We start from the raw sequence: 72,089 nt of genomic DNA on the forward strand, positions 1-72,089 counted from the left end.
GACTCTAAGGAGAGGCCCACCCGAAATAGACATTTGCCAACAACGGGCCTGGCACCCTCTCGGGACCGTGGCCTCGTTCAAGATGGACTTGGGCGAAATGCACATATCTTGGGGTTAATTGAGCCCTCCCAAACACTACATTTCCCTAAAAGCAATGCTTTTGGGATTCAGTGCTGGGCTAATCCCTGTTCACTCGCAGCTACTAAGGGAATCCCTGTTGGTTTCTTTTCCACCGCTTACTAATATGCTTAAATTCAGCGGGGAATCCCACCTAATCTGAGGTCGAAATATTTTTTTAATTTTTTTTTTTTTCCTTTCTTGCAAAAAATTACTTTGTTCTATAATTGCCTTTAATATAGTTAACATTAATAACAAATCTAATTACCTGGGATTTATAGTATAATTGAAAAAATTTTCATTTATTTATAAAATTTAGCAGCAAATTTACAAGTAAAACTTTATTAGTGGATCAAGTTTTTCTTTTTCTTTTTTTTTACAAATAGGGTGTTGGATCCTCGTAAGGAGGTGCGGCCCCCCTTGTGGGAAATTCAGAGTGATGCAGTGGGGGGTTGGCTGCATTGGAGGTCTGGAAGGGGGAAGGGACTGCGTACGTGACCGGTCTCAGGCAGTTGTCCTTGACTTCACAAGGAAATTAGAAGCGTCCTTTTTGTGTGAAATATAAGTTTTATATATATAGCGTCATAGTGCCAAGTTCGGTTTGTTTTTTTTTCTTTTACAAATTGTAAATGTGTTTCTGGTTTAACCAGCGTAGCCAGCCTGGTGTAAAAATATTAATACAAGTGTCAGTGGAGAATAACTCCCTCTCATCCATTATTGTCATTTATGTTGTCTTGGCATATAATTGCCCCCTCACTTGTATAGGTCTTAATTCAGTAAGTGAACAATATTATACGTACTTATTTGTACTCCCATGTGGAGAGATTTCCCTTGTCGCCAGGCAAGAATATTGTAAAGTTGTTAGCATTAACATTCCCTCCGTCAGGAAGGATAAACAATATTATACGTACTTATTTGTACTCCCATGTGGAGAGATTTCCCTTGTCGCCAGGCAAGAATATTGTAAAGTTGTTAACATTAACATTCCCTCCGTCAGGAAGGATAAACAATATTATATGTACTTATTTGTGTTGTCCAGCCAATTGGTGGTGTATTATCAATAAATATTTGTTATTTTTTGTAAGGCATTGGCAAAGGTATTTTGGGTGGCTGTGGCGTCCACCACATTTCATTCCCCCTCTTTTCCATACAACATAATTAGATTGAACTGCTCTCCCACATTTCGTCCTCGCCTTGGACATTTCATATAACCCCTTTTTGAGACTTTTACATGGTGCCGAAACCCGGGAATCCACCCAGAATACCTCAGCATCGCCTTTATTTGTCTGGCCTGTCGCCAGTTATACCAAGGAGCGAAAAGTCGCCTTAGCACTTGCCTGTGCGTTTTGTTGTCGTATGTACACTATTTTTAATTTCCCTGTTGTCATTTTATAGACTGAAACAGCCTTTGTGTTGCTAGTAACCACTATTATTTGAAAGTATATATATATATCTGATTTAGCCAGGCTCAGACGTGAATGTGTTTAGTTGATACATTCAATTCATTTTGTTTTTAAATTACTGTTAATTTTAAATAGAGATAGTTTGCTTTGTTTTGTAGTGGTTGTAATTATAATATTAGTTCAAGTGTGCTCACATACACACATATATTTGTATAATTGACCCAGTCAGCCTTAGATGTAAATGTGTTTAGTTGACACATTTAATTCAACTTATTTTTAATTATTTCTATCTTTGAATAGAAATAGTTTTTGCGTTGGTTGTAATCATACATTATTTTATGGTATTCGTGTTGCCTGTAGTCAGGCCATTGGTTAATTTTATTTGTTTACATCTAGCTTATTGCAACCTGTTGCCCGTTTTTGTCGTGCACCTCCCCATTGTGTAAAATGGAAGAACAAATTCAAGCTACTCCTCCACTGTCGCCAGTCTCTCCCAGTCCCCCCGAATTGGAAGAAACGCCTCGAGTTCAGTCACAGTCAGATCGCAGTTCTGACATACATGCAGTCAGATGCAGACATGTGATAGCTAGATTAGATAGTTGGTCGCGAAAGGTTCGTGACCTGTCCCCTAGTTCCCCCCATGCCTTGGAGCTCAGTCGTCAGTACTCTTCCATGTTCTCCTTGCTGTCCCAGACTGTGGACAGGGAAGCATGGGAGTGGCTGCGCGCCCTGCCCCCAGAAGTCAGTGTTCCCCTCGCTTTATCCCTGTCTGAAAGCCATGAGCTAGCTGAATCGGCGCAGCTAGCCATTATAATGCCCTTATTGGCCACAGCTCCCCCTGGCCACTCTGACTCGAGGTGTCAAGGTTCTCCTGTCACAGTGACGGACGAGTCTATTATTGAATTAGCCCGACGGCAACTTCGAGAATTGGTCATTCCCAATATAACCCCTTTTTATGGAGATGTCCTGCAATACAAAAGTTTCAAATCGACCTTTGCGTCTGAGGTCCACAAGTTATCCCTGTCTGCCGCCAAGCGGCTTGACGCCCTCAGATCCTCCTTGAGGGGCCCCCCTTTATCCATCATACAAAACGCTCAGTCCTCCGAGGAAGGCTATGCCTACGCGTGGGAAATACTCGATTCCCGATATGAGGGTAGGCTGCGCATCGCCAGTGCCATCATGGAGACCTTCCTGCAGTTCCCTGGTGAGGACCCTAGCATTGACAACTGTATAGCATGGCTGTCACGCCGACAGATCATGTTAGATCAATGCGAGATTCCGCATCCCCTGGACTTCCTACTTTGTCATGTCACTCTCTCCGTCCTCTCCCCTGCCCTTCAAGAGGAATTTAGGAAGAAATATTTAGGATCCTTTGATTCACTCCCTACCAGCTCTCAGGTCCTGGATTTTCTAAAGGACCAGGAAGACAGGTTCTCGCCAAAATTGACCTTTGGTCAATCCTCGTCCAGCCCTGTTGTACAGCCCATTCCTAGACACAGTTCTTCTTCCCCTTCCCCATTACTTCAACCTCGTCCTGCTTCTCCCGTTCAGGGGATCCAAGTAGAGGCGCTCTCTTCTCCCAAGCAGTTAAAAGGGTACACACCCAAATCGGTACGTTTTGTTCCCCGCCCACCAAGGAGGCCTTTATCATCCTCATCACCACCTCCAGTTTATCCGCCGACTCCTTCCGCCTCTCGTGCCCCAGTTTCCTCAACCTCTACCTCTCTCCAATGCTACGTGTGCGGGAATTCGCACCGTATGTCTAAGTGCGCTGACTACTTGAACATGTCAGTTGCTGACAGGTGGAGCTTAGTGGTGAATAAAAATTTGTGCGTCAATTGTCTTTCCGCCAACCACTCCGTGGCTCGATGTCCTTGCCAGGTCGGATGCGCAAAATGCCACGGGGAACACCACACTTCTCTACACCCCCCTCCACCTTCCACGAGTTTGAGTCAGAGAAGAGCACGTGCGGTTGACATTCCGCCACTAATGTCCCTGCAGACCCATCGGCCCCCAAAATCTAAAGTTCTAATGAAAAGGGCGCCTTCCCCGGGCCTCCCTGATTCTCCTCCCCCGTTTCCTCGGCGTTCCCTTCTTCCCCCCAGCTCTTTCGAATCTCACTTGTCCTTAGGCCAAGCCAGGGACTCTGAGTCTCGCCCTACGTCATCATCCTCTTCAGATAGTCTGCCCCCCGTACTCCCTATTACTTATTTTGGCCGCCATCCAGCACCATCCCCTCAGCCAGAACAATAGGTTCTTGGCAGGCGCGATACCCCTTCATTGTCCAATTTCGCCTTCTGCCGTCGCAGATACTGTCGTCTATGTCATGCGACGAAATCCCTACGGAAATCAATTGTTAAGTCCTTCCCTTCTGACATGTCAGTCTCCCCCACTGCCCTGGTGTATCTCCTTGGAGGAGATGGCCAGTGGTATCGCGCTCGTGCCCTGCTGGATTCAGGCAGTGAGATCAACTTAATGACTAAGGCTTTCGCCAAGGAAAGCAAATTGACTTACAACCCCATGTCAGGCGGCATTCGTGGCATAGGGGGCAATATTGCCACCCAAGTCGTGGGTCAGGTATCCACCAATTTAAGACAAGCCCCTCCTTTCGCCCAACTCAAAATCCCTTTCCGCGTGGTTACCAAGACTGTCCCAGATGCACCATCCTCCTATTTTCCTGTCAAGGATTGGTCGCATCTAATAGACAAACCTTTAGCCGACCCAACCTTTAATGAACCAAGGCCAGTGGATGTGGTCTTCTCAGCCTCAGTCTTTGATGCCATCGATCTCAGTAAGATAATTCGTTCCCAAAATGGTTCCCCTAACGCAAGATTGACCACTCTTGGTTGGATCATGTCTGGTCCCTTGAGAAGCTTCCCCACGAGAAGGGTTCGGTTTGACTCCTCCGTCAAGGACAGCAGGTCGGATTCGAAATTATATCGGACCTATTATAAAATTTTATTCAAGCACAAGTATGGCCAATTGACACCCTCTAAGGTATCTTCCAACCAGTCTATCCCAGAAGAGGAGCCTTCGATCGGCGACCCTCCTAGTAACTCTGAGTCGGAGCCAATTGTTCCTTGTGACAACTCTGAAGAGTCAGACCAGCCCAGCTTTCCCAGTTTGTCAGCACCCCCCCGCAAATCCTATCCTCTTCCTCACAGGAAGCAAATCTTCAAGAACCTCCTCGTCCGATTGTAGCTAGTCAGTTCCCCTCACCAAAACCACAACGTTTAATTAGAACGCGACGTCCACTGCAAATCATAATAACTACCCCTGACCCTGTAACTCCTCCTACTACCATACCTACTGCGGAAGACATTCCCTCTGAAGGTTCCGCTCTACCTGTCAATCTCTCTTTAGTCAATCCTGTGTCGGCAATTTCTCTTAAACCAACAGTACTTCGCCTCAGCTCTGGAAAAGCTTCACCACTTATTCCGCACCCCCCTGACTTAGTCTTGTCCCGTCTTATGGAGAAAATGTTCGCCCTAGAGGAAGTGTCTGAGGTCTCCCCCCTTACTCCCGACGAATTAAAGGCCGAGGAGTGCTTCTCAAAGTCATGTCTCCGACTCCCCAATGGCCGGTTTTCTGTGGCCTTGCCACTTAAAACTAGTCCTTGCTGTCTAGGAGAAACCAGAAAAATTGCACTGAAGCGCCTTCTCCAAACCGAAACACGCCATGCTAAGTCCCAACATTTGCGTACTCCCTATATCGAGTTTATGAAGGACTACTTAGAGTCTAAACATATGGAGCTGGCCCCCCCTCTTAAGTCAGGTCAAATTGCATATTACATTCCCCACCATGCCGTGCACCGGCCGGATGATCCCCCGGAAAAGATTAGAGTCGTCTTCAACGCATCCCAAAGGTCCTCCTCAGGCATCTCACTCAATGAACTCTTGCTCCCTGGCCCTAGATTACAGCTTGACATCTGGAAGGTTGTTACCAGATTCAGAGTTGACAGGTGGGTATTTACAGCGGATATTCGTCAAATGTTTCGTCAAATACTGCACCCCCCTGAAGACAGAGACCTATTACGTATCCTTTGGCGCTTTGATACCAGTCAACCGGTTCAGGAGTACAGACTGTGTACTGTCACGTATGGAACCACGTCTGCGCCCTACCTAGCATGTCGCGTACTGCAGGAGTTAGCCCTCACTTCGCAGAATTCCCTTCCCCAAGCAGCAGAGATCCTTAAGGATCGTACCTATGTCGATGACATTTCCGGAGGAGGCCCTACTCTAGAAGCGGCCCTAAAATCGAGAGATCAACTCATAAGGTTACTAAGTCAAGCTCAAATCGAGCTCAGAAAGTGGGCATCTAATCATCCTCGATTGTTAGAGAAAATTCCTCTCGACCACCTTCTCCCAGCCATGTCTTCTGTATGTCTGGAGAATGACGAGGAGTCACAACTAAAAATTCTTGGCCTCTGTTGGAACCCCTCACAAGACTATTTTCATTTTTTGATTCGCTCAGTCCCCAATATTCAAACAAAAAGACAGCTTGCTAGTCAAATTGCCAAAGTCTTCGATCCATTGGGATGGTTAATCCCAATAACAGTTTTTGCTCGTGCAATATTCCGAGTTGTGTGTCAAGCCTCCTTTAGCTGGGATGACCCTCTGCCTTCATCCATTATCCAGGAATGGTCTCAATTTGCTGTCACCCTTCCGGAACTCTCAAACATTCGTATCCCTAGATTCTTGTCCCCATCTACTCCCAAATTATATTTAACCGGTTTTGCTGATGCATCAGAACGGGCATATGCGGCCGTAGTGTACCTTGTGTCACTATCAGAGGAAACAGTCACCAGCCTGATAATGTCTAAAGCCAGAATGGCTCCGATGAAACCTGTCACTCTCCCACGTCTGGAGCTTTGTGCCGCTCATCTCCTGGCTCTCACACTCCATAAAGTCAGTCTTCTCTTCCCTCAAATACCCTCTCCGAACATCTACGCCTTTTCCGACTCTACCATAGCTCTTTCCTGGATAACCGCTACCCCGCCTCCACATTGGAAGGTGTTTGTAGGCAATAGAGTGGCTGCCATTTTAGAAAAGGTACCCGCTTCCCAATGGTTCCACATCTCGTCTTCACAAAACCCCGCTGACTGTGCCTCACGTGGACTACGACCCCAAGAATTAGTGAGCCACCCGTTATGGTGGGAAGGTCCCTCTTGGCTGAAATCAAACCACGAGTCATGGCCCCTTGGGCAAGTAAGGGCCGATTTGTCTGACCCTGTCGTAGGAGCTGAAATTCGCTCCCAGGCCCTTCATGTGTCAAGTGTAATGTCCTGCCCTGAGGAATTGGAGGCTCAATTTTCCAGTCTGTATACGCTACAGAATGTAGTGGCCTGGTGCCTGCGATTTGCACACAATACTAGAAATCCAGTACATCGGACGTCAGGTCCATTGAATGTAAAGGAACGCAATGAAGCCTTGCGAGTTCTAATTGTCCGAGCCCAGCAGCACTCGCTTACGGAGGAAATTGAAGACGCTCAGTCCCCCCGGCCTAGACTACGCCTAGTCAAAACCTTAGGCCTATTTTTGCACCCTGATGGCGTGTTGCGAGTTGGAGGGAGATTAAGACTGGCCGACATCCCTGAATCGCAGAAGCACCCTGCCTTGTTGCCCTCGCAACACCCCCTTACTGCCTTGATCATACAGGAAGCCCACATCTCCAATCTTCATGTCGGCCCTACTGCCACCCATGCCTTTCTTCGAAACCGATACTGGATTACTAATGGAAAAAATGTGGTTCGACGGCAGTTGTCATCTTGTAATAAATGTTTTAGTATTAAACCATCACCCTTCAACCCCATCATGGGGCAACTGCCAGAAGGAAGAGCCAGTGCTTCACCACCCTTCACGACTACAGGCATTGACTACGCAGGTCCCTTCCATGTGAAAATTGCGTCGCTACGTTCAGCCAAGGTCCTCCAATGCTACCTCGCCATCTTCATCTGCTTTTCAACCAAGGCCATTCATTTAGAATTGGTTACCGACCTCACCACGCAGGCTTTTCTAGCTGCCTTGAATCGCTTCATCGCTAGGCGCGGCGTGCCCAGCCACATATGGTCAGACAATGGCACAAATTTCGTAGGTGCGACCAGAAAACTCAAGGAGATATCTGCCCTACTGAATGACAGTCAAACACAGGAGGCCATATTAAGGGAGTCCGGCAGGAGAGGTGTGGAATGGCATTTCATACCACCTAGAGCGCCACACTTTGGAGGATTATGGGAGGCCGCTGTCAAGTCTACAAAGCGCTTGCTAAAGGTGACCCTGGGCCTACAAGAACCAACCATGGAGTGCTTACTCACAATTATCTGCCAAGTGGAGGCCATCCTAAATTCCCGGCCACTCACAACCGTTTCATCTTCGCCAGATGATCTACAAGTGCTGACGCCAGGTCACTTTCTTATTATGCGGCCAATGACTGCCCTTCCTGTCGACGGTTCATTAACTCCCCGCGCAGCACTTCGTTCCAAGTGGACCATGGCACAATTCACAGTCAATCAGTTCTGGAAGAGGTGGCACAAGGAGTATCTCCTTGAGCAGCAGGCCATGCTCAAGTGGCATTCACCGTCCTTCCCAGCGGCAGAAGGACAAGTGGTGGTCATTATGGACGACAACCTTCCTCCGTTGCAGTGGTCCTTAGGCCGGATCACCAAACTGCATTATGGCCGAGATAACGTGGCCAGGGTGGCCGAGGTGAAGACGGCGTCCGGAGATATCAGCCGCCCTGTCAGGAAGCTGTGCCCTCTCCCAAATCAGTAAGTGGAACTCTGGCGAGTCCACTGCGGGGGAGGATGTTGGATCCTCGTAAGGAGGTGCGGCCCCCCTTGTGGGAAATTCAGAGTGATGCAGTGGGGGGTTGGCTGCATTGGAGGTCTGGAAGGGGGAAGGGACTGCGTACGTGACCGGTCTCAGGCAGTTGTCCTTGACTTCACAAGGAAATTAGAAGCGTCCTTTTTGTGTGAAATATAAGTTTTATATATATAGCGTCATAGTGCCAAGTTCGGTTTGTTTTTTTTTCTTTTACAAATTGTAAATGTGTTTCTGGTTTAACCAGCGTAGCCAGCCTGGTGTAAAAATATTAATACAAGTGTCAGTGGAGAATAACTCCCTCTCATCCATTATTGTCATTTATGTTGTCTTGGCATATAATTGCCCCCTCACTTGTATAGGTCTTAATTCAGTAAGTGAACAATATTATACGTACTTATTTGTACTCCCATGTGGAGAGATTTCCCTTGTCGCCAGGCAAGAATATTGTAAAGTTGTTAGCATTAACATTCCCTCCGTCAGGAAGGATAAACAATATTATACGTACTTATTTGTACTCCCATGTGGAGAGATTTCCCTTGTCGCCAGGCAAGAATATTGTAAAGTTGTTAACATTAACATTCCCTCCGTCAGGAAGGATAAACAATATTATATGTACTTATTTGTGTTGTCCAGCCAATTGGTGGTGTATTATCAATAAATATTTGTTATTTTTTGTAAGGCATTGGCAAAGGTATTTTGGGTGGCTGTGGCGTCCACCACATTTCATTCCCCCTCTTTTCCATACAACATAATTAGATTGAACTGCTCTCCCACATTTCGTCCTCGCCTTGGACATTTCATATAACCCCTTTTTGAGACTTTTACATAGGGAATAGAAAAAAATTCGCCTAGACTATATCTAACTAGCGAAAATTTATTAAATTCTTTTCCCTTTGTAATTGTAAAAAAATTGAAACAAAGAAAAATTATCTTTTTTCACCACTTAATACTTGCAATAAAATTATATTGCCACTAACCAGGTTATAGATTTTTAACATTATTGATTGTTTAAAAAACTATATTTACATTATAGAAAGCAATTTTTAAGTAATGACAAGAAAAAGGGGGAAAAAAATAAATTATAAAGTATTTAAAAATGCTGAATTACTATAAAAAAGATGTGTACTTTTTATAGAAAAAAACAGGACATTTCATTTTTTTTCATATCCTTTTTCCTTTAAAAAAAAGTTATATAGCAGAAACCCCAATATACAAATATACTTTGTGTGTGAGAGGCTTGCTGCTACTACTAGTTTTAAAGAAAGAAAATAATGGGATGAAAAAAAAAACTTGCGCGCATTATTTTTATATAAAAAAATATGCTAGCAATTATTTAACGACCCTCAGACAGGCGTGGCCCTTGGATAGAATCCCAGGGCCGCAATGTGCGTTCAAAATGTCGATGTTCATGTGTCCTGCAGTTTACATGACGACGCGCAGTTTGCTGCGTCTTTCATCGACCCACGAGCCGAGTGATCCGCCGCTCAGGGTAATAATTTTGTTTTAAAAAATAATTGCAACTTTTCTTTTTTTATAAATTTTAATATTTAACCTTATAAGGTTAATATTAAAAAATAAATTATTAACTTTCACGCAAATATGGTTGGAAAATTAAATCTACCATAAATGCAAGAACTAAATAATTTTTGAATTTTTTTTCTTTATTAATGATCCTTCCGCAGGTTCACCTACGGAAACCTTGTTACGACTTTTACTTTCTCTAAATGATCAAGTTTGGTCATCTTTCCAGCGTACATCAATACCAACAAAGTTAATAAAGAATAACCGCCAGTCCGAAGACCTCACTAAATCATTCAATCGGTAGTAGCGACGGGCGGTGTGTACAAAGGGCAGGGACGTAATCAACGCGAGCTTATGACTCGCGCTTACTGGGAATTCCTCGTTCATGGGGAACAATTGCAAGCCCCAATTCCTAGCACGAAGAAGGTTCAGCGGGTTACCCGGGCCTTTCGGCCAGGGAAGTACACGCTGATTCCTTCAGTGTAGCTCGCGTGCGGCCCAGGACATCTAAGGGCATCACAGACCTGTTATTGCTCAATCTCGTGCGGCTGTAAGCCGCCTGTCCCTTTAAGAAGAATAAGTGTCGCCGGTAGCATTGATACCGGTATCGTCTAGTTAATAGGCTAGAGTCTCGTTCGTTATCGGAATTAACCAGACAAATCGATCCACCAACTAAGAACGGCCATGCACCACTACCCACTGAATCAAGAAAGAGCTATCAATCTGTCAATCCTTCCAATGTCCTGGCCTGGTGAGGTTTCCCGTGTTGAGTCAAATTAAGCCGCAGGCTCCACTCCTGGTGGTGCCCTTCCGTCAATTCCTTTAAGTTTCAGCTTTGCAACCATACTTCCCCCGGAACCCAAAAGCTTTGGTTTCCCGGGTAGAAGCTCCCCGCCGAGTCATTAAAGGAACATCGGCGGATCGCTGGCTGGCATCGTTTATGGTTAGAACTAGGGCGGTATCTAATCGCCTTCGAACCTCTAACTTTCGTTCTTGATCAATTAAGACATACTTGGCAAATGCTTTCGCTCTAGTGCGTCTTGCGACGATCCAAGAATTTCACCTCTAACGTCGCAATACGAATGCCCCCGCCAGTCCACATTGATCATTACCTCATATTCCCTAAAACCAACAAAATAGAACCGAGGTCCTGTTTTATCATTCCATGCACCACTATTCAGGCAGATATTTCAGCCTGCTTTAAGCACTCTAATTTGTTCAAAGTGAACGTGTCGGCCTACCTCGACACTCGTTTAAGAGCACCGAAGTAGGAGAGATCGGCCAACAAAAGTACACACGACGCTAACATCGGCCTTTAAAAGCCTAATGCAGCATCGTGGACCCTGTTCACCACCGACAGGACATGCCGCGAACATGCCAGTTACACCGACAGGCGGCGAACCGACAGCGCGGCACGCAGAACCAACTACGAGCTTTTTAACCGCAACAACTTTAATATACGCTATTGGAGCTGGAATTACCGCGGCTGCTGGCACCAGACTTGCCCTCCAATGGATCCTTGTTAAAGGATTTAAAGTGTACTCATTCCGATTACGGGGCCTCAATAGAGTCCCGTATCGTTATTTTTTGTCACTACCTTCCCGTGCCGGGAGTGGGTAATTTGCGTGCCTGCTGCCTTCCTTGGATGTGGTAGCCGTTTCTCAGGCTCCCTCTCCGGAATCGAACCCTGATTCCCCGTTACCCGTGAGGGCCATGGTAGACACAGAGTCTACCATCGACAGCTGATAAGTCAGGCGTTTGAAAGAGATGTCGTCAGTACGGTGACTGTACGATCACAAGTGTTATCTAGATTCACCAAAACAACGCCCAGACAAGCCGGGCGAATGGTTTTGATCTAATAAAAGCGTCCTTTCCATTTCTGGTCCGGACTTAGTTGCATGTATTAGCTCTAGAATTACCACAGTTATCCACGTACGAAACGTGAAAACTCTAGTAAATTAAAACTGGTTTACTGAGCCCTTTGCGGTTTCACTTTAATTTAGTATGTACTGACACTTGCATGGCTTAAGCTTTGAGACAAGCATATGACTACTGGCAGGATCAACCAGAGAGTTTTTAAATCCTCCTTTAGAGAACATATAAAAACAATCTTGAAGATTTTTCTTTTATTATAGTTTTAAATTTTGCTAATAAAAAATAAAACATTTATAATAAAAGTTTGTTTTCGATTACAAATAATGATAAATTTTTTTATGAGGAAAAAAATATTCCCCACAAAATACAAAACTATTCAACTTTTTGTTTCCTTTTTCCAAATTTAGCATTATTGCGAAAAATAAAATTTTCTCACTGTTGTATACTAATGCGGCCGAGGGATGAAGTCCAGTATACAAGCTCTTCTTCTCACCGCTCGCAGGTACAAGTGACTGGATGGCCCTGAAAAGGACCGTTCACAAAAAATATGTCGGCGCTTGACTCGCCTATGGCGCTCCCGTATGGGGAAGCCGTACAGTTGGGTGGCCCTGAAAAGGACCGTTCACACTGTTGGTTGAAGTTACTGCGCCGCTCCGAGAATGGCTTGATCCCAGCGCAAGGCCACAGCCAAAGGGATGTGAGAGGCCCTGAAAAGGGCCGTTCGCTAATACCAGTCAACCGGCTTTGGGAGCCCCGGCAGTGTGGCCAGCACCCCGATAAACCCCGGTACCAATTGGCCTGGTCCTCGCTCGTATCTCACACTGTGGCAGCGCTGGTGATTCGTCTTGCCTTCGTAGCTGGTGACTAAGGCGACTCGTGTGCTGCACTTCCTTCTTTCTTCAAAATACAGGGGTTAAGTGATCGATTTTTTTGTTCTGGTCCGGACAGTGAGGTCCTTTGGCCGGTACAGAGATCCAGGTTTTGAGAGTAAGGCCAGTCAGCAATCTTCCAGCTAAGGTAGCTATTGTGGATGTCTTCCAGTTGAAAAATTTTCTTAGACTGATGCAGACACGGCCGATTCTGCCCTTTTTATAGCGAAGTCGACCGTGCCGCGCCCTGGCGTCGCGACTGCGTCGCTATCTCTGTACCGTCCAAAGAACCACACTGCCATTCCAGAGTCTTGAGAAAGACTTTTTAAAATGGGCTATTTGCCTCTTTTCCTTTTTTATTTTTCTTTAATAAACAATTCTATATACATATAAAAATTATTTTTTTTCTATTTACAAAAATTATGTAGCTGTTCAATTATGCAGCAAAGTGAAGTTGGGGTTCCAACACTCACTTTAAAAATAAAAATTAGTTTTATTAACAAAATCTTTCTAACTTTAAAATATTATATGTAATATATATAAAGAAGAAATATTGTCGCCAAACTATTTTTTATATTATAGGTAACCAGTTTTGCCGCTATATATTTTCTATGTGAATGTTGCAAAGAACAAACACACAACGGCTGTAGCTGTAACACAAATTATACTAGCAATAATAAAAATTAAAAGTAGTAGGTAATAGAATTTCTACCTGCTTGCTGTAAGCAACAACACATAAGCAGGTAGAATGCACCATTCTTAAACATATAACTATCTAAACTAGTTTACCATGTATATATATTTTTTGAAAATATATATCGTACATATAATCTTTTACACACGTTTGTATATACAAATACTTGAAAAGAACATTTTAAAATATATATGTTGTGACACTACCAATGGTAGGGTCGTCTAGTAGACGCGGTTCCGCTGATGTGGTCAGATTAGGGCAAGGAACTTCCGAGAACACCGAATAATCACAATAACAATAATTACAATGAGGGGAATAAATAACAAGTCTAGGATGTGTACAACCTTATTTTTACTTTACAAAACAAAGATTAGAATAATATTAAACAAAAATAAAAGGATCCTTCACCTAATTTACCTAAAATATATATACATTGATCTGTTTTGTTAATAACTGAAATAAAATATTTATTCTTAATATGTAATATACGAAACACAAAATAATCTAGTGTACGGGGGGGGGGGGTTAGGTTAATAATTGTTCGGGTTTGGCGATTAATTTGCCCTGCCAGTCCTGGTGGCTTGACGAGGAGGGAGGAACCACACCACACTCAGTACCTGTTGGGGGCGGCACGGTCACCTGGTTCTGCCGATGGTTCCTGGTAATTCGTGGCTCGAGCCAGCGGTTTCTGTCTCTCGGTGTAGAGTGGAACGTTTAGAAGAAGCGGGTCGGCCGATTAGCTCAATTAGTTCTGCTCTTTTCCGCAGCTAAGACGCTCTCTGTCTCACTCTCCCTCCAGCACTGACGTACTCCAGACTGCTCCACACCCCTCTCCGACTGCATTACCCCTCTCGCCACTACCACATTCCCACCACTGCACTTGTTTGAAGCTCTTCTTGCTCTTCTTTGTTATTATTATTATTATTAACACTCTTATTATCATTATTGTCGCGTATTACTACGCGAATTTATAAAAAAAGGGACACCAGTGGGGGGACTCTCAATTTTTCTACCTACGATTGACTGGCCACACTGTTCAGTAGGCAGTGCTGAGTTCAACACCCCTGGCGGCTAGTATTAGTAGTCATCTATCGTCATTCGTCATTGCTCTCTCAACTTTTTAACTGTGTGCATGTACAGTACAGCCTTTTTCAACTGGACCGGAACGCCATCTTGCCTTCTATCAGCACATGTCTGCCTTTTGATCATTTATCATTTATCTGCCCTAGACGGCCTTTTTTGTGGCAGTGGTGGTTCCTTTTATACTGTGCCATTCAACTTAGTAAGCAGCTTTATTCCAATTCGCTTCAAATAGTGGATTAACAGGTGAATCAATTCGTCAATCGGTAAGTCAGCCTATTTTATCCTTTGCATCCTCCTTACCCCTGGGGTATTATTCTTATTACTATTATCATTATTATTATTCCTTCTACCTGGGAGTGGTCTGACTTGCTGGCGGATGTTTATTCACTCTTTTACATCATTCATCAACTTACGCTACACCTCTGCTGCTTCACCTAATTATTCGGCACTACCTACAACTTGTGAGCACTGTTTTACACGCATCCAGTGTGCGTCCAGTTAATCTCAGCCTCCTTCTTAGCGCTGATTCAGGGTAGCCTCGTCTTCAAGGTATTTCCCACTTTATATTTGTTATTTACTATCAAAGGTGATTTAAGGGCCTTTTAACATTTATCCTCTATTTTATACTTTTTGCTCTGATCTTTTCCATAGGCCAGAGCTGGTCCTCCACTTCATAGGAAACCGGATTGTGGGGGCTTGCCTCTACGTCTGCCGTTTTCATTCATTCACACCAGCACCTTGGATCTGCATGGGCTTCGACAGCTTAATCCAGTCCATTACCAGTGCGCCTGACATCGGCGTTGCCGGCTGAAGACTGGGTTTTGGGGTATCATCACCAAAAGGGATGTAGTGAAGAGAAATAAACGCATAGTCGTTGGAAACACTAAAAGACTAGTTCTTATTTTTCGACCACCTGATTCCTGATCTTCAGCAAGTGGGTATTTCCCGTTTAAATACTCCACATTTACTACCAGAGGATAATCTTAAATTGCATTCTGGGCCGTTTCCGACTGGTATTACTACAGAGGACATACTTCATTTCCGTTCTGGGCTCTCTTCCTTCTGGCTACATCCGGTAAGGAATTTTACAATTTCCCTTTAAATCATCTTTATTTTACACGTGTCTGGTGACCCCAATCACAGGGATTTACGACCCCTTTGCTTGAGTGTCGCTTGCACTGAATACAGTGTTACCATCACTGTTTAGTCTAGCCCTGTCTAGTATTGTTATCGGCTTATTGCCTGTGTGTATTAAGGAGTGTGGATAAGCACCAACTTAGCGTGCACCCCCCTTAGCACCTACTTCCGGTCTTGGGTAACCACTTGACTCTTTGAGTTTACTTTTATACATTGCCTTGTATTTCATTTTGTATTTTGTATACTTACATGCTTCTATGCTTCTAGATACCTTTTATTATACTTAAATTGTGTATACCTTACTTTATATTTTTTGTCTTGATTGTATACTCACATGCTTCTATGCTTCTAGATACATTTTATTATACTTAAATTGAAGTTGTGATCCACATTTTATTATACTTAATTGAAGTTGTGATCCACATTTGCACATCTTGGTATGCTTGTTACTTCGTAGGGTAAGTGTGCCTTTTACTTTACTATTTGAATTGTTTGTTAACTTTTGTCCTCTAGGGACTTCCTTTGATTCAACATGTCACCCCATTTGTCTGCCAAGGCATTTAATCGCATATGCCGATTAGCTATTCGCGGTTATAATCAAATTCAAGCAGGAATTGATAGGTTTTCGCAGTCCATTTCTACCCCCGTGACTGAGTATCAAGCCCTTTTAGATGCTCTTCAAAATGATCACAATAATGTCAAAGGGGAGCTCACTCCTTATCGGGAGTTAGCTGAGGCCTTGCCTGACCTTACCCTTGAGATTCTCGACCAACAGTTGGAGGCTGTTGGCGATTGTTACACAGGGCTTGTGCGACGACTATCCTCATTAATTCGAGTTTCCTCATTACCGACGAGCTCTACTAGGCTTAGCATTGATCCTCAAGACATTAACACTACTATGTCTACTGCACCTTCTTCTATTAACACCTCTAATGCTTTTTATCCGGTGCAGTCAATACCTAAATTCTCTGGGAGACCTTCGGATTGGCGCGGGTTTATTTCCCGTTTTGAATCCATTATCAATACGAGTAACCAACTAAATTCAATTCAAAAGTTTCAATTTCATTATGATGGTCTGGATTCCAATTCACAAACCTTAATCTCGCATTTGGATTTCACACCTGAAATGTACCCAGTAGCTTTGAATATCTTAAAGAAGCGTTATGATGATCCTCAGGACATCATTGATTATCATGCTAACGGACTTGTTGGCCTTTCTAAACCGGGCTCCTCCTTTAAGGACTTTGCCACATTTGTGGACACTTTAAATGTACACTATCGTGCACTGGCGGCTCTGCCCCAGGTTGATGAACATCAAGCCATTATAGTTTCACTACTGGTCTCGAAATTTGATCCAGCCACCTTACATGAATATAAAAAATATCGGCGGAGAGTTGCTCAAAATAACTCCACGGTTACAGTCAACCAACTCCTCGAATTTCTCGATCAAAGCTTGAAGGAGAGACAGTTGGACGTCTCTCACCCAACTGCAACTTCAACTCCGACTCCCAGATCAAACTATAAGCCTAAGCCTAGATTCAACCAGTCTAAATTTAAGGCGCCTGTCTATGCGGCCGAACCATTAGACTTAACATATACTTGCAACTTTTGCAATCAAGCTTCACACATTATATTTCATTGTGAAGACTTTAAAGCCAAGTCACCCCGCGAGCGTTACAATTTCATTAAATCCAAGAACCTTTGCATTAATTGTTTGCGGAACCATTCTATTTCCCAATGCACTAATCGCGCGAAATGCAAAAGGTGTGGGAAGCCTCACCATACTCTCTTACATTTTGGAACTTCTCCCACGAAGAGAGTTGAATCTCCTCAACCCAAGACTCCTCCTTCGAGGCCTGGTAATACTACACCACCAGGAACTTCCAGAGCTCCTCAGCCTGAATCATCACCACCTACAGTGTCGGTGACTGTACCAGCCCATGTTGCTGCTACGACTGTGTCCACTAAGCGGCAGTCACTCTTACTCGCGACCACACTCGTCCGCATTCAAACATCCCCGCACTCCTACTTGGTGCTTAGGGGAATTTTAGACACCGCAGCTGGAGCCTCTTTCTTAACTGATCGTTGCGTACAGAGATTAGGATGTCGGCGTTGGCATTCTCCAATTTCTGTTTCCGGGATAGGCAATACTACTGCAACAAATAAGGGCGTCTGCTCCCTTGATATTGCTACTATAGGTGGTTCCATCCTTGCACCTCAACACCCATTTATCATTTTAGATAAAATAGCAGTCACAACTCCTACTGTTGAAATAAATGCTTCAGTACGTGAAGCAGCCAAACATTTGGTTTTAGCCGATCCCTCTTTTGATAAACCTTCTAGGATCGATTGCATTTTAGGCTCCGATTTAGCCTCTTTGTTATTTGGTCAAGGCTCTCCTATCACGTTAGGAACGGATATGCCAGTAGCGGTACCTTCTCCGTTTGGCTATATTCTCTTGGGATCAGCCCCAGTGGCAACTTCTCCTTCTTCGGGGTCTACTTCAAACCCCATTACTTCAACTTCTTCTGCCGTAGCCGCATGCTGCGCAGCACCCGACAATGAGTTACATGCCCTTGTAGAGAACTTTTGGCGGGCTGAAGATTCACCCCCAGTTTCTCCTGCACCTTCTCCACAGGAACAGCTGTGCGAGCAATTTTACCGCGACACCACTACACGTGATGCCTCCGGTCGGTATCAGGTTAGATTACCTTTCATTAATAAGGATCCTTCCTTAGTGGCCAGCTCATATGCTGCCGCGTACTCACGCTTTTGCGCCTTGGAACGAAAGTTTAAAACAGATCCTAACTTTCAGAAACTATATATTGAATTTATGCAAGACTATCTTGACCAAAACCATATGCAATTAGCTGATGGACCTGTCTCTTACTATATTCCCCATCATGGGATTTTTAAGAATCATGGGGACAACCCCAAGATTCGCGTCGTCTTCGACGCCTCCGCTAAAACCCCCAGTGGTACTTCATTAAACGATCTTTTGTTTGCTGGTCCTAAATTGCACCCTCTTTTATCCGATATAATTTCATTGTTCAGACAATATCCATTTGTCTTTTCCTGTGATATTAGGCAAATGTTTCGCCAAATATCTATGCATTACGAGGACAGACAGTTCCAATGCATTTTATGGCGGTCATCTCCAGACCAGCCTATACGCACTTATTACTTAAACACTGTTACATACGGCACAAGATCAGCTCCTTATCTGGCACTCCGTACACTGGCTCAGCTTGCCGATGATGAGGAAACAAATTTTCCTGAGGGAGCTGCTGCTTTAAAAAGAAACATATTTGTCGATGACGTTGCCGTGGGTGCGTACTCCCTGACAGCAGCTATACGTCTGCGTAATCAACTTATTACGTTATTACACTCTGGAGGCTTTGACCTCCGTAAATGGGTTGCTAACCACCCTTCCCTACTTATGGGAATCCCGTTGGAGCACCACGTTGCTTCCACTTCTTTCAGCACCACTTCAGCGTGCTCTATTTCTTTATTGGGCGCATTATGGAACCCTACTACGGATTCCTTTAGCATTCGACTTGATATCAAGTCCAGCCCCAGTGGCACTGTTACCAAACGTTTGGTACTCTCTTTTATAGCCCAAATTTTTTACGTATGCGGTTGGCTTGCACCCTTTACATTCAACTTAAAGGCCTTCTTACAAGCCTTATGGAGACAGTCTCTCCAATGGGACACTCCTTTGCCAGAGCAACTTGCCTCTCAATGGCAATCTCTTATTCATGATTTTTCTACTTTGGAGCAGGCAACATTACCTCGCCCATTCACGCCCACTGCGGCTACTACTTCCTACATCCTTCATGGATTCTCTGATGCCTCAGCACGAGGTTATTCAGCTGTTTTATACTTGGTTGGGGTGGAATCGAGCTCACCTCCAGCTCTTTTATGCGCTAAAACGCGCGTTGCTCCTTTACACACTTTAACTATTCCACGATTGGAACTGTGTGGAGCTCATTTGTTGGCATCACTTGCCGCTCATTACTTGAACTTATTTTCTTCTATTCTTACTATCACAAGTGTCCACCTCTGGACCGATTCGCAGATCGTTCTGCATTTGGTACAATTATCTCCTTATAAGTTCAAGGTTTATGTTTCAAATCGGGTATCCCAGATTCAAGATTGGGTTCCCACTGCCACTTGGCATTATGTACCCACTAATGACAACCCAGCTGACATTGCTTCAAGAGGTTGCAATGCCTCTACACTTCTTAACCATACACTATGGTGGCACGGCCCATCATGGCTGTCTACGCCCTCTTCAAGGCCTAACATTGGCCCTTTGGCTCTGCCGCATTCAGTCTCATCGGAATTTTCACTCCAAGCTGAATGCGCTACTGTAGTTCCGATTCCTACTGTGCAACTATTTGATCACATTCCATCATGGAGTTCATTACTCCTTGTGATTAAACTTATACTCACTTGGAAGGCCAAAGTCAAGGGGTATCCCCCCCCGGCATTGAGTCATGTGATTACTGCTATTTGTTTCTACATTCAAAGGACTGCCTTTGAGAAAGATATCTCTGCCTTACGATCAGGACGATCTTCCTCTGCCGGACTACAGCGTTTAACGCCTTTTATTGATTCTAATGGGTTAATTCGAGTCGGCGGTCGACTCCAAAATACTACTTCTCTTAAAACTTGTCATCCCATTATTTTACCTAAGAGCCATTATTTAGTCAAATTACTGATTGACCATTATCACACTTTATTTCTTCATTCAGGGCTAAATCTTACACTCTATCATCTCTCACGTTCCTTTTGGATTCTGTCAGCCAGACAAGCTATTCGTTCACGCATCCATAAATGTATGGTGTGTTTCCGGGCCAAACCATCCCATAACGTTCCCTTAATGGGTCAACTTCCATCAGCGAGGGTCAATCCCTCCTTTCCTTTTACACATACGGGCATGGATTTTGCAGGGCCATTTACAATTCGGATCTCGGACTGTCGTAAGGCTCTTACTGTCAAAGTTTATCTTTGCATATTTATATGCTTCTCTACTAAAGCTGTTCATTTAGAGCTGGCATCGGATCTTTCCACCAGTGAATTCTTAGACGTTCTACAGCGTTTCATTAGCCGACGCGGCTGTCCTGCCCATCTTTATTCAGACTGCGGAACTAATTTCGTTGGCGCTTCTACCGCCCTTACACGAGCACTTCAATCATTACAAGCGGAGTTACAATTTTCTAAACTTATTAATGATTTTTGTTTTTCAAAATCTATATCATTTCATTTCAACCCACCTTCTGCACCTCATCAAGGAGGGCTGTGGGAACGTGCTGTCCAATCAGCTAAATACCATTTGAATAGGCTCATTGCCAATTACATCCCCACTTACAAGGTCTTTCCTGGTACAGATGGTATAGTACGACGTGCTCGTCTCAAAACTGCAACTTCAGAGCTTACTCGTCCATCAGTTAAGCTCTTTCGCCTTCCAATTTATGATTAAATTGCAAGCTACCTTCATTAACTATTCTTAATCTTATGTTTCTTGTTCCGCTAGTTATTTCAATCAGTTTTACACTTCATTTGTTTTTGTATTCTCTCAAGAGGTTGCTTTATATAATTTATCTCAAGGCCCAGCGCCGTTTCCTCCTGTTGGCCCCTATCTAATCTTCTCAAGACCTCTCGACGACGTTGACCCCTTGGGTTCAGTCTCTTAATCTTGCTCCGTAGCATGACTTCCCTTGGGCGAGTCTGAGTGGAGGCCGGGTACATATCTGCTTATTCTCTCGTTACTCTCTCCCTGTAGCCACAGCGCTACACCTGAGCTTTGCTCATTTGTATATACACTTTATCGCTTACGCCTCTATGGCTTATATTTAGTTGACTACGATTTTCACATGGAGTCATTCTCCTTTTGGCCCCCAGTGTCGCGTATTACTACGCGAATTTATAAACAAGGGACACCAGCGGGGGGACTCCCAATTTTTCTATACATACGATTGACTGGCCACACTGTTCAGTAGGCAGTGCTGAGTTCAACACCCCTGGCGGCTAGTAGTAGTAGTCATCTATCGTCAATTCGTCATTGCTCTCTCAACTTTTTAACTGTGTGCTTGTACAGTACAGCCTTTTTCAACTGGACCGGAACGCCATCTTGCCTTCTATCAGCACATGTCTGCCTTTTGATCATTTATCATTTATCTGCCCTAGACGGCCTTTTTTGTGGCAGTGGTGGTTCCTTTTATACTGTGCCATTCAACTGAGTAAGCAGCTTTATTCCAATTCGCTTCAAATAGTGGATTAACAGGTGAATCAATTCGTCAATCGGTAAGTCAGCCTATTTTATCCTTTACATCCTCCTTACCCCTGGGGTATTATTCTTATTACTATTATCATTATTATTATTCCTTCTTCCTGGGAGTGGTCTGACTTGCTGGCGGATGTTTATTCACTCTTTTACATCATTCATCAACTTACGCTACACTTCTGCTGCTTCACCTAATTATTCGGCACTACCTACAATTTGTGAGCACTGTTTTACACGCATCCAGTGTGCGTCCAGTTAATCTCAGCCTCCTTCTTAGCGCTGATTCAGGGTAGCCTCGTCTTCAAGGTATTTCCCACTTTATATTTGTTATTTACTATCAAAGGTGATTTAAGGGCCTTTTAACATTTATCTTCTCTTTTATACTTTTTGCTCTGATCTTTTCCATAGGCCAGAGCTGGTCCTCCGCTTCATAGGAAACCGGATTGTGGGGGCTTGCCTCTACGTCTGCCGTTTTCATTCATTCACACCAGCACCTTGGATCTGCATGGGCTTCGACAGCTTAATCCAGTCCATTACCAGTGCGCCTGACATCGGCGTTGCCGGCTGAAGACTGGGTTTTGGTGTATCATCACCAAAAGGGATGTAGTGAAGAGAAATAAACGCATAGTCGTTGGAAACACTAAAAGACTAGTTCTTATTTTTCGACCACCTGATTCCTGATCTTCAGCAAGTGGGTATTTCCCGTTTAAATACTCCACACCATAACATTTCTCTCAATATCCATTTTCTTACCACCAATTTGTTACCATTCCCACATAACTTATAACATTTTTTTATTTTCATTCTACACCTTCCGGCTAGTTGTTCACTAATCCCCCACAACTTTTCCCAGTCTGCATTTTCTTTATAACAACTTGGCAACATTCCTCCCTAACTTTTCTTTAGTCTTTATCTTCTACACACTAATTTGATACTAATTTGATTTGAGATTCCTTCCACTAACTTAGTATAATAATAATATAAAGTATTAAAGTACAGTGCATAAAACTATTGCTTATCCCAAATGTTGACAAAACCTGTAAACCAGAATAGAAACTTTACAGAATAGACTTTTAATGGTTTAGAATATTTTGGAAAATGATAAGAAGATAGTCATGGAGGGGAGTTTGCCTCACCTAAGTTAAGCCACTCTAAAATTATCATTATTAACTCGGTAAACCTTGGCCTGAATTTGATAAAATTTGCGAGTGCCATCTTGCTCTTACTCTACTAAGGGAAAGTATTGCAATCGTTTCAAATTATCGATGGGTGATCTGATTTTCATGAATGAACAATTAAACACAAAAGAATGTTTAAAATTAAAAAATAAACATACAACGACTTTATTATTACAGGTTTGTTCAAAAATCTTTATTAATTATTATAAATATTACACCAGTGTTTGAAAAAGCACGCAGACACACCGTATTAAAACTGTCCGGTATAAGAGTTGATCATCAAAAAATGCACGAAAAAGCGTAACGTTGAAAAACACCCAACTTTGACAATTTTTTTCTCTTTTTCTTTATTTATTTTGCATTGTAACCTTCTGTGTATCTAAACATTGTTACCTGCTATCTACATCAACTAGCGCGCCCCACTGTGAAAACTTCTAAAATTTTAAAAAGAAAGACGATATGTCTATACTGATAATATATTTACAACTAATTCCTAACTTAATAAAATATATTTTACTATACTTTATTATTTTGTCTGAGGTTGTGAACAAAAAAAATAGTGTTTTACTTAATAAAGGTTATAATAGTGTGATTCCCCTCTCCTTTATGGTTTGTTCACACTGTAAAATAGAAGTAAAGATAAAACCTAACCTAAATCAAACGTCTTTTAACAATTGTTGAAATAAGTGCTGCAATTTTTGCGATTTTATTATTTATTAAGCAACTTTGTTGAAGACTACATATTCATACATTCTTCTTAATTTTGTAAGTAGATATTTTGCTATTTCTTAGTTTCATATAATTTACTTCAAAAAGTAGCTGAATATTCAGAGTTCGTTAGAGCTTGTTTTAGTAAGATTGAGTGCACCTTAATTGCTGATGTCTCTTCAAAAACTAAGCCTAGTTCTGATTAATTGTTAAATTTCAGTTTCTTATTTCGACAAGTTATTTTTTATTTGTGTAAGTTGCAAATCTGATATATTCCATAAATCATATTCAGCTTGGATAACTAAAAATTTTTTTCCTCCATTACTGTTTGTAGTTATGGTCAACTATTGTTCTGGCGGTTCATTTTTTTTTTTTTTTCTATACTAAAATATTCCCAATCGGATACATTACTTTTTGAAGTTCTATTGCAACCAACCAAAATCACTTCTTTTTACAAAGTTAAAAAATAATTTTTGTTTTTGTTTTCAGAATCTAAGAAAAAATATACGTTAAGTATTTATCTTCTATATTAATTATTTACTTATGTTTATATTTTTACAAAAATGCCTTCTAAATATCGAAAAAGAAAGCAAATAATTAAAAATTTTGTAACGGGCATTAGACAGACAATTGACAGCACTGCTGAGCTCGAGAACTACACTACTGTGACTCCCGCCGCCACTAAGCAACAACGGTACTACGTTAAAAATCGCGAGGGAATAGTAAGAAAACAGCAACAATATAATTTTAGACAAAAAGAAAAAATCCAAGAGAAACAGAAAGAGTACGATTTATTTCATAAAGTGGAAAAAAAGAAAAAACAGAAAGGGTACGATTTATCTCATAAAGAGGAAATAAAGAAAAAACAGAGAGAGTACGATTTATCTCATAAAGAGGAAATAAACAAAAAACAGAGAGAGTATAATTTATCTCATAAAGAGGAGATACAGAAAAAACAAAGAGAGTACGATTTATCTCATAAAGAGAAAGTAAAGAAAAAACAGAGAGAGTATAATTTATCTCATAAAGAGGAGATACAGAAGAAACAGAGAGAATATGACACAGCTCATTCAGAACAAAAAAGAAAGAAGCAAAGAGTAATGTTGTCCATAAAGTTGGCATAGCAAGGAAGCAGAAACAAAAAGACAGAATAAACAGTGAAAAGAAGACTGAAACCCAAAGAAAGTACAATGAAAAGAAAAGAAACAAAGTCAGCAGTAGACAAAAACGTTATGATGGAAGAAATCGAGCTGTTATCAACTTAAAAAGAAATATTCGGTACTTTTTGACTCGTCAAAGCGTAAATAAGCCCTCGGTGTCATTCGCAAATTTATTGAAAAAACGGGTACAGACTCGGAAAAAGATAAATAGGTTTCAAGGTGAATGCGCGTTAATAAACAGATTGTGTGCAAATTTAAAGCTAAATAGTAAAGTTAATAAACATTACATTGTCAAAAATAAAACTAAACGCACAGTGTTTTATTACCTGATAAAACATTCTAATCATTTAGTCGGAATCGCTCGATCATACTTAAGATTTCTAAACAATAAATTAAAAGCCGTTGTTGATGAAGCCGTTAATAAGTTCGAAATCAATAAAATTAAAACCCTAACTCCTAAAAATATCGTGAAAGTTTTTGGAGGTAAACAGAAACACACGGCACATTCTGAACCTTATTTCTTCGAAAGCTCTTATAGCGCGATTCCTCCCGGTCATACATTACTTGCTAATAGCCAGAACGTTTTCGTGAACGGACACAATTTAAAAAAGTACATTACTAAAGGTAATAATATTGTAGAATGGCCTTGCGGTATCACGTGTAAATTTTCAAAACAAAGTATGAGCACTATTTTAAATAAATTAATAGAATTTGTTCACGGTGCTATAAATACTGTGTCAATCAAAAAGCTTGCGAACAAATGTCGGTACAGACATCACGAAAAAAAAGGTCACACCATACACTGCGCTTCACACAACAGCATTTTTAAATGCAGTACACTTTTGCAAATTCTTTCGGAATTACACCGCGTTTAGGAACATTAAAAGACAGATTTACATCATACGTAATCTATTTTTCAAAATTAATCGTGTAAGTACAAGAATCAATAAAGCAAATAATTTCGAATCTATTTTACGGTCCGTTAATGATTTAAAAAAGTTTCTCGGAACACTTAAAATCGACACCAATAAATTTAAGAAGTATGTACCATCTACTAGTTGCGACACCAATGAAATAAATATTCTGCATAAATATAAAAAAAACTTATCTTCCTTAAAACGTACAGTCTCTTCTTTTCCGGAGACTTTTTGCGTGTGTTGCAATATGTTAATTTATGACGAGGATTTAAAAGATTTCGTAAATTTTAAGAAAAACAATAACAAATCATGGCAATCTATAATTCTTTATATTAATAAAAACTATGACAATATTCGCCGACGTGGTCTTAAAATTTGTACATACTGTGCACGAAAATTGAATCAAAATTGTATTCCCGGACGCGCCGCTTATAACTGTTTAGAAGTAGATCCCGTGCCTGAAGAAGTTGGTAAGCTGAATATTTTCGAAACAATGCTGACCCAATTAGTTAAATCGTTTCAATGTGTAGTTCGTCTCCAGCCGAAAAAAGGGAAAATTGCGGTCAGTGAAAAACTTAAAGGGTTAAAGGGTCGCGTCACTTATTTACCCCTCCCTTTGCAGAAAAACGTGGACTTGCTACCGAACGAACTGCCCCAAAATCATGAAGTGGTTGTACTGGTTAATGGCGTACCTACACAAAACCGAGTCATATGGCGAGATTTAGTGAGCGCGAATAAAATTTACAAAGCGATTGCCGCGTTAAAAGAAATTAACCCGTTATACGCGAATTTAAATCTAAATGTAAAATTGTTACCGAATATTAACGAAAATATAGGTAATAAATATACTTTAAAGGATGTTTCCGGGGCATCCATAAAAAAAGTAGATAGTACAACTTTTTATAAAACCGGATTTTATACTTTTCACTCCCTTCATCCGATAAATATGAGCGCGGTTGAATCGAGCGAAATCGAATCGTATCAAATGCAGCAAATGAAGGGAGAGTACGTGTCGGTTTTTGATAAAAATTTAGATTACTTAACATTTCCGCATCTATTTCCTAAAGGCAGGTTCGGAAAATTTGACATAAATAGAAATATTCCTCTGTCGGACGCTGAGTATCGTAAAACGCGAATATTGAATAAAGACGGGCGATTTCGGAGGGATCCTTGTTATTTATTTCATTTGTTAAATGACAGTGAATTTAAATATCTTGGCGGGGCTATTGCCCACTTGTTAAATGTACACGCGTACAAACCGTACACGGTAAATGATATTTTAACTAAAGTTACCGTAAACGATGAACAGTTGGAACAGCATTTAATCAATTTATTTAGTTCGTTACGGGGTACTAAAGAGTATTGGCAACGTCGACGCCAAGAACTCAATGCATGACACGCGATTTTGGGGCGCCGACTTTTTTTGTAACTTTGTCATGTGCAGAATATGATCATTCCGAATTATTGCAATACATTGTCAAAATTAATAATGATGTTCCTAACGTGGAGAAAATGTCCGCCGGGGAGTTATGTGCGTTAGATCCGACTAGCGTATGTAGATATTATCACCGTCTCATCCGAAATATGTTCAAGTTCCTAATTAACGATAAAATAAACCCGGTATTAGGTTTCGTGGAGCACTATTTTTGGCAATATCAAGAAAGGGGGGCGCCGCATTACCACATGTTATTGTGGATTCGGGATAGTCCGGAAATTAATAACGATTGTTTTAAAAAGGTTGCCGATTTTATTAACACATATATTTGTGCTCGGTTACCGGATCCTTTAGAGTCACCTGTCTTACACTCGTTTGTCCGGAAATATCAATTGCATAAGTGTAACTCGTATTGCCAACGAAAATATCGCGTTAAACAAAACATTTATACCAGATGTCGGTTTGGATTTCCGCGTAAAGTTACCGACGAATTGATAATTAATGATATAATTTCCACAATCGCGTCTAGAGTTAAAGGTTTCGGTCCGAAACGTGTTTACGACTTGCCCAGACAGAGAAGTGAGGTTCGCATTAATGACTACAACCCTGTCCTTCTATTAGCTTCCGGCGGGTTTAACGTTGACGTGCAATTTGTTAAAGACGGTGATTTAAGATTAGTCATTTACGTAACTAGTTATATATCTAAAAATGAAAAAACGGAATTAGAAGATTTGTGGGCTGATATATGTAAAGAATCGAATAGAAAAGCGTTGTGGAGTTTAGGTTTAAAGAAATTAACGCATCGGCAGATCGGGTTATACGAAACAGTGGATCGGTTACTCGGGCATCATTTGTAGGTAAATCGGAAGATATGCGATATATCAGCACCACGTTTCGCGAAAATAGAAAACTATGTTTAAAACCTTATAATGAACTAAAAAATATGCCGGCTAATTCCACGGATATATATTTGAAGTCATGGCTGAACGACTATTATCCGAATCGACCCGAAAATCTAGAAACTTTAAACTTGTACGATTTCTGTCGTTATCACGATCTTTCCCGCGATCAATTAGTAGCCGAAAACCGAATAAAATTAAAAAATAATGTTATTTTAAGAAAGCGCGGCAAACCTTACGTGATTCAACACCCCATTTACAAAACTTTAAATACAGAACAAGACCGCAATAAGTATTATCATTCCCTTTTACTTCTTTTTAAACCGTGGCGAAATGAATCGGATATTTTAAAAGGTTTTCGGACGTACCAAGAAGCGTTTGACCATTATTCCGCGGAATTAAAAGAGGCCATGACTTATCACGCTAAATTAATTATGATTGAAGAAGGAATCAAAGAACTTCAGAGCAAAATTGCGGAATTCAAAGAAGAGAATTTCATTAATTTAGAAGAGGATAATATTATCCGAGAAGTGCAGGATGCAGACGTGGCGATGTTGGAAGTATGCGCGGCGATGTATACCAGTATTGATGATCGCGATAGTAAATTTAATTTAAACGAAGATCAGAGCCGGATTTTTAATAAAATATCTAAAACACTTATCGACCAAAGTCAAAAAAAATGCAATAGTCAAATAAAATTATTCGTCTCTGGTGTAGGCGGTACGGGTAAATCGTATCTCTTAAAAGCGTTAAAAGTTTGGATTAACAATACATTTCCACCCAAGAAAGACACTATTTCAGTGGCTATAACGGCTCCGACCGGCCTGGCTGCATATAATGTAAATGGCGTCACCATTTACCGGCTTTTATCGCTCCCGGTTGAGCACCAACAAACCGCCGAATATAATAAATTAAACATCGAAAGTTGTCGGGCGATTAGGCACGTTCTTCAAGACATGAAATTGTTGATAATAGATGAAATTAGTTTAGTTTCGAGTCTCGTTTTCGCTTATATTCATCTTCGGTTGACGGAAATTGCCAAAAATAATGAACCTTTCGGTAATTTTAATATTTTACTTTTCGGTGATTTGTTACAATTGCAGCCAATTAAAGGTAATCAAGTTTTTAAAAAATTAACTCGCATCGAATGCAAATCCAAACTCGGGTCTATCGGTTCTGCTGATCTTTGGTCGATGTTCGAATACGATGAATTAAAAATTAACGTGAGACAGAAAAATGATAAAAGCGGTTTCATAAACACTTTGCTCAATATTCGGTCAGGTATTATCTGCGCAGAAGACATCGCACTATTAAACTCGCGTGTTTTGCCAAAAAATGATTTAAATAATGTAGTTGAAAATTATAAAGAATTACTCGATTCCGGTAAAAATCCGTTATGTCTCTTCGCAACTAAAGCTCAGTGCACATCTTTTAATAAACTGTATTCAGATAAATTCGCGAAAGAAATAGTCACAATAGATAGTATCGATGAAATCGATTATAATTTTAAACTCACGAATAAAAAAATAAAAGATTTGAACTTTTTAATTAATAAAATTTCGGAAGACGTCTCCCGCACTGCTAATTTATCTAAAACAATAAATCTATTTGTTGGCGCGAAAGTAATGATTAAAAGAAATATCGATATTGCTAGCGGAATTGTAAACGGAACGATAGGTACAGTAGAACGGTTTGTTTATAAAGGAAACGTGGTAGATTCTTTAATAATTCTCGTGAATAACAAGCCCTTTTCTTTAGAAAGGGTAAAAGCGCGATTTCTGTTGTTAAAAAATATTTACGTGCATAGGAAACAATTTCCGGTGACTCTTTCGTACGCGGTAACCATCCACAAATCTCAAGGCTTAACCTTCGATTGTTTGTTCACGAGTTTAGGAAAAGAAGTGTTTGCACCGGGCATGCACTATGTAGCTCTCTCGCGGGTCACTAATTTAACCGGTTTGTATTTAATTGATTTCGATTCGTCAAAAATAAAAGTAGATACGGACGCGATAAGTGAATACCGTCGTTTAAATAAAATGATCCAATCACCACGTTTGCAAACTGCGAATAATAATATTCGCGTTTCCCCCACCATGAAGTTAACAAAAAAAGAATCCCTTCTCCAATCAAATGTTAATCGCGAACTTTTTGCTAAAACGGAAATACGAATATTTGGCTTACCGAATTCTGATGGCGTTTCGTGTTACGCGAATGTTGTTGCACAGTGTTTGATTAATATAGATTCCGTTAAATTTAACCTAACAAATAACCTCGTCAATAATATAAACTTAACTTTCCCGGATCCAAAAACTTGCGATAACTACCAAAAAGTGAGTGTAACTTTCGAATTATTCAATATTTTAAAATCCGGAATAACTCGTGGAACCAAAAAATCTAACACCGAAAGACTCCGCAAATTAATTGCTCACGATAGCGAACTAAACTTCAACGCTAATATTCAGCAAGACGCGCAAGAATTTCTATCGTTCGTAATAAATGCTTTAAAAACAGAAAATTACATTCCGAGCAAGTTATTTGATTGCACAGTTAAATTCGTAAGAAAATGTTTCAATTGCAATCATTATTGGGATGACGTTCCCATTAATCCTGAAGTAATGTACTTCCTAGAATTCGGGGTTGTCCAAAATAACGAGCCGGTTAGTTTTCTAACGTTATTCGACTATAAATTATCGGATATAACTTGTTCAGAATGCGGGGAAAATAAGATTTATATTAAAAGTAAATTAAATTCGGTATCGGATTATCTAATTGTAATATTAAAGCGTTACCAAGGAAATCGTGTTTTAAATGAAATTCACTCTTTCGATGAACATAATGTTAAAATTGACGGTTTTAATTTCACACTGGCGTCCGTGATTTACCATTACGGTTCGGGCCTTAATTCCGGTCACTATGTTTGCGCGATAAAAAGAGAAAATAATTCGTGGACTTCGTTAAATGACGAAATTATAAATTTTAATTTTAAATTTAATCCGGGATTAAAAGACGCGTACATTTTATTTTTAAAAACAAAAACATTGTAAAAACTAAAACGAAACCGATATATTTTTAATTTAAAATATTTCATTTCGGTCGTTAGAGAGCCAGCAGGTAACGGACATTAGGACTGACTGCATGCGATTTTTATTTAATGATAATATTAATTATTTTTGTTTGTGCATGTTTCTATTTTAAAAAAATATATCATTGAAATAGAATTTGTTTTTCGCAATGAATCTTTATTGTTGTCCCGATATACAATATTTTTTTTTCAATACCGAGAATGAACATATGTTATTTTGGTTTTAAATAAGATATGGGCCAATTTAGGCCTAAGTTTTACGCCTTAACTACCCACCCGCCTTTTCATGGCCTATTATAATTGATTATAGAAATATAAGATTTTTTTCATATACAGTGTTGTCTGTAACAAGAAATCGAAAAACACACTATATATTATTTTTCCATAGAACGAATAAATTTATTTCATTGTAATTTACATAGGTATATATTTGCGATTAAAACAAATTCTAGGTCATATTCTACAATATTTATTAGTTATTTTCTTTATTTTATTTAATTCCATGTTTTCAATAATTTAATTCTACTATTCATAAATTTTTGAAATTCCTTTAGATGAATCTTTCACAGCTGAGTAATAAAAACGTTAAATTAACTAACTTCCAACTTCTTTACCTATTTTTTGAAATACTACGCTCGTAGTTTTTTTTTTAATAATGTAGAAAACTTTAAGATTACCAACTAAAATTAATTAAATTTGATGCAGTTCTAAGGATTGTAGACCTAATGCAGAGGAAGCCAATATATTACATAATGTTAAATAAATAATCTTCACTGTGAAAGGTTTGTTGTATATAATTATTTTATTACATCAATTGCAATGTTTTGTTATATTATGTGAGACTAAAACTAACTGACGGACTAAATCCGCCGAAGCCGGTCCCAAGCCCCGGTTGTAAAAGGATGAGGGGTCCGTTTCATTATGTTGCAGATATAAAGGCAAACTGTACGCAGAGAGATCATATTCAGAGATGTCTATGAAGTTTAAATATTGTTCGTCATAGGACTATGAAACTATAATTAAAACTGTCCAAAAGGTACAAAAATCTCCTTAACAAAAACTTACAGTTTAAAATGTTAAGTATAAGGGTTGATTAAACGACAAAAGGTACACAAATCAGCAAGTACCCAACATTTCATTCCTATTACAGCTCGTAATAATTTGAGCAATTTAGAAAAGTTTTGAAAAAATTTATGTTTTATTTAAATTTCTTTCTAATTTTTCCCCATTTTTATAAAAGATTTCTCTTACTATTAGGTTTTCTGATAACATCCCCCTGTGAACAGTGTCTTCATGCATCCTTGCAGAAGATATTAAAAAAAGAATCCATTGTACTTTTGCAACAATTGATCTCATTTAAGTAAAATTTTACTGCATTAAGTTTTCATTAATATTTTTTACATTTTATTTCACGTCTCAGACCCTTATGCTGGCCAAATTTTATCAATAAAATATTTTCTGCTAATATAGAAATGTATTTTATTAAGGCTTAATAAATGTCAATAAATAGGCACCTTAACTCTGTTCCAGATTATTCTTTTTTTATCTTTACTATGCTCTTTATTTTGAATAATCATTAAATTATTCTCACATAACACTCAAATTGAGATAAAAAAAGATAAACTTTGTTGGTCTATCACAGTTATAATCTGAATCACGGAGTTAAAACAAATTTTAGTATTGAATAGGTATTGTTTATTACCTATTTTTAATAAAAATTGTTTTCTAAATTATAAATATATGAAGTCCCTTTAATTGATTACTTGTATAAAATTTTGATAAAGAAATAATAGTAAAAGAAATAGCAATGGCCTCATCTAAAAATATACGTTATCTTCCATTTTACTGATGAGTTAAAAAGCTGTGGAAGGACTGACTGGTGAGTAGACGGAAAATAGGCAGGCCTAGAAAGAGCTAGACTGAATAGAATAGAATAAACTTTATTTAATAATTGAAGGTATATATGTTACTTATGTACATAGGAGTGCCAGTATAAATACTATAACCTCCAGCTAATTACTTACTTTTATACTATAGTAACAATTTATGTTCATTTCAGGGAGTCCTTAACTCTTCTGTGCCTGTGCACCGTGTCCAAACTATAGTATATGTTGGTGTTAGAGTGTAAGTCTATAATACCGGGGGGAAGTTGTCACAAGCCTGCGGAGGTAGACTGAGGTATTGGAGTACCTCAGAAAGCTGGAAATCAGGTAATGGAGAAAAAAAGCTCTGGCCAGAAATGCTTAGAGAACCAATACTCTGAAGGTCAACTTCCTATGCAGACTGGTGCACTAATAAACAAAAACAAAACAAAAAATCATGTGTATAATCAGATGAGGTGTTGGATCCTCGCAAGGAGATGCGGCCCCCCTTGTGGGAAATTTAGAATGATGCAGTGGAGGGTTGGCTGCATTGGAGGTCTGTTGAGAGAAAGGGACTGCGTACGTGACCTGGCTCAGGCAGTTGTCCTTGGACTTCATAAAAAGTTGTTGGGTCGTTTTTTCGATGTGTGTTTTGCCGGTGTCTCTGTGCTTAGCATCAGAAAAGATTTTCGGGCTTCTTCTGGTTAGGTGTGAATTTTTGTGCCGTGATCAGATCACTATAGTAATCTATTGGATCCATTGGATGTTTTAGTTTTTATAATTGGTCATGACCATTCTAGAAAATAATGTAATGCCTACTCATGTAAGTCTCAAACTTTATAATACGCCATAGACTAATGTGTTCCTATTTCGTCAAGAAATGTTTTTATTATTTTGAATTCTAGCTTTAAGATTTCCCGTTTGTCAAGAAAGGTTTTTATTATTTTGAATTCTAGCTTTAAGATTTCCCGTTTGTCAAGAAAGGTTTTTATTATTTTGAATTCTAGCTTTAAGATTTCCCGATTGTCAAAATTAATAAATATTTGTTTCTTTATAAAAGGTATTTTGAGTGGTGGTGTCCCCCACCTAGTTCCATCCCCTATTTAACTGTTAATTTAAAATATTATGTCTAATTGTCCTTCCTCCCTCTTCGTCGATTAAACATGGTGCCGAAACCCGGGAACACTCAAGATACCTATTAAATAAATAAGTAAATAAATAAATAATTACATAATTTTTTGTGTTCTGTTTAGACTTATAGTAATTTTCATTTGTTTATATATATATATGAATATACTTGTAGCTTAGATATACACAGTCATATTTTAATTTCGCTTTAAAATTATTTTTTGGAACATCGTTCATATTTTATATTGTTCATATTTTTTCATTGTGATCTAGCCTGAAGTCAAGTTATTCTTGGAATTTACAAATGTATTGTTTTAGTCACTCATAGGTTACGTCTTGCCTTTGCCTTGTGGCTCCGTATTTTTTGTGTTAATTATAATGTCAAATTAAATATTTCGTTTGCACTATAAACCTTGTTTATTCTCGTATTCTGTATTTACTATTCAACAATTATTTATATATATAATTTTTTTGTCCGTGTTGTTCTGTCAAGTTCTTGTTCAACTTGTTTTATAATTATACTAATTTGTTTTTTGTTAAATTTATACTATTTTAAATTTATACTGTTTTACAAATTTATACTATCTTTTGTATTGTGTATTTATATTTTGTATTTTGTATTTTTTTTGTCGACAAGAGTTATTAGTTGTGTCCAATTTTAGGATCATGGAGGAGTCCCTGGAGAAAGTCACCCCCCCTGTTTCGCCAGTCCCGTCGGTTTCCCCCTCGTTGGAGGAAACTCCCCGAGCTTCCACCCAACCTGAGGCCAGCGAGAGTCTCAATGCTATCAGATGTCGGCACCTCGTTGCCAGGTTGGACCAGTGGGCTCGGAGTGTTCAGTTGTTGGACCTGGATTCCCCAGACAGAGTTGCAAGGTGCCAACAGTTCTCCGCTCTCTTTCAATCCTTGTCCCAGACTGTGGACAGGGAAGCCTGGGAGTGGCTTCGACTGTTGGCGCCAGAGGATAGTGGTCCCTTAGCCCTGGCACTGTCTGCCAGTCATGCTCAGGCAGAGCTCGCCCATTTGTCTATCGTCCTCCCTGCCTTGGCTACACCCCTCATGATGGAAAATGTGCCGACTTCCTCACCGCCCAGTCCCGTTCCCGATGATTCTGTGTCAGAGTTGGCGCGGAGACAGCTTCAGGAACTGGTCATCCCTAGAATTCCCGTGTTTGGAGGGGAAGTATTATCATATAGAGAGTTCAAACGGACCTTCCAGTCGGAGGTCCATAAATTGGCTCTCTCACCTGCCAAGCGACTTCAGGCGTTGCGGTCTTGCCTGAGGGGTCCACCCTTGTCGATCATTCAGAATGCCACCCTGACGGAGGCCGGGTACCTCTACGCTTGGGAGACATTAGACGGCCGGTATGAGGGGAGGCTAAGAATTGCTAGTGCCATGCTGGAAGCCTTCCTTCAATTCCCGGCCGCTGGCTCCAGCATGGAAGATATCATCGCTTGGCTGTCTGGGCGACAGATTCTCCTCGACCACTGCGACATCCCTGAACCCCTGGACTTCTTGTTGTGTCATGTCTCCCTGTCTGTCCTGTCCCCTGGCCTTCAGGAGGAGTTCCGGAAGAAATGCCTTGGTTCCTTTGACGAATTGCCCCGCAGTGGTCAAGTATTGGACTTTCTAAAGCAGCAGGAAGACAGGTTTTCCCCTAAACTGGTCCCCTTACAGAAAATGTCGCATTCATCTGCTCAGTCTGGTCCTAGCCAGGCTTCCGCCCCCTTTACTCCTTCATCCGGTCCTGCCCCTCCGGTCGACGAACCACAGGTGGTGGAGGTCCCTTCGCCAAACCAGTTTAGACCGTATCGCCCCAAGTCAGTCAGTTTTGTCCCCCGCACACCGAGGAGGCCTTCACCTACCCCTTCCCCGGCTCCAGTTCGGCGCTCCACGCCTTCTACGTCCTGCGCCCCCGCCTCCTCAGTCTCTTCAATCCGATGCTACTTTTGTGGGGGACCACATCGGTTGTCCCGCTGCGACAGATATTTGCAATTGTCTGGCAAGGATAGGTGGAGTTTTGTCGCGGAGGAACGCCTGTGTGTTAATTGCCTGTCTAAATATCATCAAGTATCCCGCTGTCCCTGCCAGGTGGGGTGTGGCAAATGTCATGGCGAGCACCACACCACCTTGCACCCCCCTCCTCAGTCTTCCAGCGTATGCCAAGAAGCACGAAGTGCCTCCCACCTGCCGTCCTTAATGTCCTTGAGGACATGTCCGCCTCCAGAATCTAAGTCCTCTTCCAAACAAGCCTCTTCACCCTCTCAATCCAGATCTTCACCTCCTTTTCCCAAACGCCCACTCCTTCCCCCCAGTTCCTTTGAGCCTCTACTGTCAGTCAGGGACTCTGATTCCAGACCTACGTCATCATCCTCGGGCAGCATATCCCCTGTCCTTCCCATAACCTATTTTGGCCGACATCCAGCACCAACCCCCCAGTCAGATTTATAGGTTCTTGGCAGGCACGATACCCCTCCCTTATCCAGTGTCGTCTTCTGTCGTCGTAGACATTGTCGTTTATGTCATGCTACGAAAGCCTCCCGAAAATCAATATTCAAGTCTTTCCCATCCGACATGTCAGTTTCCCCCACTGCCATGGTGTATCTCCTTGGAGGAGATAGCCAGTGGTATCGTGCTCGTGCCCTGCTGGATTCAGGCAGTGAGATTAATCTAATGTCAGCAACCTTCGCCAAAGAATGTAAACTGAGTTATTCTCCCATGTCAGGTGCTATCCGAGGAATAGGAGGAAATATTGCCACCCAGGTCGTGGGTTTTGTGTCAACTAATTTAAAACAATGCCCGCCATTTTCCCAACTTAAAGTTCCCTTTCGCGTAGTCACTAAGACAGTTCCGGATGCTCCATCCTCGTATTTTCCTGTCGGTGATTGGGTACACCTAGCAAATAAATATTTAGCCGACCCGACTTTCAATGAACCAAGCCCAGTAGACGTGGTATTTTCAGCTTCGGTCTTTGATGCCCTCGATCTCAGTCAGATGATTCGCTCACAAAATGGCTCCCCTAACGCACGATTGACAACCCTTGGCTGGGTCATGTCTGGTCCCCTGAAAAGGCTACCTGTTAAAAGGGTTCGTTTTCACCCTTCTGTCCAAAACCACATGTCTAACTCCAAACTTTATCGGACCTATTATAAAATATTATTTAAACATAAGTATGGTCATTTAATCCCCTCTAAGGCACCTAATAATGAGTCTAATCCTGAAGACAAGACTCCAACCAGCACCCCTCCTGGTGAGTATGAGTCTGAGCCAGTTGCTCATCGTAATAACCCTGAACTTATCATGGAACCAGAACAGTCAGTTACTCCTAGCCGGTCTTCGTCCTCTGCTCAAATTTTGTCAACCCTCGAAGAGGAAGTCACTCCTCAGCCTTGTGCTCGCCCAACTTTAGACATTCCGCTCCCTCCTCCAAAACCACAACGTTTAAATAGAACGCGGCGTCCGCTACAAATTCTTACCAGCCCGGATTCTGAGTCTTTTCCTCCTACCACAATTTCAGCGGAAGCTTCTTCTTCTGAAAATTCTACCTTGCCTGTTAAGTCTTCCTTATGCAATCCTGTGTCGGTTGTCTCTATCCAACCTACTGTACTCCGCTTCAGCTCAGTAAAATCCTCCCAACCAAGTCAGCATCCCCCCGATCAGGTCCTGTCCCGCCTCATGGAAAAAATGTTTGCCCTGGAGGAAGTATCTGAAGTCTCTCCCCTTACGCCAGAGGAGTTGAAGGCCGAAGAGTGCTTCTCTAAGTCTCACTCTCGACTCCCTGATGGTCGCTTTTCAGTAGCACTGCCGCTCAAAACCAGTCCTTGTTGTCTCGGCGAGTCTAGAAAGGTTGCTCTAAAGCGCCTTCTTCAGACTGAGTCTCGCCATGCGAAGTCTCCACATCTTCGCCCTCCCTATGTCGAATTCATGCGAGACTACCTAGAGTCGAAACACATGGAGCTAGCTCCTCCCCTAAAGTCGGGTCAAGTTACCTATTACATACCCCATCACGCGGTACATCGCCCAGATGACCCCCCGGAGAAGATCAGAGTTGTCTTCAATGCCTCTCAGAAGTCCTCATCAGGCGTTTCCCTCAATGAGCTCTTACTCCCTGGCCCTAGATTACAGCTTGACATCTGGAAGGTTGTTACCAGATTCAGAGTTGACAGGTGGGTATTTACAGCCGATATTCGTCAAATGTTTCGTCAAATATTGCACCCCCCTGAAGACAGAGACCTATTACGTATCCTTTGGCGCTTTGATACCAGTCAACCGGTTCAGGAGTACAGACTGTGTACTGTCACGTATGGAACCACGTCAGCGCCCTACTTAGCATGTCGCGTGTTACAAGAGTTAGCCCTCACTTCGCAGAATTCCTTTCCCCAAGCAGCAGAGATCCTTAGGGATCGTACTTATGTCGATGACGTCTCCGGAGGCGGCCCTACTTTTGAAGCGGCCCTGGAATCGAGAGACCAACTCATAAGGTTACTAAGTCAAGCTCAAATCGAGCTCAGAAAATGGGCAGCCAATACCCTCGACTGTTAGAAAAAATTCCTCTCGACCACCTTCTTCCAGCAATGTCTTCCGTATGTCTAGAGAATGACGAGGAGTCACAATTAAAAATCCTTGGCCTCTGTTGGAACCCCTCACAAGACTATTTCCATTTTTTGATTCGTTCAGTCCCCAATATTCAAACTAAAAGACAATTAGCCAGTCAGATCGCAAAAGTTTTTGATCCATTGGGATGGTTAATCCCAATAACAGTTTTTGCTCGTGCAATATTTCGAGTCGTTTGTCAAGCCTCCTTTAGCTGGGATGATCCTTTACCTTCATCCATTATCCAAGAATGGTCTCAGTTTGCTGTCACCCTTCCGGAACTCTCAAATATTCGTATCCCTAGATTCTTGTCCTTGTCTACTCCTAAATTTTATTTAACCGGTTTGCTGATGCATCGGAACGGGCATATGCAGCCGTAGTGTACCTTGTGTCACTTTCTGAGGAAACAGTCATCAGCCTGATCATGTCTAAAGCCAGAATGGCTCCAATGAAACCTGTTACGCTCCCACGCCTCGAGCTTTGTGCCGCTCATCTCCTGGCTCTCACACTCCATAAAGTCAGTCTTCTCTTCCCTCAGATACCCTCTCCAAACATTTTCGCCTTTTCCGATTCTACCATAGCTCTTGCCTGGATAACCGCTACCCCACCTCCACATTGGAAGGTGTTTGTAGGCAATAGAGTGGCTGCCATTTTAGAAAAGGTACCCGCTTCCCAATGGTTTCATGTCCCTTCATCGCAGAACCCTGCGGACTGTGCCTCACGTGGGCTAAAGCCACAGGAGTTGGTAAACCACCCCTTGTGGTGGGAAGGCCCTCCTTGGCTAAAATTGAACCCTGAGTCATGGCCCCTAAGACAAGTAAATGCAGATTTGTCGGACCCAATGGTGGGGGCAGAAATTCGCTCCCAGGCTCTTAATGTATCGATCGCAGTCTCCTCCCCTGAGGATTTGGAATCCAAGTTCTCCAATTTGCATACGCTTATCAACGTGGTTGCCTGGTGTCTAAGATTCGCCCACAATGCCAGAAATTCAGCCCACCACATCTCAGGCCCATTAAAGGTCAAAGAACGCGGTGAAGCCCTGCGTGCCCTGATTGTTCGAGCTCAGCGACATTCATTTTTAGAAGAAATTGAAGATGCCCAGTCCTCCAGACCTAAATTACGCCTGGTCAGAATTTTAGGCTTATTCATACATACCGACGGAGTATTGCGAGTTGGAGGAAGATTAAGACAAGCCAATATCCCTGAGTCCAATAAACACCCGGCCCTGTTGCCTCAGCAACATCCCCTTACGGCCCTGGTAATTCAAGACGCTCACGTATCCAATCTCCATGTAGGCCCTACCGCCACTCATGCCTTTCTCCGAAACAGATATTGGATCACTAATGGAAAAAATGTAGTTCGACGTCAATTGTCATCATGTAATAAATGTTTCAGCATTAAACCATCCCCTTTCAACCCCATTATGGGTCAACTGCCAGAGGGAAGAGCCAGCGCCTCACCACCCTTCACGACTACTGGTATTGACTACGCAGGCCCCTTCAACGTAAAAATTGCGTCACTTCGGTCCGCCAAGGTCCTCCAATGCTACCTCGCTATCTTCATCTGCTTTTCGACAAAGGCCATTCACTTAGAATTGGTCACTGACCTCACGACTCAGGCCTTTCTAGCCGCCTTAAACCGATTCATAGCCAGGCGAGGCATGCCTAGTCACATATGGTCTGACAATGGTACTAATTTTGTCGGCGCTACCAGGAGACTTAAGGAAGTATCTGCCTTGTTGAATGATTCCCAATGTCAAGAGTCGATCCTACGAGAGTCCGGAAGAAGAGGAGTCGAGTGGCACTTCATCCCACCAAGAGCACCCCACTTCGGTGGTCTATGGGAGGCAGCGGTCAAGTCCACGAAACGTTTGCTGAAAGTTACCTTGGGCCTGCAAGAGCCCACAATGGAGTGTCTTCTCACCATTATCTGCCAGGTCGAGGCTATTTTAAATTCACGACCTCTGACAGCCCTTTCGTCGTCGCCAGACGATCTACAAGTCTTAACGCCAGGACATTTCCTAATTATGCGTCCAATGACTGCTCTTCCGACTAGTGACTCCCTGAACCAACGCACCGCCCTCAAGTCTAAGTGGGCAATGGCCCAATTCACTGTTAGCCAGTTTTGGAAACGATGGCATCGGGAGTACCTCCTTGATCAGCAGGCAATGATCAAATGGCATTCGCCCTCTTTCCCAGCGGCAGAAGGACAAATAGTCACGATTATGGACGACAACCTCCCTCCACTGCAATGGTCCTTAGGCCGGATCACCAAATTGCATTATGGCCGAGATGACGTGGCCAGGGTGGCCGAGGTGAAGACGGCGTCCGGAGTTATCAGCCGCCCTGTCAGGAAGCTGTGCCCTCTCCCAAATCAGTAAGTGGAACTCTGGCGAGTCCACTGCGGGGGAGGATGTTGGATCCTCGCAAGGAGATGCGGCCCCCCTTGTGGGAAATTTAGAATGATGCAGTGGAGGGTTGGCTGCATTGGAGGTCTGTTGAGAGAAAGGGACTGCGTACGTGACCTGGCTCAGGCAGTTGTCCTTGGACTTCATAAAAAGTTGTTGGGTCGTTTTTTCAATGTGTGTTTTGCCGGTGTCTCTGTGCTTAGCATCAGAAAAGATTTTCGGGCTTCTTCTGGTTAGGTGTGAATTTTTGTGCCGTGATCAGATCACTATAGTAATCTATTGGATCCATTGGATGTTTTAGTTTTTATAATTGGTCATGACCATTCTAGAAAATAATGTAATGCCTACTCATGTAAGTCTCAAACTTTATAATACGCCATAGACTAATGTGTTCCTATTTCGTCAAGAAATGTTTTTATTATTTTGAATTCTAGCTTTAAGATTTCCCGTTTGTCAAGAAAGGTTTTTATTATTTTGAATTCTAGCTTTAAGATTTCCCGTTTGTCAAGAAAGGTTTTTATTATTTTGAATTCTAGCTTTAAGATTTCCCGATTGTCAAAATTAATAAATATTTGTTTCTTTATAAAAGGTATTTTGAGTGGTGGTGTCCCCCACCTAGTTCCATCCCCTATTTAACTGTTAATTTAAAATATTATGTCTAATTGTCCTTCCTCCCTCTTCGTCGATTAAACATGAGGAAAGATGTAAAGGAAGCTGTATAAATTAACTGTATAATTATAAATATGTATTATTAATTAACTCTTATTGGTAAAGTATTGTGCCCATCTGTTTAATCAAAGAATGAAGTTTAACCGACAATGTAAAGAAGTTCCTAAATTGTACTTGAATCTAATGTAAAAGTAATAACAATTATTTTGTCAATGTATGTTGGTGATGGTGAATTTTCTTAAAAACGTGATGAATTTTTCAATTGTTTAATAGAATAGCGTCTCATGAAAAACCTTTGCTTTAAGCATTTAATAACTCCTGCTACAATCAATTTAAATTAAATGGGTGCTACTCTTCACTGAGCAAAAATATTTTATTGATAAAATTTGGCCAGCATAAGGGTCTGAGACGTGAAATAAAATGTAAAAAATATTAATGAAAACTTAATGCAGTAAAATTTTACTTAAATGAGATCAATTGTTGCAAAAGTACAATGGATTCTTTTTTTAATATCTTCTGCAAGGATGCATGAAGACACTGTTCACAGGGGGATGTTATCAGAAAACCTAATAGTAAGAGAAATCTTTTATAAAAATGGGGAAAAATTAGAAAGAAATTTAAATAAAACATAAATTTTTTCAAAACTTTTCTAAATTGCTCAAATTATTACGAGCTGTAATAGGAATGAAATGTTGGGTACTTGCTGATTTGTGTACCTTTTGTCGTTTAATCAACCCTTATACTTAACATTTTAAACTGTAAGTTTTTGTTAAGGAGTATATATATATATATATATATATATAATTAGATATAGGTAAATAACTAATATATAAATCAATAATATAAATAATAATTTATAAATAATTGATAAATAATAAGTAAATAATAAAAATACTAATAAGGATAAATAAATAAATAGGAAGTATTTAACTAAAACTAAATAGAAAATTAGAAAACACCGTCTTTCGGTACTGCCAGTAATACTGGTCGTAACCGACAACCAATAAGATAACTCCAAACAACGGCCAATAGCAGCAACGCACAGTGCAACGGTCAATAACGGTCACTCTACAGCAATGTCCCCCCAGTCCATCCGTCGGCACCTTTATAGATAACTCGCGAAATATCCTAAACTTCACCAATTTCCGCCGGGTTTTTTCTGAAATTTCACTTATTTAATCTCACACCACACTTTTCTCACGACGAAACCCCTGGGCTACGCCCTGGGGCCCCAAAAAAGACTCTATAAATAATCTATTAAACAGCTAAAAAACACCACACTATAAAACACACTTAAATATATACTAATTAAAAACCTATAATCACCAAAATTTTACAAAACACTAAAAACAATAGAAAGATGACTTTAGCAAAAAAACACGTTGAAAAAACGCCAAGAACCGCCTTAAAACACCGCACAAACACGGAGCACACTTAGGAGATGTTAACACAACGAATACTCAAATGCAACCCAGTCTCGTTAATCCATTCATGCGCGTCACTAATTAGATGACGAGGCATTTGGCTATTTTTTTTTTTTTTTTTTTTTTTTTCATATTTGCGACTGGTGGATGCTGGAGGCTGCCTGTCAACCTCCAGCAACCACAATTTAGAAATGACCGAAGTCGGACCGAAAAGGTGGTCGCTCTCACCTGACTGCTGGTTCGCACTCGAACGCAAACACTAGACCATCCGCCGCGCCATCTGGTTAAAGCGGGTCCAGTTCGTGTGTGAACCCTGAAGCACACGCGTCACCATTCCATTTAAAATTCCGGGGGGGATTCCAAATGAAATAAGATCAGCGTGTGATCTGGGGGACCAAACTCCACGCCAGGAAATGGTCGCTGATGTAAATGCGACTTCCTGGGGGCTTTTCCCTAACCTGGCCGCCACCACTTCTGCCAGGTTCGGGTTGTCGGCGTAATATTGGACTTTCGCTTTATGGGCTAGGTCCAAAGGTCTTGTTCCGCCGACGATCTGAGTGTCCACTACCAGCGCACCTGATGGGCTGTGTGCTATGATATCAGGTTTCCTGAGTCCGACTACAGTTTGCAAATGCGGCTCTTGCTCGACCTGCCATCCCCTGTTCCGCAGCGCCGAAGCAAGTGTATTGCAGACAGCGTTGTGTCGTAACACCCTACCACCGTGGGTGCGGAAACAACGCTGAACTACATGAGCAGCCGTTTCGTCTTCAGTATAATTTTATTGCTAAATTTGTCTAAAAGTATACATTCTAATGGTATACATTGTACGTTTGAATAAATAACTTTCTTGTTAGTTTACAATGTATACTTTTTTTAAAAAAAAAAATAATAATAATCACTTTTAATCGAGTGTTTAAAAGTTTACGTTTACAATGTATTATATATATTTTGTGTAAATTAAATTTTTTAAAAATTTATTTTACAATGTATACTTTTATTGCTAAATTTGTCCAAATGTATACATTGTAAGTTAAAATAAAAAACATTTTGTTAGTTTACAATGTATACTTTTATTAAATATATTGTGTAATTTAGGTTTTTAAAAATTTATTTTACAATGTATACTTTTATTGCTAAATTTGTCTAAAAGTATACATTCTAATGGTATACATTGTACGTTTGAATAAATAACTTTCTTGTTAGTTTACAATGTATACTTTTAAAAAAAAAAAAATAATAATAATAATAACTTTTAATCGAGTGTTTAAAAGTTTACTTGGCTAATCTTTACAATAGCTCCCCAGAGGCGTGGCCTGTTTTTTTTAGGGTGTGGGTAGTGCAGAGCACCTACCGGGGAAAATAAAAACTACTTCCCGTCAATGTGCGGATGGTGCGAATTTCGTAGCGCTTATGTTTAGCGCGCATGCGCAGTACACATACTGCATAGCAACTGCTTCCTGATTAATGTATTAATAGTTCCCGCGAGTGTTCTGTATGTGACCGGAGGTGCCGTTTTTTTGTAACTTTATGAGTATGAGCGTTTTAAATTTGCGGGGTTTTTTTAAATTAAAGCATGATTGTAGTGTGAGTAAGAATGGAGTTCGACAAGTATACCCTCCTCAGGAAAAGGACTCCACAGAATAAGGTAGTTTCTTTTGTGTTGTTCTGTGTAATTATTGTAATGAATGTTGTGACAAAAATTAAAAAATTGAGGGTGATTAGGTAGGTTAGGAGGGGGTATGGGGGGAAGAAAAAATCAGGGGATGTGGGGGGCGAAGCCCCCCATTAAGAAATAAATAAAGAATTCGAAGTTATTCTGATTCGGTGCTACCATATAACCCGCTAGATTTAAGTGTGAATATAAAATAAATAAATAGTTTTATATTTATATTTGAATATGGCGGGTTCTATAGTAACAGCGAATCAGAATCACTTCGAATTAGGCCACGCCTCTGGGGAGCTATTGTAAAGATTTACCGTTTACTTTTACAATGTATTATATATATTTTGTGTAATTTAAATTTTTTAAAAATTTATTTTACAATGTATACTTTTATTACTAAATTTGTCCAAATGTATACATTGTACGTTAAAATAAAAAACATTTTGTTAGTTTACAATGTATACTTTTATTAAATATATTGTGTAACTTAGGTTTTTAAAAATTTATTTTACAATGTATACTTTTATTGCTAAATTTGTCTAAATGTATACATTCTAATGGTATACATTGTACGTTTGAATAAATAACTTTCTTGTTAGTTTACAATGTATACTTTTAAAAAAAAAATAATAATAATAATAATCACTTTTAATCGAGTGTTTAAAAGTTTACTTTTACAATGTATTATATATATTTTGTGTAATTTAAATTTTTTAAAAATTTATTTTACAATGTATACTTTTATTGCTAAATTTGTTTTAAAAGTATACATTGTACGTTTGAATAAATAACTTTCTTGTTAGTTTACAATGTATACTTTTAAAAAAAAAATAATAATAATAATCACTTTTAATCGAGTGTTTAAAAGTTTACTTTTACAATGTATTATATATATTTTGTGTAATTTAAATTTTTTAAAAATTTATTTTCTAATGTATACTTTTATTGCTAAATTTGTCTAAATGTATACATTGTACGTTAAAATAAAAAACATTTTTAGTTTACAATGTATACTTTTATTAAATATATTGTGTAATTTAGGTTTTTTAAAAATTTCTTTTACAATGTATACTTTTATTGCTAAATTTGTCTAAAAGTATACATTCTAATGGTATACATTGTACGTTTGAATAAATAACTTTCTTGTTAGTTTTTCAATGTATACTTTTTTAAAAAAAATAATAATAATAATAATCACTTTTAATTGAGTGTTGAAAAGTTTACTTTTACAATGTATTATATATATTTTGTGTAATTTAAATTTTTTAAAAATTTATTTTACAATGTATACTTTTATTGCTAAATTTGTTTTCAAAGTATACATTGTACGTTTGAATAAATAACTTTCTTGTTAGTTTACAATGTATACTTTTTTAAAAAAATAATAATCACTTTTAATCGAGTGTTTTTTTTTATTTTAACGTACAATGTATACATTTGGACAAATTTAGCAATAAAAGTATACATTGTAAAATAAATTTTTAAAAAATTTAAATTACACAAAATATATATAATACATTGTAAAAGTAAACTTTTAAACACTCGATTAAAAGCGATTATTATTATTTTTTTTTTAAAGTATACATTGTAAACTAACAAGAAAGTTATTTATTCAAACGTACAATGTATACTTTTAAAACAAATTTAGCAATAAAAGTATACATTGTAAAATAAATTTTTAAAAACCTAAATTACACAATATATTTAATAAAAGTATACATTGTAAACTAACAAAATGTTTTTTATTTTAACGTACAATGTATACATTTGGACAAATTTAGCAATAAAAGTATACAATGTAAAATAAATTTTTAAAAAATTTAAATTACACAAAATATATATAATACATTGTAAAAGTAAACTTTTAAACACTCGAATAAAAGAGATTATTATTATTATTATTTTTTTTAAAAGTATACTTTGTAAACTAACAAGAAAGTTATTTATTCAAACGTACAATGTAAACCATTAGAATGTATACTTTTAGACAAATTTAGCAATATAAATATACATTGTAAAGTAAATTAAAAAATAAAAAACTAAAAAATATATAATAAAAGTGTACATTGTAAAAGTGAACTTGTATGTACAAAAGTATACATTGTAAATTATCTTTAAAAAAATTTTTAAAAGTACAATGTATACATTAGAATTTCAGACAGACAGACAAAATTATCAATAGAAGTATAAAATGTAGATTTTTAAAAATTAAGAATTTAAAAGAAAATAAAGCCTAAATAACATACACATCCAAATTAATAATTATTAAAAGTATACATTGTAAACTAACAGATATATTCATTTTTTAAAACTACAATGTATACATTAGAATGTATACTTTTAGAATTTTATTTTTTTTAAAAAAAATTTATATAATTTTGATGAGATTACATATATATTTTAAAACGTTCTTTTCAAGTATTTGTATATACAAACGTGTGTAAAAGATTATATGTACGATATATATTTTCAAAAAATATATATACATGGTAAACTAGTTTAGATAGTTATATGTTTAAGAATGGTGCATTCTACCTGCTATGTGTTGTTGTTGCTTACAGCAAGCAGGTAGAAATTCTATTACCTACTACTTTTAATTTTTATTATTGCTAGTATAATTTGTGTTACAGCTATAGCCGTTGTTTGTTTGTTCTTTGAAACATTCACATAGAAAATATATAGCGGCAAACTGGTTACCTATAATATAAAAAATAGTTTGGCGACAAATTTTCTTCTTTATATATATTACATATAATATTTTAAAGTTAGAAAGATTTTGTTTAATAAAAATAATTTTTATTTTTAAAGTAAGAAAATTTTATATTCTAAGTATTTGGCTATTATGTCTGTTCTAAGTTATACCGTTAAGGTATTTTCTTTAAAACAGTTTTAGCCGTTTTATATACTGGATAAAATTGACAGTAACGAATTATGGTGTTGAGCCACATGAAATTATATATATGTAAAAATATATATAATGGAAAGTGTCCTAAAATATGGCTGTTTGCAAGTGGGTTGGTAAAAAATTGTTTCAATTCGGATTTTTAACCGACATAAGGTTATTGACTGTGTATGTGGGGATAGGGAAAGGTTCCTTTTGAGGAAAGAGATGGAAAGAAGTGGTATTATGTGGCCAGTGGAGATAAATGAATGGTGTACTAAAGATGCGTGGCCGTTCTTTGTGAAGTTATCAAGGGAGCAGCTAACGCTGTATGGAGAATATTAGAAGAGGTTATCAGTTTAGTATCGGACAGTATAGTATAGTGTAGGATAGTATTGTATAGTATAGTATATATTGTATAGTGTAGCATATATTGTACAGTGTAGTATAGTATAGCAGTGTAGTGTAGCATAGTATTGTATAGTATAGTATTGTATAATTTTTTTTTTTTTTTTTTTTTTTTTTTTTTTTTTTTTTTTTTTTTTGCTCATCTCAGTGAGATGCAAACAGCCACTGGCTCTCCAGGTTGGGGAGATTCAATACCCATTACCTTCCACATCCCTTCCTTATTCCTATCCCCCCAAGGATTTGCAGTCATGTTTGTTCTTGGCTCCTAGGTTACTGTATACCTGACCCCTGAGGCAACGGGTCAAATCAGTAGATGGTAAGTAGGTCCATCGAGCGTGCGATCAGTCATGCGGCTATTGATAAAATAGTGAAGTACTGAACTACGGGTGCAAGCTGTACCAGACTACCAAGCCCAATTGCTTGCGATTGAGGTAGGATTCGTAGTGGCCGTTGGTTAAACAAGAGCTCCGCTGTCCTTGGACATGAGCTGGGCGGAAGGGTACACCGCAATATAAACGAGTACCCGGCCATCGCTGGACGATGGCAGTGCCCTACGCTAGAGGGTGCGGCTGACCAGAGCTAAAGTAGAGTTTGCCTTCTCTATGATCTGGAAGTGGAGCTAACAATTGTTGGCTTCACGCGCTGGTTGAGCGTGATCTCAACTCGTCTCTTTGGAGGCCAAGCGGGGGAGTGCCTGGGTGGGTACTTCCGCCATGGGGAGGCCTAGCACTTCAGCCTCTCCGTGGTGGTGACATCCTTCTCTTGTAAAACAACCTCGTGCTGGCACGGGGGGACTGGTATGTCCGAATGGATAGGAACGGTCCTTAAAGAACCCCTAGTACTAATTCAGGAACGGGAAAGAGAGGGAAGTATGTCCCTATCTACTGAGTTGTCTCTGTGCAGTCACAGGGTTAACATCTCTGGTGCGTGTTCCGAGTTTTTGTTGTTTTTTTTTCAAGTGGTTTCTGGCGGTATTTTAGAAAAATTTTTTGGTGAAGTGATCCTTTAAGTGGTTTAAATGTTTTTAAAAGTATTTGGTGAGTGTAGGTATTGTTATTTGCAATTAAATCAGTGAATTATATTGTGTAGTGTTCAGTTCTTTTAATAGGTTTTTTATAAAGTTTATTTTGGGGCCCCAGGGCGTAGCCCCGGGGTTTTGTTGTGAGGGAAGTGTGTGTTGAAATATATAGAAGTGAAATTGGAAAAAAACCCGGCGGAAATTGGCTAAGTTTAGGATATTTTACGTGGTATTTATAAAGGTGCCGACCGATGGACTGGGGGTACATTGAGTGACCGTTATTGTCCGTTGGACTGTGCGTTCGTGCCATTGGACGTTATTGCTGACTTCTAATTGGTTGTTGGCTACGGCCAGCAATACTGGTAGTATTGACAGACGGTTTCTTATTTTTATTTATATTTTTATTTTTATTATTTTATTTTATATACTTATTTTATTTATATTCTTATTTATTTTATTTCTTATTATTATTTCGTTATTATTACGGTTATTATTATTATTATTAAATATATATAATTTTTTTTTTTTTTTTTTTTTTTTTTAACTTAATTTAGGGATTCGAGGACGTTGCTATGGCAGAGGTTCCCAGAGGGGGGGATGAACAAGAGAGTGGAGCGGGATCGCAAATGGAGGAGGTCGATGGAAAATTGGAAGTGTTGTTGGAGTCATTGGAGGAGTGTAAGGTAAGGAATTTACTGCAGGAGGCGGTGAAGGTGGAAATGCGGTTCAAGGAATGGGTAGAACCAGTGAAGAGGAATCTATCTCAAAGGTCGGCGGCCTTTGTGGGAAAAAAGGTAGGCCAACTGATGGCAATCATAATGGAAATGGTTGAGGAGTATAAGGGGATGGAGAGGAAGGTGGAGCAAATGAAAGACCTTAGCAAAGTGAGTACAATGGAAGGTAGGTTAGAGAAGAAATTGGAAGTATGGATGAAGAGGTCGGAGGAAAGGGAGGCGAGAAGAGAGGAGGAATGGAAGAGTAAGTGGGAGGAGGTGGAGAAGAGCATAGAAAGGACGCTAAAGGAAGAAGTGGAGGTCACTAAGCAGGAGGAGGGGAAGGAGATGGAAAGGATGGTTAAGAAGCTGGACAGGTTGGGCGAAGTAGTGAGTGAAGTATGCACGGGAGTTCAGGGGCTCCCCAAAGCGTTGGAAGAGAGAGGGAGAATAGAGGAAGTAAGGGCAGAAGTTAAGGATATGAGAAGCGAGATAACCTCAATGTACGAATCAATAGGGCAGAGTAGGGCAGATGGGGAAGGGGTGGTTGACTCCTATGCGTGGAAAGTTAAATTGGGGAAGAAAAATGATAGGAAAACGACGAACTTATTAAGAATCTCTAAGGAAGGCGAGGGGAAAAAAATTTCGGGGGTAGAGGTAAAAAAAGAACTTATCAAAGGAATAGACCCAGTTCAGAAAGGATGGGGTATTCGAGGATTTAGAACAGGACGAGAAGGTGTCTTTGTGGAAGTGAGTGAAAAGGAGCAGGTTAAGGAACTGGAAACAGACAGGGATCTGAAGGAAAAAGGTTTTAAAGTTGAGGAAGTAAGGAAAAAAGCTCCATGGGTAGTCGTCTATGATGTCCCAATTGAACAAGAAGAAGAGGTAGTGCTAGGAAGATTAGGAGAGCATTGCAAAGAAGACAAGCAGGAATTTGCAAAGAAATGTCGGGTTAAGCTTGTCAGAAGGTTCAGGTCGAGAAAGAATATGGTATTGGAGGTGACTCCAGAAATAAGGGTCAAGCTATTGAAGGAGGGGAGATGCAGAGTGAGCTGGGTCTCTTGCAAGGTGGAGGATTTCCTGGAAGCCCCGCAGTGTTATAAGTGCTTTGGTTTTGGACATATGGCTAGACGATGCAAGGAAGAAGCGAATTGTTTGCGATGTGGAGGAAAAGGGCATATGGTGAAGGATTGCAAGGAAAGTGAGAGGTGTATAAATTGTAAGAGTGGGGAGCACGGGAGTAAGAGCAGGGAATGTCCGGTTTATAAGGCGGCTCTGAAGGCGTGGTCTCGATCAATAGACTATGGCCAGTAGGGGGAGTGTTTTGCGGGTGGGGCAAATAAACTTGGGAAGGTCCAGATTGGCAATGGACGAAATAAGAAAAATAGCGAGAGAGGAAGGAATGGATGTGTTGATGATACAAGAACCGTATAGTGTTAGAGGAAAGATACAGGGATTTGGGGTGAATGAAAAGGTGGTAGCTGTGGGGAACCAACCCATGGCGGCTATATTGGTTTTCGCAGAGGAAGTAGATTGTGTGGTCTTGGACGAACACACTAATAGTCATTGTGTGTTCGTCGAGATAGTTAAGAGGGGGGTCGGTAGGGTAATATTGGTCGCGGCTTATTTCCAGTATGGAGAGCCCATAGAAGGTCACTTAGATTGGCTAGAGCAAGGCTTGAGGGGGTTAGGTGCAGGAATTGAGCGGGTTCTGATAGGGGTAGATGCAAATGCCAAATCCCGCTTATGGTTCAGTGGAAGAGAGGATGAAAGGGGACAGAAGTTGAGACACTTTGTCTTGGTGAATGGCTTATATGTGGTTAATAAACAAGGAGAATTGCGAACCTATATTAAAGGGAAAGAAGGAACAAATATTGATGTAACCCTTGGGGGGGGGGGAGAATATTATAAAACTAGTAAAAAAGTGGGAGGTGAGGGAAGTGGAAGTTAGTACGGACCATCGGTTGATATATTGTGAATTGGAGGGTAGGGAGAAGGGTGATGGTAGACAAACTGGAGCTAGGTTAAAAAGAGTGCATTGGAAAAGATATAAGCAGTACTTGCAGGAAAAATTAGAAGAGGATAAAAGAACTAGATGCGAGGGGACGGAAGCAGCGGAGAGGATAAGGAATTTACAGAGGAGTATGGTGGAGGCAGCAAGGCGCGCCTCGGTTAGAAATCGAAACAGCAGGAAAGGAAAACAAAAGTGGTGGAATGAGGAGTTAGAAAAAGAAAAGAAGGAGGTCTATCGGCGAAGAAGAGCTTGTCAAAGGGAAAGGGAGGGGGTGAGCAAAAAGAAAAGCGAGGAATTATATAACCAAGAACTGAAAGTATATAAAAGAATGGTTAGGGAGGCCAAACAGAAGAGTTGGGGACAAATGTTGAACCAGGAGAAAAGGAAAATGTGGGGAATCTGTTATAAGATAGAGAGTGGAAAAGTTCGGCCTGCGAGGATATTGCACGCACTGATGACGGAATCGGGAACGGTTAGCGAGGTGGAGGCGGTTTTAAGGGAAATGGTGAAAGGAGTGGTTGTAAAAGACAGTAGGGAGACAGAGACAGAGTGGCAGAAGGAGGTTAGGAGGAGACTTGATATAGAAGAACAGGGGCTGGAAGAAGGGGAATTAAATCCAGTGGACAATGAGGAGGTACTAGCTGCCATTTGCAGGTTTAAAAAAGGTAAAGCACCCGGACTGGACGGAGTAACGGTCGAAATGGTAATAAATGGATGGGAGATAATTGGGGATGCTGTGACTGAGGTGATGAATGAGTGCTTGAGTCGAGGCGTGTTTCCTGAAGAATGGAAGGATGGTGAGATAGTGATGCTAAGGAAGGGAGATGATCGCGACCCGAGACTGGCCTCGTCATATCGACCGATATGTTTGTTGCCAGTATTAGGGAAAATATGGGAAAGGCTGATCTTGGAACGAATGTGGGGAACAATTGAGAGAAGTTGGGATGAGCGGCAGTTTGGATGCCGGAAGGGTAAAAGCGTGGATGATGTGCTAATGGAGGTAGGGAACAAAGTGAATGGCTCACAATCCAAATATGTTTTAGGGGTATTTTATGATATTAAGGGAGCCTTCGACCACCTGTGGTGGCCCCATTTAAAGTCTAGATTGTTAGAGTTAGGGTTGAGCAAAGAGCTATATCGGGTGGTGGAAAGCTTTCTTGCTGGGAGGAAAGTGATCTTGAGGGCCAAGACCTGCGCAATTAGAGAAAAGGTAGAAAGGGGATGCCCACAAGGCTCAGTCTTAGGCCCGTACATGTGGTGTGTAGTTTTTAATGAGATATTGGGTGAGCTCAGAAGTAGAGGTATGTTTGGGCTGGCCTTTATGGATGACTTATGCGTTATAATTGAAGGAGGATCGAGGGCGGAATTGGAAGCAAAAGGAACAGCATGTTGTAAAATTGTTTATGAGTGGTGCGCAAAAAGGAAGTTGAGTGTGAGTGAAGGGAAAACTGCGGGAATGTTGTTGAAGGGGCGCTTGAATGCGGATAGGCCTCCTCGGATTGAAATGGATGATGTAAGAATAAAAATAGTTAGGGAATATAAGTATTTGGGTGTGTGGCTGACTCCGGGATTGGGAGTAGGCGTACATGTGGAGAGGATGTGTGAGGGAATAGAAAAGAAGTGGGAAAAATTGAGAAGGTTGTCTGGAAGAGAATGGGGTTATGGCTTTCGTGAGATGGTAATTGTGTATAAAAGTGCAGTTGAGTCGGTGTGGTGTTTTGGGGCATGCTTCATCTGGCCTAGGTTGCTGAGTAGAGACAAAAAGCGGTTGGAGAGGTGTCAGCGTCGGGTGCTTCAAGCTCTATTGAAGGGATATAGAACAGTCCCGGCGATAGCCCTTCCAGTTATGGCGGGAGTGTTGCCTGTGGTTTTTAAAATGGAGGAGGCTTGCTTGTGTAATTCAGTTAGGCGAGGAATAAGTATAGAACTGGGAGGGAGGTTGGTGGACTGTGACGAGATGGAAATGGAAGGGATTAAAGGAATGAAGGGTAGAATACGTAAAGACATTCTAGGAAGATGGCAGGGGTTGTGGAGAGCTGGTACGAAAGGTAGGCTAGTTGTAGATTTTATTCCGGAACTGGAAAAAATCAATCACTCAATCCCCGCCGGGCTAAATAACTCTTACATGCTTCCTCCATCTTATAGATTACCGGTAACACCCCCGCGATCACAGGTAACACACACGTCGGGACTGTCCTGTACCCCTTTAGAAGGGACAACAGAACCAACCTCTGGCTCCTCTCTAACCGTTTTTTATCCCCACTAAGCAACCTAGGCCAAACAAAACTTGCACCAAAACACCAAACAGACTCCACTGCACTCTTATAGATTAACCTCATATCCCTATAACCATAACCCCAGTCCCTGCCTGACAACCTTCTCAGTTTCTCCCACTTTCTCTCCACTCCTTCACACATTCGCTCCACATGAACACTCAGTCTCAATCCTGGTGTTAACCACACTCCCAAATACCTGATCTCCTTAACCACTTTCACCCTTCTTCCACACATCTCCAACCGAGGCGGTCTCTCAACTTGCAACCTTCCCAGTACCAACCGCTCAATAACAGAACCCACTACTTCCACAAACACACAATGGCTATCACTCAGATCATCATGCACCACCACATCAACCTCCTCGGTCATCACCACCACTGCCGCCATCGGTCTTGGACTTTTCCCCACCAACACTTTATCCCTAACACCGAACCCAGGGATCTTACCGGCCACGCTGTAGGGCTCCTGCAACATCTCTTCCGCAATCCGTCTTACCTCATCCGTTGCAATCCTTGATCGTCCTAAATTGATCTGCCCAATCCTTAACAACTTCCTATTGGCCATAGTCAATAGATTTAACCCACGCCTTTAATACTGCCTTGTACACTGGACAGTTTTTACTTTTACTCTTGTGCTCTATGCTTCTACAGTTCACACACTTAGCTCCCTCTTCCTTACAGTCCTTCACTACATGATCCTTCCCCCCACACTTGACACAAAGCACTCCCTCCTTACACCACCTGGCCAAGTGGCCGAATCCAAAGCACTTCAAGCACTGAGGCGCCTCCGTTTAGTCCTCCATCCTGCACGACACCCAACCTACTCTCAACCTTCCCTCCGAGATCAACTTTGTCCGCACTTCAGGACTGACCTCCATTACCATATTCTTCCTCATTCCATACTTCCTAACAAACCGCACTTTACATTCTCTTCCAAATTGTTCGTGATCTTTACCACATACCTCCCTGAGCCTTTCGCTTACAATCCCCTCCTCCTGCTCTAGGGGTACGTCATATATAATGACCCATGGGGCCTTCTTCCTAACCTCCTTCACTTTATATCCTTTCTCTCTCAATTCCTTGTCCGCCTCCATAAACTTTACCTGCTCCTTCTCCTTAACTTCCACAAATACACACTCTCTACCCTTCCTAAAACCTTGTACCTCCCAGCCCTTCCGGACCGGATCAATATCTTTAATCAAGGTTTTCTTCACCTCCTCCCCCGGCACTTTCCTTCCCTCATCCTCTTTGACAATTCTTACTAGATTAGTCGTTTTTTTAACCTTCCTCTTTCCCGATTTTAGTTTCCAAGCATAGGAATCTGCTTCCCCTTCCCCATCTACCTCCACTTCTCCCACCCTCTCACTACTCCTACTTTCCACCTTCTTAATTTCCTCCAAGAGTCCTTCTAATCTTTTCCCACTCTCCGTTTCCATCTCCTTAACCCCCTTATTTACCCCTTCGCACAATGTATTCATCCTCTTCAAAAGTTCTTCTACTCTCCTACCCTCTCCATCTTTATAAATGTCCAACTCTCTTCTTACTATTTTACCTACCTTCTCCTCTATTCTCCCTTCAAAGTTCCTCCAGGTTTCCTCACTCCTTCCTTCCTTCTCCCACAATTCTACTTTCCTGTCCAGACGGTCGACTAAACCTTCCATCCTCTCCCCCCTCCTCTCCATGTCCACTCTCCGTTTCTAATGTATTATCTCGGGGTTACCCCGACGAGTTCTCAAATGAGAGCCCGATTTGGAACGGTTCCGCTGCCGGGTTCCGGAATAGGAACCGGATTCCCTTTCGGCCAGATAGCGCCAAACATTTAATAAAAAAAAATTATTTAACGGGCGCATATCGCTTCGGATTTCTCCTAGGGCTTAGGATCGACTGACTCTTGTGCAACAGCTGTTCTCAAGAAACCCTTCTCCACATCAGTCCTCCAGGGCCTCGCTGGAGTATTTGCTACTACCACCAAGATCTGCACCGTATCTATCTACTAATGTAGATAGGGACATGTTCTTGTGGAGACTTAGAAGGTGGCGTAACTGTTCCCGAAGGCAAACCAACCATCCTCCTCCCATACAGTAGATCATGGGGACTCTACTTTCATCATTGACAATACCTCGACCACCACGAAACCTTTCCTCAACTCGTGAGCCTGGACACAGAACTCCAGCGGGCTGACTCACGATCCCGTGGTACCATTATGTAGAGAAACTATATCACTACTTAAGGCCTAGAATGGTCACTGGCCCGGTCATGTATAACATGACCTACGGTTTCTCCGCACCCTCCTGGAGTCAGCTTGGACTTACTACACCATTATGGATGAAGATGGTTTTCCGTACCAAAACCAACGACGTGTTCCCATTCTAAATTTCCCTAGCATACCAATAAATACAATTTCACCAATAAATACTTTCACTCCCTAACTTAAAATCAACCTACATAAGGATATCTGTACTTAATATTTCAGATCCTAACCAATTCCTAATCTACGGTAACTAATCCACCCTACACAATTCTTATATACTTAACAACTCTCTTCTTTCCTTTTCTACTAACACTTCACGAGCAAATTGGGCAAAAGATTCAAAACCAATCTCGCTAACAAGCGCTAATCTATTCATTTCCATTCCATTTTCCCTTAATACACTCTCTACTCTATTTCTCAAATTTCTCCAAAGTTCACAAACAAATATAACGTGCTCGACTGTCTCCAACTCACCACATTCACAGAAACCATTACTTTTTAAACCAAAAGACTGTAACTTATGCTTAAAATCCCCATGCCCACTCAAAAACTGACTAACATAATAACCTGGAGTCACCCATTTAGACATCAGTCTCACATCTACCTTATTCCACCTGCCATACGTCCACCTACCTTTGTTAGATGAGACCCATCTATCTTGCCATAATATCAACATTTCATCCATAATTCTCTTCTTACAACCTACTTTACTAATAATTTCCCCACTAACTATAGCACTACCTTTACTTCCTATCTCCCTAAGTGCACACCTCTTCCTAATTTCCAAATCTATAGGCAATACCCCAGCTATAACTAAACACGCATCATTCGACACTGTATTATATCCTTTTATCATTCTTAACAATACTCGCCTTTGTTCCCTTAATAGCTTATTTACTCCTTTTACCCCAGTTCTATCAAACCAAGCTGCTGCTGCATAAGTCACAATCGGAACATACACTCCATTATAAATCGTTTGTATCGCCTCATACTTAACCTTACAATTCTTAACAACTCTTAAAAATTTCATCATCTTCCTAAACGCTTTATCGGTTACCTCTTCTAAATGTGGAAAAATCGACAATCTTCTACCCCAAATAACTCCTAAATACTTAACCTTGCTAACCGACTTTAAAACTCTCCCAGACAACACAACCCTAGGCTGCCTTTCTTCCGACAACACCTCTTTCAACATCATCACAACTGTTTTGTCCTGAGACAACTTCATTTTTCTATTTCCACACCATATTTCAACCTGGTTCATAATTTCAGCACCTCTTTCTTCCAATTCCTTCCTAGAATTACCCCACACAACAATTGCTCCATCATCTGCATAAACAATCACTTCATTTTCACCCACTTTCCCAACCTCCTCTATTAATTCATCCATCACCAATTTCCAGATCTGCGGACCCAAAACGGATCCTTGGGGACAACCTCTATTTACCTTTTTACCAACCTTCCATTTACCGCATCTCATTTCTACCCATCTACCTCTAATAAGATAATCCTTCATCAAATTATATACATCACCTTTTACACCTGATCTTTTCAATACCCACAGAACACCAGGCCACCAAACTCTATCAAAAGCACCAGACATATCTAGGAAAATACCCATTACATACTTCTCCTGCCTCCTCCCAACTATATCTCTCAACATACATATCGCTTGTTCAGTTGATCTACCATACATAAAACCAAACTGCCTACCAGAAATACCACTATAAAACACTCTAGTTAATTTCATCACAATCAGCTTTTCCATGATTTTCCCTAAAACTGGAAGTAAACAAATTGGCCTATACGATTCAGCCACACTAACATCCCTCTCATCACCTTTCAACAACGTTAATATAACTCCTTTCTTCCACACATTTGGAAAAACACCAAACTGAAAACATCCATTACACAATTTAACTAACAAATCTTTCAAAACCTCAAAACCATATTTAATCATCTCAATCACAATACCATCCCAACCAGGAGCTTTTCCATTCTTAAGACCAAATACAACTTCTCTCACTTCTTTTTCTAATACTCTAACTCGTTCTCTTCCACACTCATACTCATTTACCTCTTGACGAATTCTAAAATGATTATCATTCTCCTCCACCACATCATCCAACACTAATTTATCTAACAAATTCTGCCCAGATTTTTCCCATGTTACAATATCCTCACCCCCTATCACACATGCAACCTCTTTAGCTCTAACTTTATCCATAGCCACCTTATATGGCACCCCCCAAACATTCATATCCAATTCACTCTCAACCAACCCTACCCAACTATTTTCTTTCTTACTCAGAATCAACTTTCTATACTCTTTTCTTCTTTTTCTATAATCTCTCAATATTAATACCCTCCTCTCCGCACAACTTTCTCGCTTCAACTTCCTCCTCAGAGCAAACACTCCATTCTTCATCTTTTGCAACTCTACATCCCACCATCTATTCCCTCTACCTCCACACTTCTTCCTTGGGATAGCACCTTTTGCTGCTTCCAACAACACAAATCTCACCTTTCTTTCTAATACTAATACCATATCCCTCCTAGTTAGCAGTATCTCATTTATACTCTCAACTAGCACTTTCAATCTCTCAACGTACTCAACCCAGTCAGCCTTTTTCAAATTAAACATAATTACTTTATCCTCTTTCCCTTCTACACCTTTCCTACTATTCCCAACACTCTTATCTATCACAATATCCATTAAAATTAACTTATGGGCACTTGACGTCCAATCATACAAATTCCATTTTACCTCCATTTCTACACTAGACAAGGTTACATCAATATAACTGGATCCTCTAGTCGTCTCAAAAGTTGGACCTTCTACTATATCATTCAAAACCCACCATTCATCCACCACAATCATATCTTCCAGTTTCATACCTCTTTCATCCCGATCATCTACTCCCCACCACTTCGACCTAGCATTAGCATCCAACCCTACTATCACTTTTTCACCTCGTAATTTCCTTTTTATCACTCTTAACATTTCCAAAAACTGCTCTATACCCTTAGAATACTGACAATACAAAGAACATACATACAACCTACTCTTATCTGGTAGCATCAACTCCACACACACACAATGGGAATTACACAAATTCTGTATTTTCATCACACCAATATTTGCAATCACAACTGCAGCCCAGGGTCTCTCCCCCCGAACATGTTGCACCACACGATAACTCGAACCAAATCCAATCACTTTTCCCCTAACTACATACGGCTCTTGTAGCAACATTACATCAATCTTTCTCTCAACAATTATCTCTCTTACTTCCCCTATTACCACTTTTGCACGATCAGCATTTAATTGAGCTATTCTAATCATATCTTGTTCGAGACACTACCCTACTCTTATACATTTCAACACAGGGACATCTGTTAAACAGCACCGAGTGCTTCACATCTTTAAAACCCATTCTCTTACAATTTGCACATTCTAGGCCATCCATTACTTTCACACATCGAGACACATGGTGTGCCTCTTCTCCACACCTTCTACACGTTACTGGCCTACCACACCATCTCCCAACATGCCCCAACCCCTGGCATTTAAAACAACGCAAAACATCGACATACTCTCTAACCCTACAACATCTTAAACCTACATATAACCTCTCCTCTCTCATTAATCTTTTAAAAATTTGCGGATCAACCTGAGCAACCCAAGAAGCACTTCGCCCCTTTAACCCCACTCTATGCTTTATCTTAAATTTCTCCCTAAACTCCTCCTCATTCACACCCTCAAAAACCCTACCATTCTTTCTCCATACTGAATAAGCTACTTCTTCCTCTTTCATCTCACCATCAACATCATGCACTACAACTCTCGGGCTTGACAAATTAGGCTCTCCATCTACTTTAAACCCAACCTCTTCAAACCTCTTTATCTCTCTTAACCTACCTAAATCACCCTCATCATGGACCTCCAGAACAAAATTTCGGCCCTGGCTCCTAATTGATCTAACCCTAATATCCCCATCCGTGGGATCCAAACATCTTACCAATTCCTCTCTTGCTTCCCTAACCCCTACTTTTTCCGTCCTTTCAATCACAACCAGGGGACCTCTTTTCTTTTTACCTCTTCACAACTTCACTTTCTTTTTACCTCCTTTAACAACTTCACTCCAACCAATTCTTTCATCACTATCAACTTCCATCTGCTCCACATGAGCACTACTCCTAACTTTCCCACTTTCCACTACCAATTCATCCATCTTCTTTTTCACCTCATCCATCCCCCTTACAATCAAACCAACCTCGGCTACACCACTCCCCTCCAATTTAGCTTCATTCATACATCTTCTGACATCCTCCATACTTTCTTTAACCCCTGCCACTTCCTTCAAGCTAACGTCCATTTTCATTTTCTGCTCTTCATTTAATACTCTCAATGACCCATCCACCTGCATATATGCCTTCCTGATTTTTAACATCTCCTCCTCAAACTTCTTCTCTAATTCTTTCTTCTGCAATTTAACGACTGCTTCTAATCTTTCAACATCACTCGACCTCTGCGCATCCTCCTCTTCTAACAACTTCCTACTCCTCTCCATTTCACTCCTCATTTTCTCCATCGCCATTCTGTTCTCCTCTCTTTCAATTGGACCGAGCTGGGCGGTCCTTAATGAATCTTGGTCCTAATCTGGGTGATCCCCGGTGATGGACCAATGATCTCTTTGGGGGTAGCCGCACCAAGCGGAGTCCCTGGAGCTTTTGGACTAAGAGAGATAGTTACTGAGGGTTAGCAAGCGTCATACAAGTTCATCCTGATAGCCTCTGCTAACCAAGGCATCATAGCGCACCTCCAAGTGGTACCGCCGGTGACTGGTCTCTGACCAGGCTGAGCGCATGAGCCGGCCCTTTTAGCCTTCGGGCTAACTGGGTTCATTTTCCCTCACAGCTAGTGAGGGCCCCTCCAAAGCTTAGGCCATGATCCTACCGACCATCCACCCCAGGCGGAGGGGGGTAACCAAAGGCGGAGGATTTTCAGAGTGTGTTGGGTTGCCAGCCCGCACACTCTTATCACAGCAGGCCCAAAATCCAATGAATCATTAGATACGCGATCTGCCACTGCAAATCGCCCTGCTGTTTTGCACTCGACTGCGGCCGCTGGACCGTCCACTGATTCGGATGGTTCGGTTAACGTGTGTCCAGAGTGTAGTCGGACCTTCTCCACCAGGAGAGGTCTGGGTGTACACCGTCAGCGTGCTCACCGTGCTGAATATGACCAAGAAGTGCAGATTCCTGCCATCAAGGTCAGATGGAGTGCGGAGGAGTTGCGTGTGCTGGCCAAATGTGAGGCGGAAGCAACGCGTCGCGGGGACAGAAATGTCAACCAAGTGTTGCTACCCCTCTTTCCTAGTAGAACGCTCGAGTCAGTTAAAGGCGTTCGTCGCCGAGCTGACTATAAGACTTTAGTAGAGGATGCGCTGCGCGAGTTAAGATCACGTGCTCTAGCTTCCCATTCGTCTTCTGAGGACTCTAGTGATGACGGAGATGCGTCTCCTGACACTAGTCGTTTGACCGTTGGCAGGGAAACCCAGTGTCCCTCCGCAACTTCCAGTCAGGTTGCAGTGAAAGATGTGCGTTTAGCCATCCAAGATCTGCTATGGCAGACAGTAGTACCCGGAGAGGGCTTCCATGCCGAAAAGCTTCGTAGCTTGGCGGCAAGAGCTCTGGATGGGTGCGATGTGTCTGATGGACTGGTTGAGTGGTTGCGGTGCTGCTTTCCTGATTCCAACATTGAACAGCCTCTTCCCAGAACACGACCCAAAAGGAAACAGAGGAGCAAACGATCTGGAAAAAGATGGAAAAGAAGACTCGCCTATGCGCATACGCAAACATTGTTGAAGCGAAACCGCCCTAGAGCGGCGCGTGAAGTCTTGGATGGTGTGCCTAACCGAGGAGCCCACACTCTTGAACAAATCGAGAAATTTTGGGCACCGCTTATGGAGCAACCTTAAGGGGTGGACCGCAGCCAAATTTACTCTCCCAGGAGAGTAGGCAGTCAAATCCCCGAGGATGCTCTTTTAGGCCCCATAGACATTCACGATGTCGACCTGAGGCGAGTATCAGTTCGCTCAGCTGCTGGGCCAGACAACATCACGGCCCGACAATGGAATGCGGTACCTCCAGAGCTAAAGGCTTTATTTTATAATACGGTGTTGGTGCTCGGAAGACTTCCCGTCTCCTTAAGCACCTCACGAACGATTTTTATCCCCAAGTCGAATGTACCCAACTCACCTGGAGGCTACAGACCGATTTCGGTCGTATCTGTAGTGGTACGTCAATTTCATAAAATCCTAGCGGCCAGACTAAGTGATCTCAATCTTTTTGATTCACGCCAAAGAGCGTTCATCACTGCGGACGGAGTGGCGGAAAACTTAGTTATCCTAGACTCCTTACTTTCCGAAGTGAAGTCGCCCTTGCGTCAGATCCACCTAGTCTCCCTAGATATTATGAAGGCTTTCGACAGCATTGATCATGGGGCGATCGTGAGATTGTTGGGAAAACGTGGTTTTCCGCAATCCTTCACCGATTATATCACGAGCTATTACAGGGACGCGACGACCAAGTTTGTTGTGGGTGGCAGACCCGGAAAAGTTGTTCGCCTTGGACGGGGTGTCAGACAGGGGGACCCGTTATCGCCTTTGATTTTTAATCTGGCGATGGACGAGGTTCTGTCTGCGATCCCGGAAGAGGTAGGCTTCTCCTTGGGGGGAGAGCGAGTGTCCTGCCTTGGCTTTGCTGACGACCTTGTCGTTGTAGCAGAATCAAGGCCGGGCATGCAGCTCGCCCTTGATGGGATTGAAGCAGCCGCAGCAGGACTAGGACTCCAACTAAACCCCGACAAATGCCATGCACTCTCCTTCATTCCTGATGGCCACAACAAGAAATTAAAGGTCGTAACCGACCCCCAATTTAAAATTGGAGGTGAAATGGTACGCCAAAATTCCGCTGTCTCACAGTGGAGATACCTCGGTGTGGAATTCGAGCCGAAGGGGTCGAAGACGCTAGAGCTGGACGTTTCTGGTGCACTAGAAAATCTTTCTAAAGCACCCCTTAAACCCCAGCAGCGTATTGAGATCCTCAGGACATTTTTCATCCCGAGATTCGTACACGGCCTTGTTCTTGGTAACATCACTGATGGCAGACTGCTCCAGCTCGATCGGCAAATCCGGCGCAATGTACGAGGGTGGCTTCGGCTCCCTAAGGATGTTGCCCTGGGCTTCTTCCATGCACTTATAAAAGATGGTGGGCTAGGAATCCCCTCATTGAGGACCATGATTCCTGAGCTCACAATTAAAAGACTTAATAATCTGCAAACATCTAATTACCCGCTTGCGCGTGTGGCCTGGGCCACTCGCAGAGTGCAACATAAGATCAACTGGGCTTCAAAGATGTTGGAACGTCTAAGGATCCCCGCCGATGGACCTAGGTCTAATCGAAAGGGCTACTGGACGCGAAAACTTCATGATTCAGTCGACGGGTACGAGTTAAGAGAATGTTCGCATTCTACTAGCTCCACTAGATGGAATGCAGCAGGTGCGCATGGAATACCAGGGCGGGATTACATCTAACACGTACATGTCCGGATTAACAGCTTACCTAGCCGAATAAGAACATCTCGAGGAGCTAGGAGGAATGCACAAACGGTCACTTGCAGAGCAGGTTGTCCTGAAGACGAAATGGCTGCTCATGTAGTTCAGCGTTGTTTCCGCACCCACGGTGGTAGGGTGTTACGACACAACGCTGTCTGCAATACACTTGCTTCGGCGCTGCGGAACAGGGGATGGCAGGTCGAGCAAGAGCCGCATTTGCAAACTGTAGTCGGACTCAGGAAACCTGATATCATAGCACACAGCCCATCAGGTGCGCTGGTAGTGGACACTCAGATCGTCGGCGGAACAAGACCTTTGGACCTAGCCCATAAAGCGAAAGTCCAATATTACGCCGACAACCCGAACCTGGCAGAAGTGGTGGCGGCCAGGTTAGGGAAAAACCCCCAGGAAGTCGCATTTACATCAGCGACCATTTCCTGGCGTGGAGTTTGGTCCCCCAGATCACACGCTGATCTTATTTCATTTGGAATCCCCCCCGGAATTTTAAATGGAATGGTGACGCGTGTGCTTCAGGGTTCACACACGAACTGGACCCGCTTTAACCAGATGGCGCGGCGGATGGTCTAGTGTTTGCGTTCGAGTGCGAACCAGCAGTCAGGTGAGAGCGACCACCTTTTCGGTCCGACTTCGGTCATTTCTAAATTGTGGTTGCTGGAGGCTGCCTGTCAACCAGTCGCAAATATGAAAAAAAAAAAAAAAAAAAATAGCCAAATGCCTCGTCATCTAATTAGTGACGCGCATGAATGGATTAACGAGATTCCCTCTGTCCCTATCTACTTAGAGGGGAGGTGGTGGGTTTTTGACCATTACATTACACAGATGGTAACCGAGCATGGGGCAGGAAGGGTATATTTGGAAAGGTTTGGGAGGAGGGGTGATGGCAGGTGTTTGTGCGGAAGGACGGACACCATCAAACACAAGGTATTAGAGTGTGTTTGTGGGGATAGGGAGAGGGTGAGGGTAATGAGGGAAATGGGGAGGGTAGGTTTAGGGTGGCCCATGGAAAGTAGAGGATGGGCGAAAAAGGAAATGTAGCCATTTTTGAGGGAAATGGCTAAGGAGCAGTTGATGCTCTACGGGGTATATTAGGGTTGTATATACGTAAGTATGAATGGATGTAGATATCGAGGGAGTATAAGCTAAGGTTTTAGGTTTAGGTTAAGTTAGGTTAAGATATTTTTGTAAATAGGTATATGTATGTAGTTAGGTTTATAGTTGTAGGGCAGTGTATATAGTTGGAGGCGGACAGTGATGTTTTCCATAATCCTACCTTATCCAATCCTTTCCTTTCCCCCAAGGTGCCTGCGGGCATGGACTTGGTCCCTGGGTGACTGTTCCCCGACCCCTCAGGCAACGGGTCGGAATCAGGAGATGGCAAGTGAGTAAGACCATCGAGCGTGCGATCAGTCACGCTGCTATAGTTCAATAGCGAAGTACTGAACTACGGGTGCAAGCTGTACCAGACTACCAAGCCCAATTGCTTGCAATTGCGGTAGGATTCGTAGTGGCCGTTGGTTAACCATTAGCTCCGCTGTCCTAGGACATGAGCTGAGCGGAAGTACACCGCTATAGAAACCAGAGTACATATAGCCATCATAAGATGGAAGTGCCTTTCGCTAGGAGGCGCGGCTGACCAGAGCTGAAGTAGAGTTTGCTTTCTCTACGATCTGGGAGTGGAGTCGACGGTGGTCAGCTCCATGCGCTGGTTGAGCGTGATCTCAACCCGCCTCTTTGGAGGCCAAGCGGGGGAGTGCCTGGGTGGGCACTTCTACCATGGGGAGGCCTAGCACTTCAGCCTCTCCGTGGTGGTGACATCCTTCTCTTGTAAAACGACCTTGTGCTTGCACAGGGGGTCTGGTATATCCGAAAGGATAGGAACGGACCTTAAAGAACCCCTAGTACTGAATAGGAACGGGTAGACGGGAATGAATGTCCCTATCTACTATCTAGCGAAACCACGGCCAAGGGAACGGGCTTGGAAAAATCAGCGGGGAAAGAAGACCCTGTTGAGCTTGACTCTAGTCTGGTACTGTAAGAAAACATGAGAGGTGTAGCATAAGTGGGAGGTAGTTTTTTTAAACTGCCGACAATGAAATACCACTACTTTCATTGTTTCCTTACTTACTCGGTGAGGCGGAGGGCGTCCGTCGGGGTGATACCACCTCGGCGTGACGGTATTCTCGTGCCAAACGCCAAGGGTTGTCGACGTTCGATCGTACGCCTTGTCGCGTTTAAGATGTGGATATTCCTAAACGGAATTGATGCGTCTTATTCGTTGTGCAATGGCGGATTCGGTCGTATCGTTCGGCAACATACTCCCTAGCGTGATCCGATTCGAGGACACTGCCAGGCGGGGAGTTTGACTGGGGCGGTACATCTGTCAAAAAATAACGCAGGTGTCCTAAGGTCAGCTCAGCGAGGACAGAAACCTCGCGTAGAGCAAAAGGGCAAATGCTGGCTTGATCCCGATGCTCAGTGGGCATAGGGACTGCGAAAGCACGGCCCATCGATCCTTTTGGCTTGAAGAGTTTTCAGCAAGAGGTGTCAGAAAAGTTACCACAGGGATAACTGGCTTGTGGCGGACAAGCGTTCATAGCGACGTCGCTTTTTGATCCTTCAATGTCGGCTCTTCCTATCATTGCGAAGCAGAATTCGCCAAGCGTCGGATTGTTCACTCGCCAATAGGGAACGTGAGCTGGATTTAGACCGTCGTGAGACAGGTTAGTTTTACCCTACTGATAACAGGTCGTTGCCGTAGTAATCCTGCTTAGTACGAGAGGAACCGCAAGTTCGGGCATTTGGTACACGCACTCGGTCGACAGGCCGGTGGTGCGATGCCACCGTCCGCGGGATTATGCCTGAACGCCTCTAAGGCCGAATCCCGACTATGGTTCAACGATTTAACAATGGGTCCCGTGAGTCGAAAGGCTCAAAACAATGTGACTTTAATAGGCGGCCGGTTTAAACGGCTGTCGCCTGAGCCTTGTGGCTAAAAATTCCATTGTGTAATTAAATATATAGTAAATTCTAGATATTTAATTGTTTTTTTTAGCGTAACATGGTTGAACCCTTCGGGGAGTTCGATGTCGGGACCCAGAATCGTCTGTAGACGACTTTTGTACCGGGCGGGGTGTTGTACTCGGGAGAGCAGTTAACTCGCTGCGATCTGTTGAGACTCAGCCCTAGCTGGGGAGATTCGTTCTAAAAGAAATTAGAATGAGACTCCCGTAATTTTTAAAGAACAATGTATGAATAAATCACTGGTTCACTAGAAAAAAATGAAATGAGTTCTTTACTCTGCAATAAACCATGACACACTGTGCTTCAGCCACTACCGTCCTGTTGGTAGCGCTGGTGTCGATGTGTCGACCATCACTTTATTATGTAACAAAATATACAAATCAAAATATGTACACAATTCAAAATACATAATTCAATAGAGCCTGATGCATACAATTTATGACTTAACATCCACCCCCCCTTGAAAGGCGAAAGTCTTTCAAAAAAAAAAAAAACAAACAAACAAAAAACAAACAATTTTCAAATTTTCATTGCTCTTCATTCAATGACATCATTCCTCTTCTTGATCAGGAAGTGGAAGCGGGTACAGTTTATTCACAGTCCTTGTAAACTGTTTACTGGAGCTTGTCTTAACTGTAGCTACACGTACGACGCCATCCGAGCCAGTGTGTATCTGAACTACTCTTGCTAAAATCCATTGTTGTGGTTGTAAAGCAGGATTGTCTAAGAGAACAACGTCTCCTACTTGCACGTTCTTGTGTCGGTCTTTCCATTTGTATCTTTGCTGCAGCTGCATTAGAAATTCCGTTTTCCATCTTCTCCAGAAATGCTGGACGACAGATTGAACCATTTGCCAACGTTTGAGCCTGTTGACTGGTGTACTTGTGTGATCCGTTTCTGACGGCATTGCAAGCGAGTCACCAACTAGGAAGTGTGAAGGGGTTAGTGGGGAAAGGTCTTCAGGACTGGAAGAAAGATAAGTTAATGGGCGAGAATTTAAAATAGCTTCTATTTGAGTTAATACTGTGTATAACTCTTCGAAATTTAATATTGAATTGCCTATAACTCTTTTAAGATGATACTTAACACTTTTAACTCCTGCTTCCCAAATTCCTCCAAAATGTGGCGAACGGGCGGGTATAAATTTCCATTCTATACCTTCTGAAGCCAATAATTCAGGAACTGATTGATTTATTTCTTTATTTTTAAATAACTTGTTTAGTTCTTTAGCAGCACCCACGAAGTTGGTGGCATTGTCCGAATATATTCTAGTACATACGCCTCTCCTAGACATAAATCTCCTTAAGGCAGCAAGGAAAGCATTCGTTGTGAGATCACTAACGACCTCTAAATGTATCGCACGAGTCGCAAAACATACGAAAACACAAATATAAGCCTTAGTTGTTTTAGTGGATTTTCGAACACCTGATTTGATAGTAATAGGTCCAGCAAAATCTAGTCCGGTAATTGAGAATGGTCTGGATACGCTAACTCTATCTTTAGGTAAATGACCCATGATAGCCGGTTTATTTTTCGGTTCAGCCTTAAAACAGATGACACATTCTCTACAGATTTGTTTTGCCATTATTTTGCCTTTAATTGGCCAATACATTTGTCTAATGGCTGTTAATAAACTTTGAGGTCCTGCATGTAGATAAATAATATGAAAATATCTAAATATTAATTTTGTAACATGATGTGCGTATGGAAGTATAATAGCATTAACTTGATCTGCAGGGAGTGATGCATTTCTTAAACGCCCTCCTACTCTTAAGATACCGTTTTTATCCAGAAAGGGATTTAAATTATGAATTTTACTTTTTTTATTTAATTGATTTCCCTTTTCTAATGTCTTGATTTCAATGTAAAACACTTCTGCTTGTACTAATTGATATATTTTAAATTTTGCATTGTTATATTCACTTGTAGTTAAAAAATCGCAACTTCGATTTTCCTTTTCCACTTGAAGAGAATTTATGAACCTCAAAATATAAGCTACGATTCTGACTAATTTAACCCATGAAGAATAACGAGAAAGTAGTTCAAAGGTTTGCTTCTCACTGCAAGCGTTCATCAACGAATATTTAATTGGTTTTGCTTCTGGAATTTCCTCTATATTCTCATTGATTTCACTTGGTGGCCAATCTTTTTCATTTAATGCTAACCAATAGGGCCCATTAAACCACATAGAAAGGTTCATAAAGTGTCTAACATCTACTCCTCTAGAAGCAACATCACTAGGATTGTCTTCGCTTCGCACATGTTTCCAATTCCGAATTAAAGTATTTTCTTGAATGAATGCTACCCTGTTGCTTACATATGTTTTCCACTGATATGGATTTCCTTTTAACCAAGCTAAGACTATGGATGAATCAGTCCAAAATCTACATTCTCTGCAGTTGACATTAAGTGCGTTTGTGACCTTCAACATTAGCCGTGTTAACAGTTGAGCACCATTTAGTTCTAGTTCAGGCAAAGTTCTATTCTTTAATGGAGCGACTCTGGCCTTGGCACATAACAGATGAAAAGTAATACTTGTCTCTGCAAATGAACGCAAATAAACACTTGCCGCATAAGCATTTTCACTTGCATCGCAAAATCCGTGTAATTCCATTTTATCAGAATATTTTGCACGACGTGGAATTTGAAAATCTTCAATTGCACTGAGCTGATTAAAAAACTTACACCATTTGACTGCTAATTGATACGGAAGCTGATCGTCCCATTTTAAATTATTCATCCAAAGCTGCTGAATAAATATTTTTCCTTTTATGACAACAGGTGTTAAAAAGCCTAATGGATCGAATATCTTGAACAACTCTGATAATATGGTTCGTCTTGAAATTACAAAGGAGTGTTGAAAAGGTTGTATTTTATATTCAAAAGTGTCTGAAAAGGGTTTCCATGCTAATCCCAAAGTTTTGATGCTCTCATTTGCTCCAATATCTACAATGTGATAAGGATCTTCTACTTTGGATGAAATTTTCTTTAATATATCCTTTGAATTCGAGCACCACTTCCTTAAGGTAAAGCAACCAGAACTAAGAATACTAGTTACTTGCAATTGTATATTTTTTAAAGATTCGAAATCATCTGCACCTGTCATCAAATCATCCATGTAAAAATCTCTTTCAATCACCATTGATGCTGTAGGAAATTCAGCTTTATTTTCTTCTGCTAATTGTACCAGACATCTCGTGGCAATGAAACTGGCTGGTGTAGTGCCATAAGTTAAGGTCAATAAACGATAATGTTTGAGCTCTTGATTAGGCGATTCTCTCCATACAATTCTTTGAAACTCAACATGATGTCTTTTAATTAAAATTTGACGATACATTTTGGCTATATCAGCCGTCAAGACATATTTGTGCATCCTGAATCTTAGCATAATTGAGAACAGATCACTTTGAATGACTGGTCCCTTTAAAAGAATGGAATTCAATGAAATACCATCAGGAGGGCTAGTAGTGGCATCAAACACTACTCTTATGTGTGTAGTTGTACTTTCCTTAAAAACAGGATGATGAGGCACATAATATTTGCAGTTATTAACAGATTCGTTAGGTTTGATTTCTTCCATGTGCTCTAATTGCTCATATTCCCTCATGAAGTCGACTTATTGTTTATGTATTTGAGGTTGAGAGTGGAACCTTTGCTCTAAATTGTGAAATCTTTTAACTGCATTATTTAAGTTGTCCCTTAAACATTCAGGATCCTTTTTGAATGGTAATTCTACTATGAATCTACCATCACTACCTCTTTCAAAAGTTTGTTCGTATAAACTATTGCACAATTTTTCTTCTGGTGTTAATTTATGAACTTTGAATTCGTTTGTATCTATTTCCATTGAATTTGAAACAGTAGTAAAGAAACTATTAACAGGTGCGGAACTCCTTGAAGCAACTGTTCCAGAAGCAATCCAACCCAAAACAGTGTTTTGAAATATTAATGAGTAAGAAGTATCCTTGCAAACGATTTGCTCTGGTTTCAATAATTGAAAGAATATTTCCGCTCCCAGCAATATGTCTACGTTAGCGCTTTCAGAAAATGTAGGATCTGCCAAATCATCTTGTATGTGATACGGAATGCTAGACTGTTTAATATCTATATTTTGTGTTGGAATAAAATTAGTAATGTTAGGTAATACGTGTAAATTCAATGTTGTGGAAAATTTAGATTTTGCGGAATATATGTTCGTGTTTATATAATACGCTGTATGCGAATTATTTCCGTTAAGCCCTTTAATTGAGATGCAAGTTTTATGTTTTACTAATTTCAATTTATTACACAAGTTTTTTGTTATAAAACTTAACTGGGAACCGCTGTCCAAAATGGCTCGACAATTGAACACATTACCAAATTTATCTTTAATATGGATAATAGCTGTTGATAAAAGAATTCTAGGAATATTATTAGAAAAGCTATATAAAGAAGTATTAATAGAAGAAACTTCCTTTGTCGGCGCGGTTAAGTCGGGCTTGTTGGTAATCCCTCCAATACTAGCATTTGTTGATTTCTTATGAAGTAATGTGTTGTGTTTACCCTGGCATATTTTGCAATGGCCGCCTTTACAATCTTTCACTGCATGCCCTTTAGATAAACAATTGAAACATAATTTTAATTTTTGAATAGTTTCATTACGCTCCAACGACGTTTGTTTTAAAAATGCATCACAATTAAAAATATTATGTGTTTTAGTACATAGAGGACAAACTTTACAGTCTTTGTTATTTTGGCTGATAAAACAATTTTGTTCCTTAACCTTTGGTTTATTATTACGGGATTTTTCTGAATTTATATGCAATGAGCTTGATTTACTTTTATCCTCGTAACTTTCCAGAGAATTACATGTATTATTTAAAAACGTAAACATTTCTTCGAATGTCGGAACCTCTGTGCCTTTTAAAGAATTTTCCCATTGTTTTAAAGTT

General features: G+C 41.0%; 4 protein-coding genes, 1 long non-coding RNA gene and 2 other non-coding genes across 7 annotated transcripts in view; 4 read left to right on the plus strand and 3 right to left on the minus strand.

Annotated features, from left to right (window-relative positions):
• Positions 1-505, plus strand: part of LOC141455107 (uncharacterized) — a 30,269-nt gene extending 29,764 nt beyond the window's left edge. The window contains exon 3 of the long non-coding RNA XR_012459151.1: positions 1-505. This exon is cut by the window's left edge and continues 1,523 nt beyond it. This is a non-coding gene — a long non-coding RNA (uncharacterized lncRNA).
• A 4,485-nt stretch (positions 506-4,990) lies between these two features.
• On the plus strand, positions 4,991-34,109 carry LOC141455105 (uncharacterized). The gene is made up of 2 exons (XM_074129967.1): positions 4,991-8,343; positions 33,548-34,109. The coding sequence occupies exon 1, from the start codon at positions 4,991-4,993 to the stop codon at positions 8,288-8,290; it is 3,300 nt and encodes a 1,099-aa protein (XP_073986068.1). The 3' UTR covers positions 8,291-8,343; positions 33,548-34,109.
• On the minus strand, positions 9,679-9,833 carry LOC141455189 (5.8S ribosomal RNA). Its single transcript, XR_012459157.1, has one exon. It is a non-coding gene; the product is annotated as a 5.8S ribosomal RNA (ribosomal RNA).
• Positions 10,007-11,934, minus strand: LOC141455190 (small subunit ribosomal RNA). The gene has a single exon (XR_012459158.1). It is a non-coding gene; the product is annotated as a small subunit ribosomal RNA (ribosomal RNA).
• On the plus strand, positions 16,053-21,005 carry LOC141455167 (uncharacterized). Its single transcript, XM_074130028.1, has one exon. The coding sequence runs from the start codon at positions 16,053-16,055 to the stop codon at positions 21,003-21,005; it is 4,953 nt and encodes a 1,650-aa protein (XP_073986129.1).
• A 5,086-nt stretch (positions 34,110-39,195) lies between the features above and the next one.
• Positions 39,196-41,151, plus strand: LOC141455168 (uncharacterized). Its single transcript, XM_074130029.1, has one exon. It carries the CDS (start codon positions 39,196-39,198, stop codon positions 41,149-41,151), a length of 1,956 nt encoding a protein of 651 aa, XP_073986130.1.
• Positions 41,152-67,708: 26,557 nt separating this feature from the next.
• On the minus strand, positions 67,709-70,765 carry LOC141455169 (uncharacterized). Its single transcript, XM_074130030.1, has one exon. It carries the CDS (start codon positions 70,763-70,765, stop codon positions 67,709-67,711), a length of 3,057 nt encoding a protein of 1,018 aa, XP_073986131.1.
• Between the last annotated feature and the right edge of the window lie 1,324 nt (positions 70,766-72,089).

The sequence above is a fragment of the Rhodnius prolixus genome, unplaced genomic scaffold (genome assembly GCF_049639745.1).
Source record: "Rhodnius prolixus isolate KJV_2025 unplaced genomic scaffold, Rpr scaffold_27, whole genome shotgun sequence".
In the NCBI taxonomy this organism is placed as follows: Eukaryota; Metazoa; Arthropoda; class Insecta; order Hemiptera; family Reduviidae; genus Rhodnius; species Rhodnius prolixus.

Bases quoted from the DNA above. Each gene is read 5' to 3' on its own strand.
- LOC141455105 (XM_074129967.1), top strand. From the start codon at position 4,991: ATGGAGAAAATGTTCGCCCTAGAGGAAGTGTCTGAGGTCTCCCCCCTT.
- LOC141455167 (XM_074130028.1), top strand. From the start codon at position 16,053: ATGTCACCCCATTTGTCTGCCAAGGCATTTAATCGCATATGCCGATTA.
- LOC141455168 (XM_074130029.1), top strand. From the start codon at position 39,196: ATGTCTAAAGCCAGAATGGCTCCAATGAAACCTGTTACGCTCCCACGC.
- LOC141455169 (XM_074130030.1), bottom strand. From the start codon at position 70,765: ATGAGGGAATATGAGCAATTAGAGCACATGGAAGAAATCAAACCTAAC.